Below are 72,089 nucleotides of genomic sequence, written 5' to 3' on the forward strand. Positions count from 1 at the left end.
TCAAGGAGTTTTAAGACCTTTTCAAGAGGTTTCAGGAATTACGTTATCCACGTTTACTCGGGGGTTCCTTCGTGGCACCCACTAAATTCTTTCTCTGTACACACAGGCTAGCCTGAAATATCGCTACGAGCTGTCCCCACAACTGACGCACCCAGCAGCTGCTTTTGGAACACCAACTCGACTGCCCGCTGTTCTCCGAATAAGTATCTTTGCTTAAACTGGCACGCAGTTTAAAAGATACTTAATCGGAGAAGGGCTGGTCATTGCCAAGTGTTATGGAAGCAACCACTGGGTGTGTTAATTGTTGACAGCTGGCAGCAACATCCACAACCGGCCTGTGTGAACAGAGAAAGCATCAAGCGGGCAGCACAACTGAAGGTGATGTTAGCACAACATAAACAGGGGGTATTCGCATAAACTCTTAAGAATAGAGTTGCTTGATGCCAGCTAGGTCTCATTTCACATGTTTTGTGTCCTGTGTACAAAATGATAAAATCAACCTGTAATCTTTTGAAAACCAAGCTTTATTTGTAGTGCAACATTAGGTATATGCATTGAAGTAGAAGGAATTACAGGAGAAAGCTCTCACAAAAAAAGGTAACCGTCAACCCGCTATATACTTGTAAACAGGGATGATAGCTTCATGTGGCAGTCATCAGCAGTCTGGCTTGTTCCCATGAAGCTGAGTGTCCTTGCTTCTTGCCTCCAGCCGTGTTGCCCGTGCCAGCAGGATGCCTGGGTAGAACACAAGGCACTGTGTCACTTACAATGTGTACCAGTAGTGAGCAGTGAAAGGTATCAGACAGACAGCTACTTATTAAATTTCGTTGATGCGAAAGCAAGCTAGACAAATGGTTCGTTGGGGCGAGGACTGTGTTGCACTGACTTCTCTAGCTAACTGATGGGGAATTGGAAATTTTTCGTCGAAACGGAAATTTCGTTGAAGCGGAGTTCGTTGTAGTGGGGTTCTACTGTATTATTGATGGGTATAGGTGCCAGAAAGCAAGTATAAGAATTAAGGCTGCAGTAATTTTTATCCTTTACCAAAATGAATGAATTTCCAGGAAGGCAGAAAGGAATGTGCACCAGCAGCTGTAAATTGTCACACCTAGGGATGGACACCAGTATGTCCACTCGTGTGGGGAGTGGGGGAGGGCATGACAGGCAGATAGAGAGGAGACAAAGGCACGAGGGGGTATTATGTTTTACGCGCCGACGCTACACAGGCGATGAGGTGCGCCATAGTGGAGGGCCCCAGGTTAACATTTTGACCACCTGCACGGGATCTCGAGCACAAGGGCGTTTTTGCTTTCGACCTCCATCAGAAAAGCGGCCGCCACAATTGAGAAGCGAACCTGCGACCTCAGGCTCAGCTGAACGCCTTAGCCACTGACGGCGGGTTGTAGGGTATTAAAAGGACACCGAAGTGAATTTGTCAAGCTCCTGTCTTTTTTATTTGAACTGCGTATAATGGCTCAAATAAACACACTTTTCATCGTTTATCCTGTCGATAAGGCGGTATTTATTTTACGAGGCCTGAAAGGGAAAAAACTGCCATGCGCGGTCTTAGGCAGCCACAGCAACTAAAGCAGTGACGTTCATACAAGTTACTACGTAATTGGACAATGTCCAAAATTAGAATTCACACCAGTTTGTTTCGGTTCTGTAAAATACCGTATTTACTCGCATAATTTGCACACCCTTAAGTTTTGCTAGGTTTACAGAAACGACAAAGTTTTGCCAGATTTACAGAAACAGCGCCAAAATTGTGAATTTAGTATAGAAAATACCGCCCAAAAACAAATAAACCACTTAGTGCTATGGGATTTGAGATTGCGAATTGCATAACAATATACCTAGTGCTCCAGATCATTCCGCCATAAGCCAGTGTTGGCAAGGGCATAAGTATAATGTATATAATGTATACCCAGTTCACATTTTTATCTAGGTTCGGCATTCCAAGCAGCCCAGACGACTATTTCTTGAATAGCGCTTCTGCAGTAAGCATCCCTCAAATTTTCACAAATACCTCACCTTTAGTGACTGCATTCCTTTAGCAGAAAAGCGTTCATAGATGTGTGATCGTGCTGGTGACTGCTGTGCTAGTTCACCCAGCACAAAAAAGCGCTTCATGCACCCTGATTTTTCCCTGTATGGTAAGTTTCAGTTGACCTTATTTTCTAATTACCTATATTAAGTAGAATAGAATGCAAGCTTGGGCTAGTTGGTACATTCCGAAAAAGAAAACTGCGATTAAAACGAGGACACAAGAGAAGATGACTAGACACACAGGGCGCAGACTAGCAAGTGATTTTTTATTTGAGTGAAAAACACATCATGAAGGAAACTGCGATCTACACATGTGCGATAACCTAGGGCACAGGACTAAGATGAACAACCAAATCACACCCAAAAAAGTCCAGTCACGAAACGCAATCTCGGTGCTTAGTAGAGACACCGATGGTGAACTGACGCAATCTTCGCCTTTTTTTCAGAATCGCGTACTGCAAAAATCTCCCTCCTGCGCGCACCCCTGTAATGCTTTGTAAATTCGCGTGCTTCGAGGCGTGGCGCACAGCCTTTGCAGTTCTTTACAGTGGGTGGCCAGGTTGCTGCCAGTAAAAGTGCGGAGGCTGTCGGCGTGTACCCTCAGTCGATCATTAATGCATCGGCCCGTTTAGCCAATGTGCGATCATCCACTGGACAAGGGGGTTTTGTAGACGACGCATGCTTGACAGTTAAAAAAGCACTTCTCATGTCTTTTCCAGCACCCCGCATGTCTATTTTCTTCGGTGTTTACATGCTTACACAACTTGTGTAGCTTGTTAGGTGCCGAAAAAACAACACTAACCCCCACCTTTTCCCTAGCTTTCTTGATCCTGTGCCCAACATTATGAACGTAAGGTAAAACAGCCATCTTGTCGCCCTTGCCCCGTTCACACGTCGTCTTCTCGCCAACTGCCAAGATAAGGTCGCAAGGAAACCTTGCTTCCCTCAGTCGCTCCACCCGTGAACAGAAGCAGTCCTTTTTGGATCGAGGGGAAGAGATCCAACACACATGGTCACAGTTCACCTTGGGCTCCATATCCAAAAACTGCATCAATCCCCCGACCGGTGCTTCTATTGTTTACGAAAAGACATTGAGGGTGGAACGAAAGAGTTCAAAACACTTCTTCAACTTGATGTGTAGTGCCCTCTGAATTGAGCTGCTACAGCACTAGGAAGTCGTCAACGAAGCGGAAAATCTTACTGACGTTAGTGCAGAGCAACGGAAGCAACTGACGAAGTTGTCGAAACGTGCGAGTACGAGGTCACTGAATATTGGGGCAAGACACGACCCTATACGTACGCTGTCCTTAGGAACATAGGAACGACTGCACACCCCTTGAATTGGCTCAGCTGGTTGGGCCGCCGGCACCGTCGCAGAGTCACAACCGCCGGTTGTGCCAAATCCTTCGGGCCTCCATATGAAAGATTTGGCACAACCGGCGGTTGTGACTCTGCGACGGTGCCAGCGGCCCAACCAGCTGAGCCAATTCAAGGGGTGTGTAGTCGTTCCTATGTTCATAAGGACGGCGTAGGTATAGGGTCGTGTCTTGCCCCAATATTCAGTCACCTCCTACTCGCACGTTTCGACAACTTCATCAGTTGCTTCCGTTGCTCCGCACTAACGTCATTAAGATTTTCCGCTTCGTTGACGACTTCCTAGTGCTGTAGCAGCTCAATTCAGAGGGCACTACACATCAAGTTGAAGAAGTGTTTTGAACTCTTTCGTTCCACCCTCAATGTCTTTTCGTAAACAATAGAAGCACCGGTCGGGGGATTGATGCAGTGTTTGGATATGGAGCCCAAGGTGAACTGTGACCATGTGTGTTGGATCTATTCCCCTCGATCCAAAAAGGACTGCTTCACTTCACGTCACCTCTCGGGAATGCGCTGCAGCGCTCGTGCACACACCAAGCTGAGGCGAGTTTCTGTTCACAGGTGGAGCGACTGAAGGAAGCAGGGTTTCCTTGCGACCTTATCTTGGCAGTTGGCAAGACGCTTCTTGTCGAGTCACGCCCCAAGAAGACGAGGTGCGAACGGGACAAGGGCAACAAGATGGCTGTTTTATCTTACGTCCACAATGTTGGGTACAGGATCAAGAAAGCTAAGGAAAAGGTGGGGGTTCGTGTTGTTTTTTCGGCACCTAACAAGCTACACAAGTTGTGTAAGCGTGTAAACTCTGAAGAAAATAGACATGCGGGGTGCCAGAAAAGACACGAGAAGCGCTTTGTTAACTCTTCTTGAACCGCGCGGTTTTAAAACTTAGACAAGGGAAGAGCACACAAGGACGGGACTCGCGCTTTGCCCCGTCCTTGTGTGCTCTTCCCTTGTCTAAGTTTTAGAACAGCGCGGTTCAAGAAGATGTATAACCAACTAGCCCCCGTTTTAGCCTTGCTTTTTTAACTGTCAAGCTGCGTCGTCTACAAAACACCCTTGTCATGTGGGTGATCGTACATTGGCCAAATGGGCCGATGCATTAATGATTTACTGAGGGTACACGCCGACAGCCTCCGCACTTTTACCGGCAGCAACCTGGCCACCAACTGTAAAGACTGCAAAGGCTGTGCGCCACGCCTCAAAGCTTGCAAAGTGACAAAGCGTTACAGGGGTGCGTGCAGCAAGGAGATTTTTGAAGCGTACGCGATTCTGAAAATCAAGGCGAAGATTGCGTCAGTTCACCGTCAGTGTCCCTACTAAGCACCGAGATCGCGTATCGTAACGGGACTCTTGGGGGTGATTTTTAGTGTCCTTGGACTACCCCGGCCCTCACCTTGTTTGTTTATGTGCGAAGCGATTGCACATGCCTAGTGTAGGGTTCTTTGCCCCCCGTGTTGCGCTCAGTCTTTTGGCTGTGGTTTTGGTTGTTTACCTTTGTTCTGTGCCCTAGGTTACCGCAGTTTCCTTCATGATGTGTTTTTCACTAAAATAAAAAATCACTTGCTAGTCTGCACCCTATGTGTCTATTTGTCTTCTCTTGTGTCCTTGTTCTATGTGCAGTTTTCTTTTTTGTACATTTATTAACTTTGATAAAGCTTCTCCCATTTTCAATCGGCCTTTGATTTTTTTCACTAGCGTACCAGTCAGCGGAGCGTCGCATGTGTGGAGTGAGTTAAAACAGAATACAGTCTACGAACTAACAAACTAAAGGCAGATATTTCCAGGCACAAACGGGTCATGGCTTAGTTTCAACTGAGCAAACAAATTAAGACGACCCGCTGGCGGCCAGAAGACTATACGCTGGACCGACCGACTCTGTCGGAGGGTCGGCGAGCCGCACAGTAGTGCAGCCAAACCATCTTGTTTTGATGTCACACAAAATGTCAGAAAATCAGCAAGAAGGATGCGGAGGAAGGCCGCATTTTTGAATTGATTATTTCTACCGAATAAATTCACGTAAATGCCGCGAGTGGTGAAAATATGGCCTAGAGACTCCAGACTACAATTCGCACTAGTATTCCTGCAATATTTACAAATCACTTCAGTGACGCTTAAAAAGGGGTATTAAAAAAGACGCACACACACATGCACAAGAGAAGATAACAAACAAACAAACCCTCAGTTCCTCAATGTTGTTCCAAATCAACCGGGCTGGGAGGCGAGGCGTGGGGATGACTCCTGAGGCATCCAGGTAGGAGCCCAGGACCTTGTGGACTTTGTCCCGCTCCCTGGCACAGCCCGGCAGCAACAGCAGCTGGTCCAGCAGCCAAAGATTCCGCCGTGCGGCCAGCAGCTCGCCTCCCTGTTGTTAAATCTGGCCACTCTCAACGGCCACCAGGCAGGGCTGTCAGCCACCTCCAGGAAGTGTTTCTTTGCTCGGGAACGCACATGGGGCACAGGACGGCCGAGAGCTGCTGGAAGGGGAGGAAAACTAAGAGGAGCCCCAAAAGCAGCATCCTGGGAACACAGAAATGTTTAAACAAGTAAAATGCCTTCGGTACAGACCAGTTTCTGCCACACAGACGTCTTTTAGCAGTGACTATGAAATTCTTCAGGACAAGCACTTAAAAAAGTTCATGCGATGTGTACATACACCACATGAGCCAACAGATCATGAAGGAACTTGACTTTTATTTAAAAAACGACTATCGGGGTAGCATTCAATTCAGTAGGCTACAGAACTTTTCATAAAACCAGAATGAATGGAACACACTCACTTAATGTGGACAGTTTGATGTACACGAAAACATCCTGAAGCTAAAACGACTACATGGCAATAAAAAACAATATGACTAGATTCCCTGAAAACACCTTTGAGCTTGTTTAAAGGAGCCATGAAAACAAAATACAAGTTGGGTTTATTAGAAAGACTGCTTAGTCCCGATAACAATGCTACCAATATCATCGCAATCTTCGAACAAATAACGGAGATATTAAAGAAAACGTGTGACGCCGTGGCGACCCCCTAGCCAATTTCCCGCAACTTTTCTATGATGTCATGGAACCTTGTTTGTGCGATTGGTGGCCTCCTAACTGACCTGTCGCGACGACACATGACTAGACGCCTGTAATGGGGCCTCTAGTTCCATTTGACCGCATCACTTGAATGCCAACGTACAGTTAACGCACTGAAATTTATATTTTATTGTTGGCCCGTATGACGTCATTCTTGCTCATAACACGTCACTGTGGCGCAAAATTTGAGTTTTTAAATACTTCTTGCTTTTTTTTTGTTAAAAAACATCCTTTGTGGCTCTAATGGAGCTGGGTGAGATACTGAATCCTAATTCCTTCAAATTAAACGAAGTTGTATTTTCTCTTCATGGCTCCTTTAAGTAAGCAGAAAATGTAACGAAACAAAACATACGCTTGTGCTAAACCCACGTTTCTCTGGTTAAATATGCATGAAAGTAGAACTATCGTGACAGGTCCAAAGTTGTCTTTTGTGCCATTTTGTCCAGTGCTGCCACCATTCTAGCTTTACCCTCAGGTAAAAGAGACTGCCCACTTTCGACATACCTGAAGCTCTTGGACTTTATGTCGAGGCTAATTAGATGCTCCGTATTCGCCACCATGTTATTTTTGTGGTCTCCACTTCTTGCTGGAGCCTGTCTCGGGCATCATGACTAGGACCAGCCTTGGCTGGGTCAAGACACCACTGCTTAGCTGCCTGAGCTTTTCAGCCGCAATGCGCTCTTGGCAGTCTTTGCTCGATGTTTGTACTGCTCTCAAAACCTCTGGTGTCACATTGAAGCGACTTGTATCTCCGTCAAAGCGCTTGAAGAACGAAACAATGTGCCTGATGCCATGAACAGTTTGTATCGCACACTGAGCCCTTTCATTAAGGTGCCGGCAGTTATTATTGAAGCCCATTTCCCCAACCGCTTTTCTATGTGGAATGCACAGCAATGCCTTCACTAGCCAAGCCAAGAGAGGGAATTTGGTTTTGTTGTTAGCCTCCTTCTTCTCAAAACTCTGCTGCCAATACTCGTTAATTAGTGTAGACGAATCTGATCAACATGTTCAAGCTGGACGAGCATGTATTCGTCCATCAAAGTCAATTCATCGGTTAGATCACTTGCAGCACCCTAAAATGAGCTCTAGAGGACTTTTCTTTCCTCAGCTGTGGGCTTAAGAAGCACAGGCTCTGCAAAATGAAAGGCAGTCGTGCAGAAGGCACTCAGCACATTTTATGTAAAAACTTCCTTCCACTTCATTTTACGTAAAAGATGCCTTCAACGCCCGTGGCGTAAAGGACTCCTCCCACCAGAGCCAACACATTGCGGAAACCCGGCGAAATGAAGCTTCGGCACAAGATTGGCGCAGATTGCTTGAAATGAAGAAGGATGTAGCAGGATTTACCTTTCGGCACGGTTCGGCGCAGATATCACATCACTGGTTCGTTGCCCTTGAGCTCCCTGTGTCTGGGCTCCCACTGCGGCCACAGCCAGGCGCCCCGATACAGCACTCCATGCACCACGAGTGAGCCCAAGTCGCCCTCCGGAAGCTCAGCAGGGCCACCCGGGAGTAGCATTGCAGGGCACAGTGCTGGGGTCAGGTCCAGGCTGACACCCACCAGCTCGGCTGTGGCTGAGGATACAGCACACTACAGCAGCGCCTGCCGGGTGACCTCCCCTAGCATGGCGCCTGCTGAGGCCGAGCCCTGTCGCTGCCGCACAGAGCCGCCCGAATAGGCCAGGGTGTGGCCTTTCAGGTCATCTCGGACGATGGCCCAGGCCAGCTGAGCTGCCCACAGTGGGGCCGTCCGTTGTTTGCTGCGTTTGCCCAGGATTTCCAGTTGCACCTCGGCCACCAGAGCAGGAGACCGACCAGGGCCCTCCCATCCAGAGGCCACCACCTGGGACATTTTATGATTACTGGACCAATAGGTGCAAATAGCAGTTCGGAAGGGGAAAACACGCATTTACCTTAGGAAATAGGATATAACGGTGTGATAAACATTGCTAAGCCACAAGTGACAAAGCTCTGAGGTTTGCAAGCCCGTCGAATTGCCCTGCAGCTGGCTAAACAGCTACCACTTGATCTCCCAGGTACGACGCTGAAATTGAAGCCTTTGTCATCTCCTGCCCTAACATCATTTTGACGCCACTTTAAGCCACTCTAGAGTACATATAACAACCTAGGACAACCCAATGAACGTAGTTATAAATATTCCTAGGTGAAACCTAGACACAAGGGCAGCTCTATGCAAAGCGGTAACATGAAGGGCAGTGAGCACAAATTGCACAGCTTCTCTCTCATTTAGTGCACACAAATTGCATACCACATCCTGCCAAAACCTGATGCACCCAGCATAACCGGTTAATTGCACTGTAAACACATCATGGGTCTGCAAGGAAAATTCCAATTGCAACATCAGCTATACACAAAAAGTGGTTACCTTCTGTAAATGAGAAACGTCCTAATTGACCCTGTGCAAGCGCGGCTTGGCCTACTCACACATGGACAGGTTGATCAGCGACACCTTGGCAGCTTTGTTGACATCCAGGGCTTGAAAAGGCGCCCTGAACGCACCGACCAGATGCCGGCAAAAATGCGAGATAACAAAGTGTACACAACTAAAGCACTGAGAATTAAAGCAGTTTGAAACTTAAGGTAAGCAAAACTTATCTCGAGGTAAACAAGGATGCAGAGGGGTTTTACTACTCTAACATGAAAATATCCTACTGCACAAGGACAAAAAAGAAGTCAAAAGCTCATTCACCGGCCTTTGCCTGTGAATGAGCTTATCTTATTCAAAAATCTCAAACCTGCTACAGTGAAAGGCTTGGAATGAATAAAACTCACAAAATCGCACGACATGCATTTCATACGGGTTTTTGGAAACAGATGGTGTATTAACTCCAACAATTTGTGTTCAGAACAACGACAATTCCTCCGTCATTTCCATTGTTTTCTTTGGAGTTATGAGTAGGATTATTGTATTGTTGAGTTTTAGTTTGCGGACGCACCATAATGCGCAACAACTGTCTAGTATTTGTAATGTCCATACCAGTGGCGTAAATCATGGGGGGGTCAGGGGGCTCCTGACCCCCCTTGTGTTCGGGCTGGGGGGGACACCCCTTGCAAGTGTCCCCCCCTTGAGATTCATCTTTCATTTACCTTTTCATTTACATTTACCGACGGGGGAGGAACGCCTCAACTGCCTGGCTTTGGCACACATTCATCAAGACATTATAGACCTCATAACGTTGCCAGGGTTGTTGAAAAACTTTGTCAGTGCGTGCAAAAACCGCGCTCTCGTTTTTTGGACCCTCTAGAAGTGTCGAAAGCCAGGAAACATGTCATAGGTGATCAGTACTCATATTGTACAGAGTATTTCTTATTGATCTTTTTTTAACGTCTGCAATAGCACAGTGCAATTACGTGAGGTATGAAAGCATGCTCGTTTTTCTTATTTTAATTCAAATCACGATAGTAATTTGTATATAAATGAAAATAAAGCACAAAACAAAATGCCCGCCTTGGCAAGATGTGTGTCCCCCCTTGCGATTTTTCTGGATTTACGCCACTGGTCCATACGCTAAACTGTGCTCTTAAACGCACTGACCTATGTAGGATTTTATCACATCAAAGGGACCTTACAAACGATTTCTGATTCAGTCTCTGTAGTCACATGCGTTATCTACTGGCTATTTTCCGGAATCTGTGAGAAACATTGCGTACATGCGGACTTACTACAAACTTCTTGCTTTTTTTTTTTGTTAGTGTCATCTTGGTAGCAGTGACAACAGACAATGAGTAGAGCCTGGAAGAAACTACAACTCTGTCTGGTCAACGTGTTCTCAGACGCTTTCTTTTACTATTATTTCTTCTCGGCCAGTGCGTCATATATAATCTGAGAATGTGAGCGAAAAACAAGAAAAACGGGGTTACAGCATGAAAGGCGCCAACTATAAAAAAAAAGTACAGTTGCTCCCCCCCATTTTGCCTTAATAGGGTATTTACATTGCACTCCATCGTTGTGCTGTGACATCACCGAAATTTATGAAAGTTTTGTGCATCACTAGTCCATAAAGGCTCAGCGCGAGCTCGGCTGTGCATTCGTTCTGTGCATTCGTTGTACTGCTTGTACCATTTCAACAGTTTTCTTTAACGAGAAAGGTAATGCCAAAAGTTTGCAAGCCCAAGCGTGTACTTCTTCACAAATTGTGGTGCTGGGCACCGGCGTGTGCTGCGCACAGAATTCGCCAAACTACGGTACTGTGCAGTGATAGCTCATTAACGACGACCGCAAGAAACTCTGCTACTACTTATCACGCTAGTAGCTACTCACCTTTGTTCGTGGCGAGTCGTTTCCGGACGCTTGGGGAACCGTGGCAGTCTTCACTTGGAGATGCATTTAAAGATGCATCATCTTGGAGATGCATTTAAAACACCATTTACCTATTTACTCTCTCGAAAGCAATTTTTTTGCGCAAACAACCTTACAAACGCAAGAGCAACTCTTACGAACGACAAACGCAACCAACGGTTGTTGTGTTTGAATTGAAGCGACAGAGGAACCCCTGGTGGTGCTGAAAACTACTACCACAAATGCATAAACTAAAAAGTAAAATATTTTCGCTTAATAAAAAGCAAAAAACGTTTTATAAGCCAAGTTTTTTTTTAAATGCAACAAATTACTCCTTTATTGCAATGTTTAACGGCTTTTTTATCTTTTTTTTGAGTGAGCACTCAGCGCGCGCTTTTTGAAGTTTGCAGCGGTTCGGTTCTACAATTTTGGATTGAATCAATTGGAGTTGCGCCTGTCAAAATGCTTCTTTAAGTCTTCGGTACTTTGCCCATGCGTTATCGGGCACTCTGCCTATCTTCGGCACCGTGTGGAGCAAGGAAGCAACGAGTTATTTTCCAGAAAGATGGAATAGGGTCGTCTGCTTCGCTGAACGCTAGCGAGCCTTTTTGGTAGAAAATAACTTTCGCTATCCCAAATGTTCCCAGTTGGGTGCATAGCTGTTCATTTTTTTAGCTCCGGAAGATGCTGCTTGATGTGTGCATTGTGAACGCCAGCCTAGGCCATAATCACTAGCTAATCACTAGCGCCACCTTTAGTGCTATTACGCCGACGCAGCGCAGCTCCAGCCCAAGCGAGGTCTGGGACGCGCTCGTTAGTGCGCGTGGTTCAACCAGGTTCAACTCCACAGTTGCACAAAACATTACAGTCCGATTCGCCTCGCCATGCCTCTTCAATGCTCCAGCCTTCACGCCAGCCCTCACATCTTGCGCAGTCGATGCCCGAGCCTATGTGCAACCACGCAAGTACGCCAACGCTGTAACTAAGCCGGCCTTCGCCGTTGGACCAGTGCGCCATTTTGTCTTCCTCGCCCAAGCGTTTTGCACCGTTCACTCGCTTGCCTCCTTGTGCGCGTCTGCGCTTGCTTGCTGGCGGACGCTCCAGCAAGATTGTGTTTTGTGTGTGACCGCCTGCGTGTATCCGGCTCGGCGGCATATCATGCCGGGCATTGTGTGGGAGCGGCTCGTCTCAGTGACAATGTCGCGCCTATTCATCGACCTCATACGGAAAGAATTGGCACGGCGACAGCTGGACACTGCCGGTTTCAAAGAAGAGATAATTCGGCGACTGGAAGCCGACATTCGGCAGCAGCATGAAGCTAGCCCCCCGGTTGAACCGAAGGCTTCTGCCTCGTCCGCCGCGGTGCCTTTGACACTAGACCCAGCCACGGTACTTAACCTTGCCAGACACAGTGCCAAAGACTGCCTGCAACATGATCCGTTGCCTTTGCCAGAGCAGCCGCCATGGCAAGTGTTAGTAGCCCAAACATTGCCCTCACGAAGTGCCCCTCTCGCATGACACCGTCGCGTCCGACGCGGTGTTCGCGCGCCATCATCTCAATATTCCATCGTCCCGCTTCGCAGCCAGCCCACTCCCAGCCAGCACGCAGTTATAAAAGGTACATTGGCCGAACACAGAGCTGTTTTTGCTTGCCACAGCGATGATCTTGACCATATCATTGATATGAAGCTCCGTGTTTACCTGCTAGCGTGTTGCCCTACAGTCGGCGCTCATACCGGTACGATGGAGAAGGCAAGGAGTTCCTGAAAACTCAGGGGCCCTAATGAACCACGGCTTTAAAGGGGAATGTAATGAGGTACAATCAAAGCCATCATCCGTGCCTTGCTCATCGCAGCCAAGCAGCCGCTAACTCTACAGCTTCTGTGCGAATTCAAAACGAGTAAAGGCCAGGAGCTTCCATTCAAACAGTACGGCGTCTGTGGCCCCTCCGCTTCCTTCTGAGCTTCCCGGATGCCGTATGCTCGACACGGGTGGGTGGCGAAACCAAGTTCTGTCAGGCAAGTTCTCACAAAGGAAGTCAAGCACATACAGAATTCCTTCAACAGCCAGAAAGAGGTCATACCGTCGGTGAACCACTTGCCAACTACTTTCAGCCCAGCCAACAGCAAGCCCAGCATGCCGAAAACTTTGTCCATGGACAGAAAAAGGGAAGAACGCTCGTGAGCCAGCCACCTACAGGTTCCAAGCCCGTCAACAGCGCCAACCAGCCGCGACGTGTGCTGCAGCCAACGCCCAACTCGAGCCATCTGTGGTACCATAAGAGATTAAGGACGACTTGTGCCGCACCTGGCTGACCACTTCGTGAGTGGCATCGATGTACTTCAGCTGGACAAAAGCCCATGCCTGAAAGTTTTTGCAGCAGCACCGACCATTCAGCATTTGGCTACAAGACGAGCAAGGACTTCCTGCGTAGCAATTGTGGCATACTGTGTGCCACTTGCAGCTCCATAAGACTGTTTCAGAGGGTGTCGGCAACCTCCTGTCCAAGGACAACTGGCACGCCTTTCATGAACCTCGAAGCCAAGGCTAAGGCCCTTACCATGCTTCAGTGTGCATGAAACTGCCAGTGCAAGGAAGCAGGGCAGTGTAGACTCACCTCTGCAGTCAGTGCAGCCACAGCTTAAACGGTACAATGCGCTTATTGGCTGTCTAGCCACCTAGATGACTTGGTGCACGAGTGAAGCGTGCGGCAGTGTTTCCCCCGCGTGTATGAGTGTTGTGCCTGTTGTGGACAATGTGCGGATATTACTGTCCACGAGACGTGGTCAACCAAACTGGTGGGGCGGGGTGCGAGCAGCCAGCCACATGTGCTGTAGTCATTGGGGGATCACTAGCGTCACCTTCAGTGCCATCATGCCACGCAGCTCCAGGCCCATTCGAGGTCTGGGACATGCTTGCTTGTTTGTGCTTCATTTGTGCCCGCCTCCGGTGTGGTCAATCGTGTTGTATAATGTTCAAAAATGCGTTCCTTTAAATAACTCCCATTAGCCTCGCCATGCCACCTGAATGCCCCAGCCTCCACGCCCGGCCCTCTCAGTACCGCATACGGTGCAATTCATGAATTGCGAGGAGGACCAGAGATAGCGCAAATAAAAGTAATGTGGTTTTAGCAGCACAATATTTACAACAATCGAGGCCTAAACCTAAAAAATAGCCGCAGTGATTTCATTGAATCGGCAGATTGAAGATCCACGGCGGGTAAAATGGATCACAAAAAGAATCTGGCTTGGATGTTTTTAAAAAAGTATAGTAGAGATAAAAAATGGAGGTGATTTCATGCTGAATGGATGTCGGGATTTTTTACTATAGAAGTGTAGAGCATGTGTGTGCTTAAATTTGTTTTGAGATGGGGCGTGTTCAGACGTATTTAAGCGCAAATGTCAAGGAAAGCATTTCTAGTAAATTTATCATGAGTGGTTTTCAAAGTGTCAAGACGCGTAACAAACAAATAGGCTCGGGTAACACTTCTTTACCATGTCTCCAAATAAACCTCTCTCAAGCGACGTTTTTAAAACCTCTTGGCGTAGCATATGCTTGTGTTGTTCTCAGCAAGACATCTTTTACACGTTTACAAATAAACTTCTCGAAACTGCTAGCGGTAAACGTTTGCAAGATGTCTTCACGTAGAGGTAGACGATTGTAGCTGTTTCAGGCTGTTTCAAGACGTCTTCAAGACAACTTGTGTTTCATGGGATGAAGCGTTGAAAAGCGAAATCCAGAGCGAGACCACAAAAAGATCCAGATTCCAGATCCAGCACTCTTCCAGTCAACAGACGGACACCTACTAAGGTAATAGGACGATGGAATTATATCAACTGGGAATCTACCTTGTAACAGTTGCAAAGGCACTGCCGCGCATTGCCGGCCTAGCAAACTATATATATATATTGCAGCGTCGATAACCAAAAGAGTTGCGAATCGTTCGGTTGCAAGTCGCCTACGTACTGCACACCGTGTATCACTTCCCGAAAATCTACCTGACGGGTGTCCGCGCGTACGACGGGACTGCGCGTTCACGATATCTGCACTTCAATAGGCGCGTCGTGATCGCGACCGGAGCAAAAGCTTGACGCGGTACAAGGTGCACTTGCAAGTAGAAATTAAATGACATATTCACATCGGCGCAGCTGTCGCAACTCGCAGCATCCTTTTCGAGTTCCGCAAGACCACAGCGCAGCAAAGCGAAGCAGCAATCTTCGCAATCGGACGACAAGGCAGGCGCTGCCTTTCCTCCATGACTGGCGAACGGCGGGCGGGTTGTTGCTAGGACGCCGTTGCTAACGCTACTTCCAATGGCCGCCGAAAACACGTGACTTCCTCCACACTTTTGCCAATGCGCGGGGATAGCTGGGGGCCTCTCCTAAGCTTTTTTTTCCTCCATGGATGTAGCAGTGGTCTGCTACTGCTGGAAGCGCAAGCGTAGTGCAAGCTGACCAAACGAGATGTCATTCTCGGAAGCTTGCAGGGGATAAAAAACGACTTTGCCCTTCCCTAGCTGCGACTTTATTGGAGCAATCAGGTGTGTGTGTGTGTGTGTGTGTGTGTGTGTGTGTGTGTTTGTGTGTGTGTGTGTGTGTGTGTGTGTGTGTGTGTGTGTGTGTGTGTGTGGGTGTGTGCGTGCGTGCGTATAACAGAAAAAATTAAAGCCATTCCACTCAATGTGAAAGCTGTCAGAAGTGCAGAGCAGTGATTCGTCGTAATGGGCTGCAGCGCCGTTATCCGCTCACTGCTGCCACCCAATGCATTTTAAATTTCCCGCCTTCACAGTGCTCGCGCGCCCTCTGCCTGCAACTGCGCCAGCGGGAGTCTGCTCTTTTTTGTGCGGTTTTGCGTCATTTCGAACGCACCATTTTTTTTTCTTGAGCGTCTGGAGCCTCTCTGCGCCTTTTCGAACGCGCCATTTTTTTCTTACCAGGCTGGAGGAGCCTCTTTGTGGCATTTCGACCGCGCCGTTCTTCTCTTGCGCGGCTGGAGCCTTTCTGCGTCATTTCGAACGCGCCATTTTTTCTTGCGTGGCCACTTTTTTCGCTTACTATAGTTAAAACCAACCCAACGAGCGTTCCTAACTAAAAGAACGCGGGGGCTGCGGGTTATATACACAGATTTTGCCTGAAATGTACCTGAAGTTTTCTTTGCGCTAAGTAGCGGGAAGATGTATGACAAGCGCCAGCGGTTCACTAGGTTCGAACGGTTATGACTATTTAAACCGCATGGTTTTTCGAAGCCTCAGCGTCACTCCCTGAACACGGTACAGAAGGCTCTACTTGAGTCCGTTATCTCGCTGCGGCGCCTGATTCCGGCAGTCACATCGACCGTTAGCGAACTAAAACGACAAGGCGAGCCCATAAAGTGATCTGCACTTAAAATTGAGGAAACGGCTTGACGTCACGCAGCGAGCCTTCGCAAGCCCACCTGCATCCCCTTGGCACTTTCCCTTTCAAGAGCCGCCGGACTTGGTCAAGCACGTGGCCCACAATTTTAATGCGTAGCACTCCTTGCCAAGTACCCCCACAGCCAGGACCAAGTAACGCCCTGCATACCCCCAAAAAGGCAGATTTCGCGGAAGTTCCACCTGTAATCGCTATAATGGCGGAAATGGTCGATCGGAATTTTGGAAAACCAAAAAATAAAAAAATGTAAACAATAGTGAAAATGGTAAACCGTGTAACTCCCTGCATTTCCATGAAAATACAGATTTGGTGAATTTTTCAGATTTTTCAAAATTTCGTCCGACCTATTATCTCTATTTGCGTTTTTATAACGATTACATTTGAAACTTTCGCGAAATCTGCATTATTTTGGAAATGGAGGGCGTTACACGGTTCGCCTTTTTCTGTAATTATTGTATATTTTACTTATTTTTTAGATTTTCAAAATTTCGTTGGACGAGTTATCTCCATTCGGCCATTATAGCGATTACAGGAGGAACTTCTGCGATATCTGCATTTTTGTGGAAATGCAGTGCGTTACACGGTCCTGGCTGTGGGGGCACTCGGTAAAGAATGCTACGCATTGATCAGAAACGTAAACATCAAAATTATGCATAATACGCATCTTCCCCCAAAACCGAAGCGGCGGCTGTACAAAGAGTTCGCCGCTTTTTTCCGCGTCGTAAGAAGGCTCAAGGTTAGGGTATGCTTAGCGTTAATGCTTAGCGTGTCCTTAGGGTATGCTTAGCGTGTCAGAGCCGACACGCCCAACAGGTGCCATCATACTAGTGGACGACGCCCATGAATCCTAGTCATGCCAAGGAGAGATTGCTTTCCCTTTGGGAGTTCGCCAAAGCGTCAGACCTAGCCCGAATAATTTAGGGCCTAGAGGAGCCCTGCACCTCCTTCCAAACACCCCCCCCCCCCTTCTTAGGCCACTGTAATAAGGATTTATACATACATATGCCACCGCCGAATCCAATCCCCCCTTGGGAGGACGAGCTTACCCGCACCCCCAGACCAGAGTCCTTCAATCTGCCCAAACCCATGTCGAGGGTCTGTAGGAAGGACCGCCACAGAGAGGAGCGCGCCGCCGCCGCGGCGCGAGTCGACCTGCAAGAAGGTGCCATATTCGTGGACGCCGCCGTCGATGCGACCACCAACCGCGTTACCGTTGCTTGTACAGATGGGCCAGCGCGGGCGAGGCGGACGTTTCAGTTTGACACCACGCCCAGCACAGTGCGATGCGAGCTAGAGGCGGTACTACTGGCGGCGAACCACATCGAAGAGCGCTACCAGGCGGAGGAGCACCGGGGCCGGCAATTTACCATATATACTGACAGCAGAGAGGTGGTGGCAAGACTCGGTGGCACCCCAGTCATCGGATCCACAAGCCACCTCATCAAGACGATTGCGAAGAGGCTTCGCACAACGAAATGCATTACCGTGCGGGTGGACTGGGTGCCGGGACACGCGGGTGGCGTCGGGAACGAGGCCGCCCACGCGTGGGCGAGCGACGAAGCAAGTATCTGCTCCGACCCATTACACCCTGTTCCCCCAGCACGGCACGACACAGACCCTGCGGACGACAGAGCCGCTGCCAAGCAAGAGAGCAGAGCGAAGCTCCGTGCTGCTACACCCCATGACCCACGACCACTGCCAGGAGGACTTCCCAGAGGGGCCCAAATCCTGCTACACAAAATAAGAGCAGGGGCTGCCCTTACGGAGGACGTGCTCGCAAAGTGGCGGGCATACGTTCCCCGACGCTCACGACACCTGAGAGAACCCCTCGAGAACTCCAGGGACACTACCATCGTGACCTGCTCCTCGTGTCACGCGCCAACAAGGCCCACAATGCAGCACGTGCTGTGGGAGTGCTCGGGGCTCGCGGCGGAGAGAAGAGCCCATCTTCCGCCGTACATCAAGCCCCTCCAGGAGTGGGCATCGCCTCCTCTGGGCCGGGCTCACCCAAGAGAGACTGTTATGTCCCTGTGGACTTTCGCTTGTACCACGGGGATACATAAGAGAATGTAGACGCTCTCACATTCTTTATCGCCTTCCCCATCCCTGACTAAACCCTGAGTCTCCCTTCCGAATAAAGAATTATAATAATGATACATACATACATACATACATACATACATACATACATACATACATACATACATACATACATTTCTCTACATACTTTTCGTGTTGTCTTTCCTTCCATTTTTTTTACTTTATGTCGGTTTCAACACTTCCTGATGCTACCTCTCATGTTTGGGCAATTTTTTTCTCTTTATATTTTCCCCTAAATGCCTATTTTATTAATTACTTTAATTACTTTGTAATTTCTCTCTGTGAGCGCCCCTTTCCTGGCCAATCCCCCTGAGTGGGTATGAGCCATCTCTTTTGGCACCACCACCACCACCACAAGCGCCATCGCTGCCACGAAGGAGTTTCAGTTCCATCCGTTTCTCAGCCCTCCGCGCCTGCATCAACCCTGGCCACCCCGTTGAAACGTTTCGCAGTAGCGACAAGTCGTACAGCAGAAACGGGTACGTAGTTCACCGTCGTCCTGTTTGGTGCACTGGGTATACTTCGCTGCTCCCCGCTTTCACTTCCGTGCTCGGGATACTGCTCAGACTGGACGAACCGAATCGCGACGAATTCCGCTAAATATCGCAATCCGAGAGTTCGAAGAGGTAAAAGTTTGGTAGTGTCCGTTGTGACGGCAGCCTTGAGAATTACCTTCGGAGATTTCTCACGGCACTCACCTTGGATTGGCCAAGCACACCATTCGGAGCTTCTTTTACCTTTTTTTTTAAAGTCAGGTTCGAATCTGGCACTCGCACCGGATTGCTTTTTTTTATTAGATTTGAAAATTTCTATCCGGATTTTGTCTGTTTTTTTTTTTTTTTGATATTACCAGAGTCCTTCAAAAGCATTGAAGGTCTCTGATATTACTAAGATATCACGCAATCGACAAATAGGACTGAGAAAAGGGGTTGGGTTGGGTTTAATATAGGCTGTCTTCGGTTAGTTAATTGGGCTAGATTTGGTTAGGTTCGTTGCAGTTGGGCTCGATTTGGGCAGTTTCTGTTACGCTCGGTTGGGTTTCGTTATTTTGGGTACAATAAGTTAAGGTACGTTGGGTCAGCTTCGGTGAGGGTTTTGTTACATTAAGTTAGACTCCGTTGTGATAAAATCAACTTTTATCACAAATTGTGGGGTGGATGCCGTACGGGACTATGATTGGTTACACGTGTTAAAGAGAGATGAATTCTGGTCTATTTAGTTTAGTTCAGGTAATATTATTCAGCTAATTAGGACTGCCCGTTTTTGTGGAAACTGCCGTGAGATTTTCGTGATTGTAATTCTCACGGCTGCCGTGAGAATAGACGCATGCTAAAAACAATTTTGGCTCCTTGCGCTATCGCGCTCAGCGACATCCAGAAAAAGCTGACTGTGGTTGCACTCCATCAAACTGCGACTTGAGGCGTATCCGGCGCCGGCGACATTGTCGGCGCCACCATGACAGAAGGGTGAGGCGAAGGGAGTGCATGTGCCCCGATGTTGCTGGTGCTTCAACTGCATGTCTTTTCCGACATTCAGAGGAAACCGCGGATGAGCAGATTTACAAATTACCGTGCACAGGCTAAGACCGCTAAGGTGACCCGAAATTTTATAAACAAAGTAAAGAATAGCACTTTCTTTTTGTTTCAATCGAGGCCGCGTATTTTCATTTCTTTGTGTATGGGAAGAGACGGGGAGGGTAGAGGGGTACATTCAGAGGCAGCAGCTCTTCGTGGCACTGTGCGAAGCTTCGTCATTTGTTGGCACAGTGAGTATACACTTTCCTGTAACCTGACTTGAGCCTTTTTGACGCCATCTTTCTCGCGTTGACGGTAGAAGGGATTGCAAGCGCAGGGAAACGCAGAGCCGCAAAAGTTTACCTTTTTCGGTATCCAGATCAGCGGGTTTGTAATCCGTGTCGCAAATTCTTTATAGGCATAATCGATACAAAATGCACAAGATAAGAAGAAACAAAAATAGCGAATCCTCGCGGTGCCAAGCAACCTCGTTTTCTATTTCTTTTTTGCACGTAGAGGGCGAAATGGAACAGAAGCAGCCTCTTTCAACCTCGTGTGAAATCATCATTTTTTCGGCCATCAGTTCCCCTGATAGCGCTTGCTATTTTTGTTGCGTGGAGATAGCGGAGGTGACAGAATAGGATGGAAAGTGAAGAGATTACAGACCCCTGTCCGCGATATATGCAGAATGGCGCGTGTAGTATCTCCTCGCACGGGCACCAACCTTGACCTTTGTGACCTATTGACGGGGTGGGCACCTTTTAATTAATTGGATCTTTTGTTTTATGACATTTCGATGGATATCGGACTTTTGGCATGGGTGAGGCAAGCTAAAGGCTCAGCTGCGTTGTCGATAGGTGTGATACTGGGCTTACTGATTCATGTTAACTTTCTTGAATTAACCTTCGCTCAGGTCGTTTTCTTGCTTGAAGACGGACGGTCGAATAACAGCTTCCGTACGATATTTTAGGAGAAGGCAAAAACAAACTGTTTAATTATTGTCTCGGGTTAGTACAAAACTGACAAATGCGCCTGGGCGGCGCCGTTCTTTTCGCTCACATACGCTTTCTCGCGATCAGCTCAGGGCTCCCACCACACACGCACACTCGCTGACGCTCAAAACGCCCGACTGCCTGGGGCACCGTCCGTCTCGCGCCCCGGAGCCAGACCACTTGAGCTGCCGGTGTAGGATGTCTTGGCGCCGCTCCGTAGGTCGTAAACACAGCACACGGGACGGCGAGCAACGAGGCGACCGTGGGAGCACGTTCGCCAGCTCGACGTAAGAGGAAACAGAGGTCTGAAATGTAAACAGAGCACTGACACTAAAATAAAATACACAAGGAAACGCAAGATATGGGAGGAGGACGAATCTTTCGCCTACATTCATTGGACCTCCGCTCCTGGATGAGGAGAATCAGATCTAACGGCACCTTTTGGTGGTGCTCAAACCATCTCACTTTCATTTGCTAAGGGTCAGGTATCTTCTAGTTCGATTTCTTAATTTTAGTTTCTAAGGAACGCATTCAATCCTTCCTAGCAGACGGAGAAATTTTGGGACATTATTGTACATTGTCTTTCAAGCATATGTCAGTCCCCTGGAAAAATGCGTTCAGGACATTTGCATACAAAGTGATTTAACAGCTACGCGTCCATTAAAATTTTTTTTTTTTTATATAAAGTAAGCTGAGACGTGTTCTTAAAATAAAACCTCGCGGAACACTGTAGTGTCTTTGTCGTATGCTTGGATTTATTGTTATAAATACCCGTGCTCTGACAGCAGTCTGATAAAGGTATACAGTTTTATCGGTTGGAAAAAAAATTACCCGTACCTGATGCTGCATAGTTGTATCTCTCGTGGATCTCGATACTTTTGAGATTTAACGTATTTCCGTAGCATCCACTTTGCCATTCAAACTGCTCATCTTCTCCTCACAGAGAACCTCGATTCTGCTGTCGAGGAGTCCAGCGGTAAGTACATGCATATCTGCTGGAAATTTAAGCACCTGAGATGAACTGATTAGGCGCAGTCTAAATGTCAAATTTGTGTGGTTGACCAATAGTATCTCACAAAGAGAGAGAGAGAGAGAGAGAGAGAGAGAGAGAGAGAGAGAGAGAGAGAGAGAGAGAGAGAGAGAGAGAGAGAGAGAGAGAGAGAGAGAGAGAGAGAGAGGGGGGCAGGGAAGGAGGAAGGAAGAGACGGAGAGAGAGTGATGGAGAAGAAGAGGGAGTAGGAGAGGGAGACAAGGCCACCAGGTGGGGCTGGAAACCCAAGTCCGGCGTCGTTTGAAGTTCGAGAAGCGCAGAGTAAAATAATGTTTTGAGAGGAGGTTGAGAGCAATGGATCAACGTAGGTGGGCAGCTAAGGTTTTTAGGTACCTATACTTGAAAAGCAAGGACACGCAGTGGTTAAGGCAGACTAGAAGGCTAACGATGAAATCTGGAAAGAACAGTGGAGAATCCAAAACAGCCAAGGTAACCACAAAAGAGCGAGACAGATAGAAGCAAATAAATGAAGAGAAAAAAATGGAAGCTGAAACGTCGTTAGATATGTACAGGGATGAGAAATTGGACATGAGAAAGGAAAATTTCTACGATAATTCCCAGGGCAATGCTTTGCTTTTTGAGGCTAGCAGGTTGCCTGCGAACTAAGTGCTTTGTGGGGAAGTATTCACAAAATAATGGGGTATGCGTGGTCTGCAGAAAAGAAACAAACTATGCGGCACATAGTGTTAGAATGTGAGGGTATCCATCCGAATCTACATGAAGGAAATATTCGGCTTCCAGAAGCCCTAGGATTTAAGGGTAGCACAGAGGAAATTAACTTCAAGGCTGTCGAGGTGACGAAAAGATTAGAATGCTGGTGAACGAAAAGCAGAGAGGGGAATACTGCCTACGACCGTTACCACCTGTAACAGGAAAAAAATATTTTCTGCCGAATAAGTTTTTTGTGCCTGCCTTAAACAGCGATACTATTAAACCAAGAGTATAAAACATAGGTATATTAGTCCATTTTGGTAAGATGACACGTCATCACCTCGCTACAAAGGGGAAACCAATAGCAATCATCATCATCCGGCTGACAAGCAGAGACCTCCACTGCTCGAAGGGGGGATTGGGATTGAGGTAAAGTCTAGGGCATTGGCGTGTAGGGTGGAACAGATGAAGTGAAGACGCATGGGAGCGAGGGTAGGGGTCTGCCTGTGTGGCTGTGTGCCTGTCTCTCCGTCCATCCGTCTGTCACTCGATTCAGGTACCAGGCCGAAGAAAAAAAAACGACCGCGAAATATAGACGTAGCAGGACCGTTTAAAAAGAACGAAAACTGCTGGCGTAGGTCATGCATGTCCGCAATGTTTAGCGCAAAAGAATCCTCAGCCATATTTGAGGTGGAATGTAAGTTGATAAGCGGGAGTTCACGAACTCATTTAATTAGGAATGTATGCAGGATTTTTCTTTACGGTAGCCATTGAACGAATAACACAAGGATTAAAAATGCCGCAGAAAAGCGCGATAAAAGCAACCATAAAAAATTATCTCCAATCCACGCTGTGAAGGTGGTTGGAAGGCAAAGCTGTAAACGACACCCACAACAATTGCCCATGCGACGTCACTTGAATTCACACACGCGGCTCTACGAAGAGTGAAACCAGAGATTCTGCCAGCCGGTACCTGGGGGGCGGCGTCCCGAACGCAGTAGCGTCGACCGCGGCCGGGCTAGAGCGGCGGACGACGCCGCCGCTGTAGCCCGGCCGTGCGTCGGCAGAAAACGGAGAGAAGCGTATTTCGAAGCGTGAGACAGCGGAACCTAGCCATCCTGATGTGCTAGCTCGGGGCTACGCCACCGCGCGACACAAGCGCAGACACCGAAACAATTCGGCATGTGAGCGCCTAATGATTCCCATTTATACCGATTTAAACTAGTTAGTTTAGTAAGTTTGAGAATTGCGAGAAATCCGAGGGAACTTTCACAATCGCTATTTATGAGAACCAGTTCCTCGTTTCACCTTTTGTAATACCTGCTAAAAGACAACGGAATTGGTATTTCCCCAATTTAGAAAACGTAGTCCCATTCGTGGCAAGCAGTGCGCAAAAGGTTGCGTTCCTCTAGCGGTCAGATGTCTGTATGTGGTCTGTACATGTTGTTTTCCCGACCTGCTAAACCAATCCTTAACATATCTTTTACCCGCAATTCCGCCGGGCCCGGGTTACCCTGGAGTTGCTCTCGAACAAGTTTATCAAGCCGCGCGAGGTAAACGCGGAATGGACGCGAAGCTGCACCATAACAGGCCCAAAACAACCGTCGCTAAAGCAGACGACAAAGCCGACGGAATGGTCCCGCCGACGCGCCCGCCGGGGTGAGCAGGCTTCGGCGCGCGGGGAACGCTGGGTAAGAGCGCCCATTTGCCGCGCCATCTACTCTGTGCTCCGTAAGTTAAAAGCGCCCCTCTCCCCCTGAGCCGCGTTGGGAGTTTCTTGTGGCGCACGCCACGACGAGACCGTTGGCTGGTAGAGGTAGAAATCATTGCTTTAAAAGCACTAAGCGAAAGCTGGTGGTGTTCCGGGAAGAACAAGGTATAAAAGGTACAGAAAAAGATGGGAGCTGTCCCAGCAGATCTTGCGCGAAGAGTGCGAAGGAGGGAAACTCGAATTGCATTAAACAAACTTGTCTTCAATTCGTGAAGACAGGAGGGAGAGGAGAGAAGAACAGTGTGAGGGCGGGGTTTGGAGAGCGCAGGAGGGGTTACGTAGCAGGGGCGTCATACGGCTATCGTCTTGCGATGAAATTTGCAGCGAAGCAAGGGGAGAGGAGGCCAATGTTTCCCTTTCTTTCGTGAAAACCAATCTAACGCGTATTCCGAATTAAAAGATCACGTGTATTGTTAGTTTGCCTCAAATGTGTTTGAGCTTTCTTTTGCGCTAAATGATATGGACACGCATGGCAATGCCAGCAGTTTTAGTAGTTGTGAGCTGTGCTGCCAATATACCCTTCACGCCTCCATTTTGGCTCCTGGCGGCTGAATGGGGGACCAACGTACAACCTAACCTAAATAACCTAACCTAACCTAAATAAACGCGTTAGGTAGCCCGAGCCAAACTATCGTCTTTAGGAGGACGTTACATGGGTCAGACAAGACGCTGACACACCAGCGGTTATCGTTGGAGATTTTATTGTTGTCATTACGAAAACTGACAAGCAGGATCGATTCTCTCACTTCGCCAGGAAGAACCTTGCCTCTGCGTGGACGACAGCCCCAATCTATCAACCCTGCTTTACGGATCGCCCTTGGATGCGGTCTCCTCCAAGAGCGTAGCTGAAGTCGTTTTACAATTCATTAAGGAGTAGCATAGTGACCACAATGCGATTCTCAGTATACCCTTAGCCTCAAGAGAAAAAAGCATTGAATACCCCAATAATCAGTTGTAGTGATTGGCGACAGCTTGTGGTCTCTCTACCTCACAATATGCATAATCCCATCTTTGCACAAGGCAGGCATTCATGCACACTGCGAGGAACCACCGTGGGTTCGAGCTATTTGAGCACGCTCACGATACTGAAACGCCGTCGCGCCAACTTAACACCGCCTCTGTTGGGCAGGTGGAGAAAGGGGCGACAAAGGAATATGCCCAGGGTACGGAGGGAAGACGTTTATTTTATACTAACATTCTAGCCACATATTTTACAGTCCCAATTACACAATTTACAGCACAGGTACGTACTTCCCGTTAGGTGAAAGGGGGCGATGGGGCGCCACGCGCAAGTGCGCACGTTTCGTCGGCGCAGAGCCAGTGGGCTCTTCTGTCAGGGCAAATTCCGGGGTGCGCGCTCGTTGTGCGCGCGCGCATCGCCGTGCTGGCCGGATCGGCTCGCAGCAGCGAGGGAGACGGGGCCCATTCGCTCACAGGCGTGTACCGCACGGCGTGTTCGTCGAGTGGTAGGTACGGCCTTACTATATGCAAGCGTAGGGACAAGAGGAGCAGCCTTGGGCACGGGCCGCAGCCGGAAGGGCTGGTGGGCTTTCGCCGGCGCAACAGAGTTGCCGCCGGCTGGTAAAGAAAGCGTCACATACCTTCGGCCAACGCCTTCGGCGTCCTGGAAGCGTCTCTCCGAACGGACCCCCGCGCAGGGCGCGCGTTCGCGTCCAAGCGAGAGTCGGGTTCGGGCCTCGTTCAAACGGACCAATGAGGTGAGGTTAGCTCCGCTACCAGGGCGGAGCGCCCGCTGCGTGACAGTGTTTTATCGCCGCAACGGTCTCTGCAGGCTTCACCTCACGCAAGAGTTTGAGAGACGGCTCGGCTCTACACAGAGGCGCCAAGACGAGCCGGAATTTCGGAGGAGAGAGGGGAAAAGCGCCCCGTGATGGCACAAACCCAGTGATCGCGCAATGGCCTGGGCGTCAGGATCCCCACACTCCCCTCTCCTTAAATGCCCTCGCCGGTCTGAGAAGAGTTGACCGGCCATCGCCCAGGCATGCAAAAGACGGCAAAGAGTAGAAAAGAATGCATGCACAGGGCAGTCTCAGTCCCCAGCCCATACAAAATATTTACAAACTACACTAACAACACTACCCCCCTCCAGCACGAATGATACACACAGGAAACTACACGCGACACTGAGATACATAATCGGTTCCACTTGCATACACAAAATGGAGCTATTGAAATATACAATTACAATGAACGCGACACTATGATAATAACAATAATGGTAATAATAGTATATACATGCAGGACGATACTATGCTACATAGGATTACAAGAAAAAAAGAAACACGCACTACGACAATAAAGAATTAGGACAAAAGAGACGGCACAGGCATGCTATAGAAACTACGCTGCGGTGCGAAAATTATATTTGCAAAAAAAATTCGGGAGACACTGTTCCGCGGGGCTTGTGCAAAGTTCGGCGGTTGGGAGCACAAAAGTTTTTCGGGGAAACGTTCGTTGTGGAAAATCGAGGAGAGAAGATGGTGGGCACCAGTGCCGGAACGACCTCACCGTTGCGCGAGATAGCAGCTCCACGAGGGGGGGTACCAGCCAGGAGGACATGCGGCTGGAGCAGCCAGCCGACAGGTATGATGACCGCGATGGCGCCGCTCAGGTGTATACCTCCCGTGGCACTCGATGGGTGCCCCGCCAAAGAGCGACGAGCGGCGCGGGTGGTGGCTGCCGCCCAGCGCGAGCGAGGCAGCTGCCGGACGACAGCCGTGGTGCCGATGACGCATGGTGCGGTTCCGATATGGCACTACATTGTCCACATCTGGAGAGGGCACCTCTTCCGCAGCTCGCAACTGGCCGCCCGTCCCGCTCTCGTCGGTGCCGGGCAGCCCGGCTGCATTCGCCAGCCTTACATGCCGTTGAACCCCCATAGTCAGCGTAACTGTTCCGGGCTCGGTCAAGTTCCAGAAACGGGCACCTGCGGACCCTCCACCACACCGACGAGACACCACGTGATGGCGGCCCGCACCGGACGAAGCCGAAGCCACTCGCGGAATGCACCATTGGGTTCGCTGAAGCCGGCAGAAGCACACACCACACGCACTCACGAATACCCGCACAACATGCGTGTCACAGTGTTCGTGCCTCCGGGGCCAAGTTCCTTCGCCACAACGCGGTGCGCCCCACTCGTAGCATACGCCCGGCCCGCGTTTTCCAGGAAAACACAACCTCCCGTTGGCATTGAGTATATGGCCCCCCAAAGTCTGGCCTGCTCTCCCAACTTCACACAGTTCACGCAACGGCCTCCAGTACGCGCTGCTCGCCCGAACACAGGGGCCGCGGACGGCCGAAATCGGACACTTTCGAAAACAAGCCCATTACTTCTCGAACCCCGCGCGCGAGGAGCAGGGGATGTCCTCGAAGACCGACCGAGCTTCCACCCTCTCACCCTCGCTCTCCCGCCAACACCGTACGCCCCGAAAGAAGCAACTCCAAAAGAATGCTAGCCTTTCTCGCTACGTAGAAGTAAATAAAAAGAACCATAGTACATACTTCGTCCTACATGCACAGACTAAGGAGGGTTCCTGTACCCAAACAAATAACTGAAAAAAACGCATAAAAGAGACACTACTTTACATCGGGGAAAAAAAAGGTAACACTTAACGCCTTCAGCAAGGCCAACCACTCGGACCATACAGAATTATGTAAAAAAAAGCAAAAAAAGAAAATGCCTTCACGCTACACGCTATGGTACAAAAAGTCAACACAACTCCAACGTGCAGTGCGCTAAAGTGCGCGCGCAAAATAATCACCCAAACAAAACACCATTCGCCCTCAGCAGGCATAAAATGGAACACGATGATACTACAAACAACGCCCCGTAACATGCACACTCTTGCAAACCGAACAAAAAGAGAAACATTTGCTTATAACTTGCTGGAGGGTAGCGGAAACTGACCACACACAATGGGCTGGGGCGGCCAGGGCGGCCGCGCTCACTGAGACTGAAAGAAGTGAAGTCTGCACGAAGGCGAAAGCGCCTGCCGTTTAGTGTGCTATGATCACTGAGGTGACCTCTTCGTGACGTTATATTGATGAGCCGGCCGAGAGAAGCCTGGATTAACGTGGGTGCCGTGTCATTACCGCGCAGAGCCACTGTGCTCAAGCGCCAAATGGTCAGCCCGTGACACCATATAAGTAAAGCTCTGCTTGCTTCTCGGCATAGGTCCCTTCAAGTCGCAAACGACTACCTGCCAAGGACGCATACTGTCAAATGGCTTCACAATTCCAGGCGGCTTCCCACCGTGCGCCCTCGCCGTTTGACAGACATGGCAGGATCGGCAACAGCGAAAATGTCTCGCTTCGTCCCGGGCCAGGTCACGGAGCGACTCAGTTTACCAAAACTTTGGAGCCGCCTAAATGCCCGGCGAATGGTTCGTCATGAGCTTAGCGCAGCAGTGCGCAACTCAGACTTGCGGGGTTACCACATTGAATGGTTCAATTGCCTCATCATCGGCGGCTACGTACTTCAGCACGAGTCTTTCACCGTCCAGCAGAAATGAGTCCCCCGGGGCGTCGGCGACACACGCTGACTTCAGCCCCCCTCCCGCGCCTGCTACAAGACAAGTAGCATCTCGGCGCACGCCCGCAGCAGGACAAGCTACGTCTCGGGGTCTAAAAAAAATCAAACTAAAAAAAAAAATGTCTCCCAGAGACCGTCGCACATCCGTCGACAAAAACGGGTCATTCTGCTGGCCGGCTACTAGCTCTTTTCGGCTCAATACAACCGCCTTGCAACGGGCATCGCTTCCCCCTCCTGATTTTACAGCCGAGGCCCGTCCGCTTTCCCGCGGCATGGAGTTCGCGAAAAGCGCCTGCCCCTCTCTGCGGGGTGTCCGCGCGCTCTTTCTCAACTCTGGGCCCTCTTCCTCTACTGAACGGCTGTCAATTTTGCCTCCTTTACTGGCACACGCTTCTGCGCCGCCGGCTAAAGTCACACTTGGACAATGAATCTCGATATATTACGAAGCACCAGATAGCGCGTCAACTACCACGTTCGTGCTCTACTCTCAGGGGACGGCAACAAGCGTATATCTCGCGTGCACTACTCCGAGTGGCGGCTGTGGCCTTTCTCCCGGAATACGTATACCGCCGCTCCAGTGGGGCGCGGTTGAACCGTCGCACTGCCCCGTGGGGCTGCGTTAACGAGGGGTGAACGCACACTCGCGTACGGAGGGGCAGTCGCCTCGTCCCCGTAGCAGCTACCGCTAGCGGATAAGCATCAAGACTGATTCCGGTTGCGTACTCAGCTTAATTAGCGGCCAAAGGCTAATGAGCCAATGGCCCCACGTTGGGCGCCAGTTTGTGGTCTCTCTACCTCACAATATGCATAATCCCATCTTTGCACAAGGCAGGCATTCATGCACACTGCGAGGAACCACCGTGGGTTCGAGCTATTTGAGCACGCTCACGATACTGAAACGCCGTCGCGCCAACTTAACACCGCCTCTGTTGGGCAGGTGGAGAAAGGGGCGACAAAGGAATATGCCCAGGGTACGGAGGGAAGACATTTATTTTATACTAACATTCTAGCCACATATTTTACAGTCCCAATTACACAATTTACAGCACAGGTACGTACTTCCCGTTAGGTGAAAGGGGGCGATGGGGCGCCACGCGCAAGTGCGCACGTTTCGTCGGCGCAGAGCCAGTGGGCTCTTCTGTCAGGGCAAATTCCGGGGTGCGCGCTCGTTGTGCGCGCGCGCATCGCCGTGCTGGCCGGATCGGCTCGCAGCAGCGAGGGAGACGGGGCCCATTCGCTCACAGGCGTGTACCGCACGGCGTGTTCGTCGAGTGGTAGGTACGGCCTTACTATATGCAAGCGTAGGGACAAGAGGAGCAGCCTTGGGCACGGGCCGCAGCCGGAAGGGCTGGTGGGCTTTCGCCGGCGCAACAGAGTTGCCGCCGGCTGGTAAAGAAAGCGTCACATACCTTCGGCCAACGCCTTCGGCGTCCTGGAAGCGTCTCTCCGAACGGACCCCCGCGCAGGGCGCGCGTTCGCGTCCAAGCGAGAGTCGGGTTCGGGCCTCGTTCAAACGGACCAATGAGGTGAGGTTAGCTCCGCTACCAGGGCGGAGCGCCCGCTGCGTGACAGTGTTTTATCGCCGCAACGGTCTCTGCAGGCTTCACCTCACGCAAGAGTTTGAGAGACGGCTCGGCTCTACACAGAGGCGCCAAGACGAGCCGGAATTTCGGAGGAGAGAGGGGAAAAGCGCCCCGTGATGGCACAAACCCAGTGATCGCGCAATGGCCTGGGCGTCAGGATCCCCACAAGCTTCACTAAACATTTTCTCTGGCCAGCATGGCGACTGAATAATTTTTCATGTGTATCGCTACCAACTTCCAAACAAATTTTACAACCAGAACGAGGAGGAACTATACATGCTTCGTTCAGTGACACTTATGACCCTTAGAGGTGCGACGAAAAGGAAGTGCATGCTAACGGACAACTTTTTTTTTTTAATTCTGCAGTGGACAAGTCTGTGGATGCGTCGGACTTAGGTGAGTCTTCAGTTACTGCCGCAGTTCAAATTCAGAAGGTTTAATTTTCTGTTGGTTACATAACTGCTGATTGGTGTCCTCATCGTGCTATTTTAAATAGAAGCAAAGTGAAGCAAAGTAAGCTGCCGTTTGTCCCAGTTTTTGCCAACTGAGCAAGGGAGGCCGGGGCGGCCAGTACAACGGTGATTGGCGCAGGCCCCGCGATGTAGTTTTCCCTAAGACATGTGGATATCCTTTGTCTAATCTGCTGCTGACGGGTAATGATCGAGGCTTCGAATCTTTGCCCCCCCCCCCCGGCATCGCATAGGGTTATGTGCGCGTAATGAGCGCACGGCACCTGATCCCAGGGGATGGTGCTATACTAGAAAGACGTCATCGGACCTTCCACCTATCAAAAACACGACGCAGCACAGGTTATGGGTTATGAAGGCTACAGAAGCTTCTAAATCATTTGAACTTCTGCGTTTCGGTACGCTGTAATAACGGAATATTTTTTTTTCTGTGGGGAAAACGTACATGAACAAGGCGGTTCTTGACTACTCATCAGCACGCGTTAACCAGGGCGGCTTGTCAGCGCTGCTGCAGACCAGACAAAAAAGTGTCGCTCAGTTTTTGGCAGCCGATGTCTGGTAGAAGCTGACCAACTGCACTATCCCAAACTGTCGGTATAAACTATAGGTCATACGACCTTTCGCGCCACACATTTCGCTTTCATACGTATACCATAAGAGCGCTTTCGCTACGTCTTTTCAGATGCCACCAGTGACGAGTAAGCCTCGCCTATGGCTAAGCGCTGTTGTTGTCCTTCCTCGTGTCCGTACCTCGTTAAAATGACTAAAGTTACGAAGTTGCTGCTATTTTGAGGACGCTCTTTGCTGACGCCTGCGTGTCCGCTTTTCTGCGGCGCTGTTTGACGAAGTAGATAGGCACACAAAAAAGGGGAAATTATAAATTATGCAGTGTTTGAGCCTCCGCCAGGACACGTTTAGCCGGAAGGAGATTCGCTCTGAAGAGACTCCCAGCCACCCGCTGCCCGTTCCCACCTATCCCTAACGCCACTGGCGACTATATATGCCTGTGCGGGAATCCTAGGGCTACAAAGGGGAACGAATCGGGTTATTAATGAATGGAATGAAGGCAATGCTCTTATGTGAAAGTTAGCCTCGTTTGACACACTACGCTTGATATTGTTAGTAGGCGCGGATGCGATAATTGTTTAATGACTTATACACACTGTTTACAATGTTTGAAGGGAAGGCGGAGGCAGGACATTTGTACCGTAGGCCAGCTGCTACTTCTTCCGCGGGCGTCCTCTTCGTTGACGGTGACACTTGCTATTTTTTTTGCCGTGCCTCCTACGTAGTATTGTAATTTAGTCAGAATTCGGTGTATCATAAGTGGGTCACCAGGGCAGGAGCCTGAATGATAGATTAGAAGAGCACCACTGGAAATACAACGAAGGTAATTTGCCGATACTTGTGCACTTATTGTCGTCCGTGGTTGCACACCGACATTTGAAAGCGACGGTACAGCACACGAGCCACTGCAAGAGGAGAAGGGAAGTTATGGAATGATAAACCCGCAGTCACACGGTCAGTGCGATCCTCCATCCAGGAGGTAGCGTCCATACCAGACACCCGTAAAGAGCAATAATTTCAGGCCTGGTCACTAAGAAACGAAAAGGGCGTTCCACATTTGTATATCAATATTGTGTCCCACTCCTTTTCATTTTGTTTGTTTTGCTGTCTCTGCTGAGAGGCACCTAAACCAAACCTCGATGCGTGGACAATAAACATTAGTTGTTAGTCTCCGCCGTGGTCCTGTCTGTTATTCGTTTTCCTCCAGTGTCCTTTTTGAAGCCGTTGAAACCTTGATGTCTGAGCACAGAGAAGCTTGTTGCAATGCTCTTTAGGCTAGAGAATGAATGAAATCCTAACGATCTACCTTTCCCTAACCTGCACCCACAAAGATGAAAATACAAAAACTGAAATTGAAGTCACGAAAACCAAAGGATAAACTAATTAACCGCTATCACGCGATTGAGATAAAATTGAAACTTGAAAAATACTCAAACACAATAAAATAAAATAGCGCCAAGCATTCAATGCCTCCTAACTGCACAAGTTAATTTTGCACATTCGTTAGTTACATAGCTGAAAGGCAGCTTATACTGCGAAGGCAATAAAAAGAAAACAAAAGAAGAAAATGCTATGGATGAATGAAATACCAAAGGTCTATCTTAAAGGGGTCATGAAGACAAAATTGAAGTTTCCTTCATTCGAAAATTTGCCTCGTTAGAATCGCACTGACACCACTTCTAACGTAAACTTCACTCAAGTAAGCTGTATAATTAGGGGAAAAAAAAGGCATGGCCATGCGATTCACTATGTCATTTCCCGGACTCGAACATATGACGTCATATGCCCAGCTGAGCGATTGGCTGAGGCCGGCAAAAGCAAACGCAAGTTAGGCAGAGCTTATAAGCTTGCAGAACTAGCTATTTTCGCTTACATGTAATGCATATTCATTTTATAGCAACAGGAATGGTGGCACACACAATAAAAGTTACAAAAGTACGCGTAAACATAGAAGTACCAGTGCATACTGCTGCTGCTACTGCGCGCACTATGCTCGTTATAGCTGCACAGCAGCCCGACGCCTTGCGGCTGTCTCACGCAAAACCGGCGAAATGGCGAAAGCGACATTGTCTTACGTGACTGACCCTGTTTGTCGAGCATGCCTTATGTTTCCCGAAACGATTACTACCTACCACAACCAAAACAAGCAAGGTGCAAATACGCGGTCAGAAACAAAGCAAAGGCGAACAGCGGCGCTGCGCAGTATGATGGGGCCATCTAGGAGGACTGACGGTAAATAAGGCGTTCGTAGTCCTCTGCAGACGAAACAGCGCACTAACGTTCGCTTGACGACCTGTCCTGGTTACGTCATCGCAGACGTCATAAATCACACGATTTCGTGAGAGAATCAAAATTTTGACAAATTGATTAGGTAACTTACCAGGGAATAGAGCGTCGTTTGCTGCCGTGCAAGCGTGCGGGTCGCCATAATCACCACATCTTTCGAATAAAACAAATTTGTAATTCGTCTGCGTGGTTCCTTAAGCGGCACCCCGACTCTCCGTTGGGGTTGGGGTGAGCCCGGTAGTCTTACAGCGACGCTGCGCAGCCCGAGCTTCGGTGGGGCAATGTCCGCAGGGAAAAATTTGATAACATGCACATCTACGGGAGCCGCGTGACTGCAAAGGCTGAATCCAGCATACTGTTCCTAATCTGGACCTCCCGATTAGCATTCGTAAATCCCGGAACATTTACACCGACGTGGTGGTACTGTTGCATTGCAGGTTGCTGACGTGGAGACCGGAGCTCAGGGTCTTCTTTGGGGCAGCAACCCTGCTCATCGGCGCTTTGGTCACCATTTCTGGCACCCTAATCGTCGCCGGAAACGGTAAGGAGACGGCGTCCTGGTCATCTTGCCGTGCCAGCTTTTCACAGCGCTGAAAAACAAAACTGCAAAAGCATCACGAGCCATTCCCCAATGCGAAGGTGGACTACCAACGACGCTTTTAAGCGAGGTGACGGACGTGACGCAGAATTTGGGTGAAAGGCATGAACAAATTTTATTTCCCTTGAGCATTGACGGTGGTTATTTTAAGGAACGGTGCATATTAGAGTAAGTAGAATCCAAGCAAAAACGCCCGTGTGTGTGAGATTTCGGCGCACGTTAAAGATCCCCAGGTGGTCAAAATTAATCCTGAGCCCTCCGCTACGGCGCGCCTCATCGCCTGCGTTGCGTCGGCGCGTTAAACCCCACAATCAATCAATCAATCAATCAATCAATCAATCAATCAATCAATCAATCAATCAATCAATCAATCAATCAATCAATCAATCAATCAAGTAGAATCCATCAAAAGATCGTTACCATCCTTTCGCAAAGAAAGTTTAGAAAAGAGCGAACACTTTCTCGCATAAAAACTGTGCCAAAAGTGGGTCTCAAAGTCTCCGCTGTCCAATCGATCGTCAATCCTTCAAAGACCCAAATCGCGAACGAAGAATGAACCCATGCGGCGATTTCTCACGTGCTACGTAAACGCTTCTACGTACGACCTAACTGCATACCGATACGTGGTGTATTATATAAACTTTTACTAATGCGTTTACTGCCTAATCTAGAACCGCTCCTTTTTCGCGATTTTGAAGTGACCGCTTTGACCCATTGGAAGCCCGGTTTCAAGAATGCGCCACGTGTTCGGAGATCTTACGCTTTTCAGTCGACCAGCCGGTCTACGGAAAAATGCCTCGGTTTTTTGACAGGACGCCATCGGTTCCCCTAAGAAAGTTGTCATTTTAAAAATGTTTTCTTTACGCGTTTACGGCGTCTGCCGCTCGCGAGTACCAGTCCCGAGCTCCTTTTGTGAGGAAGACAAACATCCCTGTATGTTCTATAACGGAGCTTTTACCGTGTAGATCATTGGCCGTTCAAACATGAGGGGACACACCGGGGCGTTGGTTTTTCAGCGCTTGCGTGATACACACTCCGCGCGCTTTAAAATGCCTCGCGCTTCGGAGAAACGGGCAGCATCAGGCAGTTATGTCGTGGACCTGAAAAATTCATGGAACCCCAGCCATATAAGCTTCGGTAATATGGCGACGTAAACTGACGCAATGTATGCTAGAGCTGTCTCCTTGCCCCCGACTTGCGCACTCTCTGGCTACCCGTGCCTGACGTTTTTTCTTTAAACATTATAGTTTTCCTGGCGCTAACTAAACGCGAGAATAAATTATTCCTGTCTGTGTCCGTTTATCTCAAGGACAAGTCAGAAATGTTACTTGAGAGCATACTACTGGGTTACTGCCACTGTGGGAATAGTTGGGTAGTTGGGGAAGGGAGAGAAGTGGAAGTATATATATATATATATATATATATATATATATATATATATATATATATATATATATATGCACAAATTAGAAGTACGCTCTTCGGAGACTTTATTATATAAAGTCTCCGAAGAGCGTACTTCTAATTTGTGCGTATTCCTGCAGCAACTAAGGACTCCACTTCACGACTATATATATATATATATATATATATATATATATATATATATATATATATAGAGAGAGAGAGAGAGAGAGAGAGAGAGAGAGGTTTTACAATGGGATGGGAAAAGAACGATGTCGAAGGCCACAGGGAAGGAAGGATTCGGAAGGGAATGATCAAGGCGAGGGGGAGTAAGATTGGAGTGGCGGAATACTAGCGGGGAGGAGAGTGGCAGGGAAAGAAGAAGCAGACTTGGTGGGGAGCGTCCGGAATCAGAGAAGGGTTATGTAGAGAAAAGGAAGAGGAAAGAACAGGGAGAGTGGGTTGGACATTCAGAAGGGACGGGAGGAAATTAAGGGAAGGGGATGAAAAAGTGCATCGGAAGATGAGACAGAGGGGGTCCAGAAAGAGTGTGTAGCGAAATGAGGAAGGGAAAACTCGAAATAGAAGTCTTGTACAGCATGGAAGGAAGTAGAAGGGGAGTATCGCGATATGAGGGGGAGGAAAGAAGGGAAGGGAATTGGCGATGGTGATAGGAAGGAAGAGAAGAATATAGGAGCTGAAGTGGGAAGGGTAAGGAGGAGAGGAGGATAGAGACAGTTAATGAGGAATAATGAACGCACAGAGATGAGGAAAAAGAGGGGGGGGGGGGCAAAATTGAAGCTAAAAGGGTTGGAATCGTGCACAAGAATGTTGAGGTGGCGTTAGCGAGAGCGAATGGGTAACACCGTGAGCCGGCCTATAGTTGGAATCTATCCATGGCACCGATTGCGCAAAAAACAACAAGGACGAAGATTCCAACTAGGCCGGCTCACGGTGTTGCTTCATTTTATTTCTAGTTCTTCCGGCCTTCTGTCTTCGTGTCCTAACTTAGACCTCTTCTAACCAAAAAAAAAAAAAAGTGCGCTCGAACTTGTCGTTTCCTTCTTCGTCCTTGTTTTTTTTTTGCGCAATCGGTGCCACGAATGGGTAAATTGAAAACATGAGAGGAGGGAAGCAGCTAGGAAGATGAAAGTGACTGTGTGGTTGTCAAGGAAATTTGAGCAGGGAGAGGATGAACGAAAGGGGAGAGATATTAGGACAAAAGGGGAGGGCAAGACGGGAAAAGGAAAATGAAAGAGAAAGACGACGTGCTTAGCGCGTAACCAGCGCCGGGTTCGTGCGTCAAGTTGAGAAAGTAGCTGCTGCGGGGCGTTCGGAGGGATCCCGCTGTGTCAGATCTTCTCTGCTCTCCGTAGTATGAATGGGGAAGAAGAAGGAGAAGATCAAGGAAGGAAACTCGTTCGTAAAGCATGGGACCTGATGAAAGGAAAATGCGAGTTGGGGAGGAGGAGGAGTAGGTGATGCGAGAAAGAAAGAGAGAGAGAAAACATCTTTATTTGTCCTGCAATCGCGACGCGGCCTCACGTCGTGTCAGCCGGCCACTCGGCTTCCGAAAAGTATTAAAAAGAAGTATTTCCATACTAGGCACTTTTTGAGTCCCACAGCGGTAATTTTCCTCCTTTTTCCCTATTCAGAATTGGTAGCTATCGGTTTGACTTGCTTTGTGTTGTCTTGTGTTTGTGCGTATGCGTGTGTGTGTGCATGCGCGTCTGAGTGCGTGCATACACTCACGTGTGTATGCGTGTGTGCGTGTGTGTGTGTGTGAGTGTGCGCGCGTTTGCGTGTGTGCGCGCGCGTTTGTTGCACAATTTGCGCGTTGTGGAGTCCAATGAACGCGAAATCATTCGTGGTCACATTTCCTTTTTTTCGCAACATGTGAAACAGCCGCTCTTCTGTGCTTGCAACGTCTAAAATCTGCACCTTTGTCGTGCTTTCAATTCGTTTTAGGCTCGGAAGATGTACCTACGGCGCGAGTTCTCCCGAGTAACGGTGACGGTGGAGCCGCTCAACCTGATTCGTTAAAAACCGAGGTGGTTTTCCCTCCGAAAGCCATCCGAACGGTGCAGGAGAAGACGATGCCAGCGGCATCGGCTTCTTCAACGCTGCATACAACGCCCACACCGACCGGCGGGGGCACACCACGTGAGTCCTCGTCCCAGCACGTTTCACCTGTAACAAAAAAGCGAAGGGCAGAGAAATTGACCACGTATTTGCTCACTTCACTGGAAACGTCTTCGAAAGACGATAGTCGTCTGCCACCCCTGTCACGTAAATCAATCTTATCTCTTTCCCGTCCACCTCTCAATATCTTCCCCTCCTCTAGCGCTACTTCCATAATAAGCACGGTGGAGGTTTTCTTAAGACAATTTTCGAATATATTCGTTCGCTGATCATGCCATCTACTGGAACCTTTCATTACTGCAGGACTTCTTGGAATGCCACCAGGAAGACTAGCTCGTGCGTGAGCGCGCGCTTTTCGTATTTTTGGTTTAGAACATTGCTTTCAAGGCATATCCTTTATATGGTATCGAGAAAGTTAGCCAGTCAGGTAGTATTTGTCGTTGAAGGTACCGCGACTCTACGACCCAGAGCCCTGAATAGAGAAACCTTGCTTTACTTCTATCGATAGAACCTCATACTCCTGACATACTCCTGGTCCCATTTTTCGACCCCCAAAATATGTTGGCAAAGGGACGAGCCGCCGAGACCCCTCCCGATGATGCCTTCATTTGTATGAACTCATGATAATGAGTGTGGGGGCCCGATAGAGGCAGAAGTACTTAATTTACAGTATTAAAAGAACACTGACAATACCACTTATGTATTGATACTTTGCCTCAAATATGCCTAATATTTTCTTTTCGCTGAACAACGCTGACAGGTAAGAAGTGTTTCTAGATTTATTGGCTAGGAAAAGCGTTGCATATATGAACTTCTAATTCAAGAAATCAGTGATGTTTTTGTCCGGGTTAGTGAATGAGGGAACACAGACAGACATAGGCTAAAATTTTCCGGTTTAAGTAACTCAGGAGAGTCTATCGTCTTTTAAAGGGCAATAAAAATGAAACAAACTGATTATTAGCAAAAGGTAACGGACAACGAAGTTGCAATGCATTACCTGTACAAGCCAAATCAGCGTTTGTTAACGTGAATGTCGCTTTGCTGTTGTTAGTTGGCATCGCTCGCATCCGTTCCAAGTGTCCAAAAAGAGACAATTCAAGCGTAGAACATTACATGTGGAAGAAATTCGGCCGCTTCCGAATCCAGAAGTAGGTTCTAAAGCAACAGCTGCAGGGGCCAGCGCGACTGCAGGGGCGCAGGTATGGGATAAAACGGTGAATGTAGGGTGCCGCAGCTATCATGCACCAAGATTATAAAAAAGAGCAATGTCGTTGCTCCAACAAAACTTTGCGCATAATGTTTGCAGTACAGTGGAGTAGAAGCCAGTAATTTCTCAGTTAATGAGATTTAATTAATGAATTATCATTAATTATCTAATTCGAAGGTACTGCCCTAATCACCGAAGTTTCAATGACGCACTTGTAAGTAGCCACGAGATTAATCTAACCGCGATATTTTCAGCGACGAACTAATTGGGTACTCATTTATTCTGACTGATACAGAAACCACGCGGAATACGAAAATGCCACGTGACAGCGCTCCCGCGCGCATCATAAACCAGCGCCCTTAAATAAGCTGATTTAAAGCAGCTGTTTTGCCCGTCACACGTCTGAAAAGACAGCGCATCACCTTGATAAGTGCATGCATGGAAGGAGCAGCAACAGCAAGTTTCGCGGCTGCTACGAATCAGCCCGCCGCTGTGCTTTGTGCAACACTCCTCGGCTGAGTGGCGAAGCCTCCACTACGTGCGCCTTTCAAGCAGGCCCCACCTGTCGACGGATTCAAACGCGTCGCTGCATGTCTGGATAGCTGGCGCCTCGCTATCGGCGTGACTCAAACTTGGTGGCGACCAACGCAACACGCAGAGACTTGTCCGAAGGACGCGGAAGCTGTTGCAGAGACCTCCTGTCTCCCCTCTCTCGGACTCAGCGTGCGCCGCTACTACCGACCACTCACGAACTCTGGAAAGAGTGTTGTGTGTGTCTGTGCCGTTCGTGTCGTGTGCACAATCTAGAGGAAACGCTTGCTTGACGTTAGCGCTTTGGGTATAAATAAGACCCCCCAAGCGCTGTAGTTCATTCCTGTTTGAGCAGTGAATCAATGCTGTGTGCGGTAACTTCGGTATGTGCGGTATGTGCGGTAACTTCGCCCGTCGGGGCATTGCACTTGTCTGGCTTCGGCCGATCTCTCGCCATGAAGTAAACAAGTTAAGTTTTCCTTCGGCTTCTGGTCTTATTCAAGGCTGCAGCATTGGCTGGCCGCTCGCTTCAGCACGCTACCACAAGCATGTCGGAGGCGGCGTAGATCGGCTCGGGTACGCCTTCTCGTATGCAGCAACGGGGTGTCAGCGGTGGGATGACAACGTCGCAACACGGGGCACGTGTGGGAGATGTTGCACAAATTTGGTCTGGATTTCTTCTTGCTTTAGTTTATTTATTTCATTCTGGCTAATTCAGACGCAGCCTGCTCGAGGGCATTGCTTTACGGTGCGTGCAAGGGCGCCGTCACGTTGTATTTTTCGTATTTCGCGGGATTTCTTTATCATTTAGAATAAATGAGTCCGCAATTAGTTCGTCACTGAAAATACCGCAGTTATATTTCACTCGTGGTCTAATTGACACTTGTGTCTCACTGAATACACCGGTATAAGAAGCACTGATGAGACCGTCTGAAAAACTCCACAAGGATATTTGAGCGCTTTACCGCCGCTGCCAACCTCTAGTGAAACCTTTATCAACAAGTTTCTCACCGACGCGACCTACACAGCTGAAATGTATCGTAGATTCAGCATTCCCTATTTGGAACCAATAGTCCCGTAATGTCACACAAGTCCTACAGCAAACCTCACTAATCTTGTGTGCTCATGTCCTACTTTTGCAAGACACCGAACATTCATGACACTACAATTTCACCCTGACCCGTACCAACTCAATATAAAATTACTCCACCAAAGAAGCACTTTATTCTGTCAAGAGCAGCCTGGCACAAATTTTGCGCACGGGCAACTCTGGCGCATTGTGACGAACTCCTGTCAAGATGGGCTGAAAAGACCTGAACCGTCATCAGCGCGAAAAAGCAATGACGCAGTGAAATCCATGAAATTCCCCAGTCCTTTAACTCTCCTATCCGATATTCCTTCCTTTCTTTAGGTCATAACTGACCAGTAAAACGCGCAAAGGATCATGGGTACTTTGTTTTCTCCCGCGGAGTTCCGCCACTCCCGGTTCCGGAGCTCTCCTGGCCTCTTGTACGCCGTCGGCTTTCACGCGCGTGTGTGCTTGTTGTTTATCTGTTTCCACCGAAGAAAAAAAACTGTCATGCATCGGGAATTCCATAAATAACAACGACTGACCCTACTAGGTGTTTATCTGTCAGGTAGGCACCATGTGACAAAGAAACAACACGCACACACGCACCCGAAAGCAACCGGCGTACAGGAGAGATCTCGAACTAAAAGTTGCGGGAGCTGGCGACGTACCCGTGATGCTTTGCGCTTTTTACCGGTTGCCTATTGGTCTCCCGGTTCAATAAAGTTTCTCTACTACTTCTCTAAAAAATTAAATCAGTCCGCGCACCGGGAAAAGACCGCACGAGAGTTCTTAGCACGGGCGAGCGAACGAGGATGCAGTGGCAGCTGCCACATGTTAAATCTTTCAGAGGGTGCGAACAGAAGCCTCCTGCCAATGCCGAACGAGCGGACCTTCATATTCCTAAGAAGTTTTAAGCATCGCACGCAATTTTCGAGGCCTCAGAGCCAAAATGTACGGAACCCCAGCAGCGAAAATCGGCCGCATATCGGCTTGCTTCACTGCAAATGTCGAAAGACAATAATCGTCTGCCGTCCTTGCCTGGTAACTCCGTCTTCACTCTCTGCTCTCACACCTCACACTCCACCTATCTCGCTGCTCTCAGAATGAACTGAATGGAGCTTTGTTGAAGGCAGTTCTATTTTCCTGCCTTTGCATTGCACGAGGGCCACCGAATTGGATTGGGCGCTTTGCTTTCCTTATCGTTTCTTTCTTGCTCTGCCTGAAACAGCACGTGCGGGTGCTTTGTTCTTTTGAAGACAATAGACTTGGGTTGCGTAAACGCGAAAATTTCTCTGTCTGTCTGTCTGTCTGTCTGTCTGTCTGTCTGTCTGTCTGTCTGTCTCTAAATATAGCCGCTCGGCGAAAAGTTAAGATAATTCTTGAACGGCACGTTTAAACAGGCCAAACGTTTCCAAAACACTAAAACTGTTCAGCAAAAAGAAAACTGTTCAGCAAAAGTGTTCAGAAAAAAGAAAAGACGAGGCAAATTGGAGGCGAAACATGCATGCCGAAGTAATGAGTGCTGCGTTCTTCTAAATAAAAAGAGATGTGGGCATAATTGGTTTCTTTTTCTCTCGCATGAGATTAAGCCTTTCTGCGCCCCTTTTAACCACCGTGGCGCCTACCCAACGTGTATTCTTAACTATGAGACTCAAATCAAATCAAGCAGGTTTATTCCAGTACAGGGCTGCAAACAAAAATCCTCAGACAGGGCTTGAGGGGATCCACGGTTCCTATACACAGCAGACGCAATTTGAACAGACCTCGAATATACAAAATTCACAAACATGCAACAGACGGCCGATTAGCAGCCTTGCAGGCATGGTAAATGATAAAATTCACGCGGATGAAACAGAGGATACATTAACAGTCTTAGATACACAGAACATTGTTCAAGTGAAAATTTCGAGAACATTTTCGTGTGTCGGCCGGAAAGCTGAATCGAGGGGCAGAGAGACCGATACACAGAAAAAAATATTTGCTTTTATTGATAAAAGAAGAGTTTTGTCGTTGAAAGCTTCGCTGAAGCTTCGCTTGCATCGTAGTAGCAAATAAGAGCAAACAGTCTACTCTTGCATATTACATTTACTATGGTATACAGGCGAAAGCTTAATTATGCTTGACTAGGCCTGAGTACCTTTCAGGTTTATCAAGCAAGCAGTGACAGCACTGTAACACTGCAACGATTTCGGTACGAACACTCGGGTCCCAGTGATAAGCTTTAGCCACGAAACGCTACTTCAGTAATGAGACACAAAAAGGAACATAACACCGCCAAAAAAAAAAAAAACAGCGCATAGAATCAAGGGTAAATAAAATAATGAAACTATTGGAGGCAATAGGTGACAAGTCTCTTTCGTTAAATAATAGGCCTAAATCTTAAGAATATTATTTATACAGTCCGTGTTATGGTCTCTTGTTTCCTTAACAAGTTTGTAGCTTAATACGTGATTTCCCTATAGTTAGTTCTGCAGTTACTGACTTTTAATTCTTCCGGATTGCCAGCGTGATAAATAGGTGTACCTTTCATGGGACAGGCCAGTGCCGATATTGCATCGTCTTTTTCTTAAAACTGGCAAGAATAGGTGGGGATACAGCTACACTTAAGAATACTCGCTGGTTGTTGGCGCTGCAAATGCGTTCGTTGGCATGCACGACCGGCCAGCTGGTCACTCGACTGTAGAGTCAAGGCTGGACTGCAGAGATGGTGTCAAAAGTAAGTTCTTCATCGCAGGGGCAAAACCTGTTCCACCCAACTTCATGGTGTGCACGGTCAGCGTGGAATGGCCATCGCTGGTGGAATTTCAGTTACCCTCAAGTGTGTCTGACGTCACCTTCTTCGACTCTTTTTTTCAAAGTGGTTCCCGCCGAGGATGATGCAAGTTTCAGCAACACAGCACGAGACTTCCTCCTTTGGAGCAGGGATAATCCCAGGCGCAAGCATTGATAGAAAATCAACGTGGCTGCATCCAAAGGCGTGAAGATCGTCGTGTTGAATAATTTAGCGGCTGCCTCTATTAAAAACTATTGTTACGAACAACCCATGGGCTGTTTTTTTTTTACCTACGACAATGTCCGAGACTAGATCGGGTATTCTGGCGGTACGCTTCTTCTATGGCCACGTGCTCTCAGGCTCTCAGTGTAAAATTTCGCTCAAATGTATTGGCCCAATGCCGTCGACTCAACGTCCTTGTTGAGGACCGATATATTGTTTTGTTTGCCTGGGAGAGTGAGCCTGAAACAATATTTGCTAGGAGGTCCCTAAACCTTGACCAGCCAAGAAACGCAATTTGGGTTGTAAGTCATCGTGCCTGGTTAGTAGCTTCTCAAAAAGAATCTACGTAGCTCTCACGCTCTATTTAAGTAAAAGCGACGGTTGAAGAGGGAGTGCCATCAGTAATCTGCCTGATAGGATGTTTTAGTTAAGCTAGTTGCTTCGAAGCTTTTCGTATTCCTAAAACTGCATGATGCACCTTCGGTAGCTTTATTTCTGAGCGCCATTGTGAGTTTATGACAGGGCATCGTTTGACCAATCTATAACTTGCATTTGTGAGCAGACTATTCATGACGACGACGACGACGATGATGATGATAATGATTATGATGATACATAGCGGCTTCCCCTTAGTAAGAGGGTAGCGTTGCACAACGACCTTAGTCGTAAGGCCCCTCTACAATCACCTCCCCAAAAAAGAAAGAAAAACACCTTTGTGAAAGTTTTGTGCTGGTCTTATTTTGTTCGCATGTCCTCCCAGATTTTCTCTGCTCTTTTCCTAGCAACATTCTAATCTTTTTTACCGGCCTCTACTGCTGTCACATTCACTTTTCCGTTAACCATAAAGCCAAGAGCTTCCGGAAGCTGGTTGTCTTCCTTACTGAGGACTGGACGTATACCTTTGCACTCCGTTACAATATGTCTCATGGTTTCTAGCTCCCTGCCGCAACCTACGCACAATTCTTCCTGTACCGGCTAGCAAGCTACCCGCCCTGTCCGCAAGCTACCCGCCCTGGCTTCAAAAAGCAACGCACTCCCTTTGGTATTATCGAAGAACTTTTCCCTCGTGGTCTCCTATTTCCAGAGCCTGTATACCCTAAGGACTTCTTTGCATCCATTCTCTTTTTCTATAGGTCATTGTCTCTGATTCTTTAACTTGATTTTTCATTGCCTTAATCGTTTCCCCTGCGCTTCCACGTTTCAAATATTTTGTCCTGAGCCTTGCGGTTCTTTTCCTCCACCTGAATGTCCCCGCTTTTCATGTACAGATAGCGCAACACTGTGGCCACCCATCTCTGGTCATCAATCTTTCTAGGTCGTTCTTGAAGGCATATTTTGCTCTGTGGTTCAAAGGAAGCCCATCCCGTGTTTCCCTGTACTGCGTCATTTGTTGTTTTACTGTGGGCTCCTAATGCCAATCGACCTACCGGCCTCTGATTTACTTCTAGCCCTGATTGAATCTCTGATTTGACACACACTACTTCGTTTGGAAAGGTGAGTGCCGGTACCTCTTGCTCAGCAGCACAACGCCCTAACCACTGAGCCACCGCGGCGAGTGATGCCCAGATGAGCTGTGGGTAGAAGTACACTATAATACTTAGGAGGCTGGCTGGCTCTGTCGAACCATCTCATTTCATAGCCGTAAACAGAGACAAACGTGTCGCTGACACAGTGCCATTTTTTTATTTCTGTGATAATCCTTTCAAAGTTCACGGGCTGCTTGGAACCGCCTTCTGCCTAGAATTATTGCCTGGCGAAACTTGGGCTCCCACAGCGTGCATTTTTTGCAATACGACGACGTATGTACCCCGTCATGTTGTTTTTAAATTTCGCGCATGCTCCCTTTTTGCGCATGCTCAACCGCAGCGATGGCTCAGAGGAATAGCACTCGCCTCGTATGCGGTAGGTACCGGGTTCGAATCCGCGTAGCGCGGTGTCACAGAATTGTGCGAGGTAATAATTTAGTGGCCGATGGCTCGGACGGGAGGAGCGACAAACAACTCCCCCTTACGTGCGAATTCGAGAATGTGGTTCGGACCTGCTAACCGGCGATAGGTCCACGCCTGATTGGCCGCTGGCGTGAGGCACGAGACGAGGCACGGGAAAACAGTTTCAAAACAACGGACATTTACTTCACATTCACAGGAAATTCGAAACAGACAGACAGGAGGGTTGACGAGTTAATACACACTGCAGTGGACACCCCGTTGGGGTCAGAGCTGCCAAGACACCGACACGAAGTACATTAATTACAATGAAAGGAACGGTACACGCCGTTACAAGCCCGAGGAGGAGACGACAGTAAATGAAGGGTACAGTAGAGTGTACAATAGGCGGGGTTGGAGGTTTCCCCCAACTACTAACAATAGGCCCGCTAGAAACACATACCGCGTGGTGCACTGAAGGAGGCGGATAAGCCCGTGCAGTCCGCTTAGAGAAATACGACACAGAGGATGAATAGGAAGAGTCCGAGGAAAGGTGGAGAAGGGGAGAACATCTTATCTGCGGTCCGGCTGATGGTCTCGCCGGGGTGACGGAGGCTGTCGGTCGTCTGTGGTGGGGCGCCGCTGATCAGCGACGCAATTTGGGTGAACTCCGGCCGCGCACTGTCGCCTCCTTGAGGAATCTTCGGGGGCCCGAAGTTCACCGCCGTCGTCGCTCGGCCTCCCCAGCACAGCCCTCAAGGCCGACGCCGCGTCCCGGCCGTACGTCCGGCCACCACCAGTTCTCAGCCCATTCTCCCCGGAAACCCCGCGCTGCACCAGGCACACCGTCCACCGGGCCGCGCGTCTTCCGAGAATTCGCGGGGCGCAGCCTTCAGCAGGCCGCGGCACTCTCGCCCAACTCTCTCCCCGAAACACATGGCCAGCCGACCCGGGTGCGACAATGGCGGCGAGAACATTCTCCGCTACGCGGTACGGCTCCTCTCGGCCCGAAAATGGCGAGCGGCAAGAAAACCCGTCAAGGAGGGACATGAATTTCGCGACACGCGGGCACTCATTCGTTTCTTTAAGGGGTACAGGCATCCCTGGTCGAGTGCGGACCCTCGAAGGGTGAATTAACGCCTGGAAAGCTGCCTTATTTTTTCTCGTGTGAGAGATCCCTTACCCTTGTCCAGCTGGCGTCCCTTACCCTTGTCCAGCAACTCCTCAAAGCTGCTCTGCGCAGGCAAATAAAAGAGATCATCTTGAAAGTGCCATATACAAAAATGATTCCATACTGATCTGCCTAACAGTGCAAAATTTAGCACTCTTAATCACCCAGGACACGTATCATGATGCCGATAGCAGCGATTTGTTAATGTACCGAGAACAATTGGTCGCGTCTGCTCATGGAAACCTTTAAATCATGTTTAAAACAGGAGCATCAATTTCTGTATTATATGTCTTAGCTCCATTAAGCTGCCTTTCGGCACATTGTAGGCAAATCCGCAAGTTAGCCTAATGATTATGATGATGATGAATTATTTATTCACAAATGAGAGGTTGGGGAAGAGGAAAGAAAGAAGAGGAAAGGGTAAAAATCCTGTTCACAGGTGGCATATGCATTATTTCTCACAACCGCCCCGCAAAAAATAGCAACTGAGGTTTGCGATTTTTTGTGGGGGGGGGGGGGGTTAGGAAATGCTGTTGCAGCTTCAATGAAGATCAACACGGGGGTGCTGCAGAATGAGGTGTTTGTTCGGTTCACGCGCGGACGCACAGATCACATTGTTTCGGTCTGTGTACCTTACGACGATCGCTATCATCGTCGTAGTCGCCCCTATTCACTTTGCTCGAGACCACGCGCCGAGGAACAGCCAATTTCTCCATTTATAACTGATGTCCCGTTCTATTACGTTATTGCGTGCTCTTTACCGCAATTTCTACTGATTTACTTTATAGTGATTAGAAGTACACGCTTTGGCAATAAGAAGCTACCCCTTTTATTGGAAAGTCGCATGCATGGGTATGTTTTGTGGCAACTTGCTTATCATCATCATCATCACCGTCGTCGTCACCATCGTCGTCATCACCATCGTCGTCATCTCACGAGCGCATAGACGTTCGACTCCGCCTCCCGCGGCAGTGTAGCTCCTCTTTGTTCCGAGCCCACCGCTCGGACCTGTTTCGGCCGCAAGAAGGCATCTCAGAGGAGGACTGCACTCGGTGACTACGCGGGACCGGCTGGACGGCCTGCTGCGACAGCCGGCAGACGAAGGGAGCTCTTCGAGCCCACCGCTCGCAGAAACTGAACGCGGGCACCTGACCCCGCTAAGCCTCGTTCGTCGCCTCGAGCTCACTGGTTCCATTCGCGGCCGCTGCCCTCCAACCGATGCCCACCGTGCTCGAAGACGAAGACGTCTGGCGGCGAGCGTTCAAATCGCTTCGAGACAGCCTGCGGGCCGTGCCGGCAAACCCGTGTCACGACTTCCACGGGTAAGATATGACTGTTGCTCAGGCCGCTCGTGCGTTTCTGGCTGAAGTTCAGTGAAATTTGAAATCGATTGTGCCATAGCAGTCAAATTTCCCTTCTTTGCACAGTTCCTCGGGTTGGTCGCTGTTTGTTGTGTGTTTCTGGCTCCCAGTTGATACCCAGACCAGATTTTGACTTTTCACGGCCTTTGGTGCCGCCCATGAGCGGTGGAGAGGGCGCCAAACGAGGCTAGTAAAAAAACAGTGTGGTTCTAATCCGCATTTGCTAATGTCAGCGATCTTCGATTTCCGGAATATTCTCGCATTTTTTACGCAATTGTGTTATAACCCAGAACAGCTAGGCTACTCCAGCCACCCTTTTGGTCTTGCTAAGTGAAAAAAATTCGAATTTTCGGTACGTGCAAACCCTGCTGAGGTATTTTACTGTACGCTTCTGTGCCTACGGCTGTCTGCAGCAGGGTATGTCTTCACCCAGTTTGTGCCTATGACAGCGCATAACGACGCGGTACTTCTTTGCCGCACTAGAATGAGCAGTTTGGAGCAGGTATAGTCGACTTTCGCCGCGTTATATCGTCTCTTCGTACCCCCATTTTGGTCTTCGAGCCTTGAGGGGAGCGGATGAGTTCAGGACCCTGAATGTACGGACCCACCCGCATCCAAATCTCGGATTACTCTTTCCCAAATATGTTTCTCTCTCTCCGTCCCCCTCTCTCACTCCCTCCCCCTCTCTCTCCCCGTTGTCTGGCAGGCACGTGTGCGGAAAGCTAGCCACACCGGACCTGTCCTGGGCTCCATTCAACGAGGCCATCGTGCAGGTTCCCTTTCTCCCGACTCCCCGCTCGAGCCACTGCGCCCGACGGCCCGCAACAAGGCCACGGTAAGAGAAAAGATCGCCCTGCACATCAATTGCGGCTTTAAACTCTGGGCGCTAGCCACGTCGCGTGCACGCGTGCGCAGCCGTCGCTGACAGGTCACACAATGGTGCTGTCGGAGCCTGGGTGCTCATGAATAAAATTGGGGAGTGGGTGGGGGGGTGAGAGGGGGGGGGGGGAGGTGAGTAAAGAAATGAATTCATAGTATTGCGGGAAGACGCAGCTGCAAAGTTATATTTTGCTCGATGGACCATCTCACTTCCCCACCGCCAATTTCACGTCATTAAAAAAGTCTGCCGCTGCAGCGAGAATTCAAAAAGATTTACTTACGTAAAGTTTGTACATATCACGTATATTCTTGCTGGCGTATTCCAGCTGTGGTATGGCGATTTGTCTGAATGACAAGTTTACTGCTCCGTTGCCTAATAATCACTTTCCAGCGCATCCTTCTCCCAGAAAACATCGGGTGCTCAGTGTCCCCTGAGGAGCCGTCAGTTAAATTTCGCCTCTCCATCTTCTTGGCGAACTGATGGGGGCGAAATAGGGATGTTCTTTTGATGCGCGAGCCGAGAGGACGATCTCGACTCGCTCTGATGACCGACGACCGATGCTTGGAGCGGGTGAGGGATGAGGACTGCCTTCCTTGCTGGATATTAGGTTTATTGACACTATTTACATGACTCCAAGTATCTACAACAGGACAGAGTGACGGTTACATTGTCACTCTGCCCGCAGCAGCCTGTTCGGCCGAGGACGCCCCAATTGTCCCGCGACGCGCGGGCAATGAGGGTTGCTAATTCCCTCCCAGACGAAGGACGCCGCCGCCTGCCGTCTGTCCCCCGGGAAGAGGCGCTTCAGGCCCAAGCGATCGTCTTCAAGGCGAACGACCCGTCAACGGAGCGCTCCCGGCGCCGGCTTCGCAGATTCTCAAAAACTTACACCGCGCGCCCGTTCGACACTAAGATACGCACCATCATTCAGGTTCCCGTCAGCTTGCCATGCCGAATGACCCTGCCACCTTCGACGCGACAGAGGCACTCAGGCTAATCGCCCCCGTCCTTTGACACACAAAAGGACGGGCACAACACACGCTCTCCGCGGCTCCGAACTTGGCGTCCGTGCGGCTACATGAAAGGGACACGCGAAAGTAGCTACCAGCGGAAGCGACGCCAATACATGGGCCACCGGCGGCCTTCATTAATTGCATGCGGAGCCCGAACTTAACACCGTCCACATATTTTCAGTGTCGCTTAGAGGGATTGAATACAGTATCTTGAGTCCAACTCACATTCTGCAGTCGTTCAGGTATTACAAGCTCAACAACTACGAGGAGCGTTCTTCGTTACTCAGTTAATATGAACGATAGTTGCACGTATTACGGTTATCCGCGCTTATTAACCAGTAGCCTTCAATTTCTGCGGCATGCATACTGGCTGATACAGCGCATGGAATCATGCCATCATGGTATGTATCGGCGGAGGTCTTCGTGAGGAAGGAAAAAAAGAAAACCTTTTTAAGCATGCGGCATAAGGTTCGATTAATAAAAAAACGGCTGTCTTAGACTGATGCTAACACCTCCCATACGCGGCCCCATGTCCATGGAGTGTGGAGCCGGGGTGTGTACCGTAATTACCCGGCTCTAACGCACCCCCGATTCTAACGCGCACCCGATTTTCCTGGCAAAAAAAAAAAATCGATAAACTTGCACCTCCGATTGTAACGCGCACGGAACTTTGTGAACAAGAAAAACGAATGCGAGAGAAACGGGAGATTTATTTCCCGAAGTAATCTCACTCATCTCACTCCTCGTCGCTCTCCGCTGACCACAACATCAAGCGCGTTCCCGATGCCACACTTCTCAACGAACGTTCAACCATGGTCGACGGGATCGTGGCCCACGCCTCGCAAGCCCATCCCGCGAGCTTCTCCAGACTCCAGAGGCGCACGCTTCAGCCGACCGCTCGTTTTGAACGCGAGAGAGCCGCTGCTGCCATTGCTGTTATCAAGCGCGCAAGTGGAACGATTTGACTATTTGTGTGAACGCCGATAAAAAAGCCCAGGCGCCTATGCTTCATGCGTCCGAAAAATTTTTGCTAAAAACTTTGGTGCCATCTTGAGATGGCGATGGTGATGGGTGGAACGAAATTTCCGCTGCTGCGGCAATTTCGGTTTCGTATCCGATTCTAACGCGCATGCGATTTTTCGACCTATTTTTCCGGAAAAAAAGTGCGCGTTAGAATCGGGTAAGTACGGTATTTCCAAAACGTTGTGCTGTACGGCCTCCCCACGTGACATGTGTCTTCTCGCGATGCAGAACGTTAAATTGACGTAGTCATAGGCTGCGCCCCGTACATAAAAAAGCGATCTAATACATGCGAAATCCCCATTATTATTAAAAGCAAGAAGTAAAATTGAGTTAGTAAGAAAAAAATTACGAAAATATGCAAACCGCAAACTGTGTGCTAAAACGTGTCCTAATGTTTTTAACGGTGAACGGCAACTCCAGTTTACGGCGACGCAAATACAGTAACGATATGCTTAAACTCTCTAATGATAGAATAGGGAAGCACCACTGGAAATAAACAAAGTGAATTTGTGGCTACTTGTGTATTGATTTATTCTCGGTGTCTGTGGTTGGACACCGAAATTTGACGAAACGACAGCACAGCACACGAGCCACTACAAGAGGGCAAGGGAAATTATAGAAGGAACATAAATTAAAACACAGAATCAAAAATGCATCACAATGCGGGCCGTGCGCTTCTCCATCAAATAGTGTTTATATCAAACGCCCGTAAAGGGCGCTAAATTTATTTCAGGCTTGGTCGCTTGGTGAGTAACTAAAAGTGCATCCCACATTTGTAGTACATCAGTATTGTGCTTCGTTTCAAATATTTTCCTTTCTTGTCTTTTGTCGTTTTGTATGAAAGGCATCTAAACCACACCTCGAACCGGGGAAAATAAATACCACTTCTTAGTTAGCGCCGTTATCCTGTATGTGATTCGTTTTAATCCAGTATCTTTTTTGGAAGTCTAAGCAAGGAACAGCTTACAACAGTGTACATTAAGCTCAAAAAGGAATAAAATCAAAAATGTCTATTGTTTCCAAAGCTGCCCCCCCCCCCCCACCCCCCCCCACATAAATATGAAAATAGAAAAGCTGAAATTCAAATAACGGAAACCAACGGATAAAATAACCGCTCCCACGCGATTAAGATCACATTAAAAACGTGAAAAACAAAAAAAATATATAAAATAGCACCAAACACATCCAAAACCGTGTACCTGCGCAACAAGTTTGCACATTCGTTTGTTATAATGGACGGAAAATGCGAGTTGGGGACTTAAGAGGAGGATCCGGTGGGAGAGAGAAGTATTAGAGGGAAATATTTACAATCTAGGCACGTTTAGAGTCACACAGCGGCAATTTCCCCGCTTTTTCTCTATTCAGCATTGGTAGCTTAGCTGCTTTCAGAATGGACTGAACGGAGATTTGTTGAATGCAACGCTATTTTCCTGCCTTCGCCTTGCACGAGGGCCATCCCTTGGGATCCCTTGCTGCCTTGAGCAGCACGTGCGGGAGCTCTCTTAATTTGCAGACGGTAGGCTCGGGTTGTTTATACGCGAAACGTTTAGGTGCGGAGTACCTTAAGACCGCACAACGTCCGTCCGCGTCCGTGCGGATAGCATTCACAATCGCAAAAAATCATACGGGCACCGGCAGGATTCGAGCCTGTGTCTCGTAGACCAGACAGAGTTAAACAGGATGGCAAGTTGGGCGACTTGTTGTTGATTCATCTTGAAAACGCGTCGTTCTGTGTATTTCTGTTCTTAGTCAACGTATTTCCGCGCCTGCTTTCAAGACAGACCGAGTTAGCGTCAGTCGTCTTACCCATTGGGCTACGACCATGAGTTAGTACCTGAGATTCGAACAGCTTACCCCCTCGCCTGTAACGGTGCGGAATACCTTAGGACCTCCCAATATCCGTCCGCGTCCATCCGTGCGCACACCACCATCAAGCGAAAATCAAGCGAAATTCGATTTGAGCAGTGAGTTGCAGTTTCATTTAGGGAATAATCAAAGTGAAACTCACGGCTCCAATAAATGACGGTCGGGGCGCAAATCGGATATCACTCGGAGCGCAACTTGGATGCTGCCATTTTTTTTTCTTTGCGCCCTTCCTTACGCCGTCCGTCCGTCCGTCCGTCCATCCGTCTGTCTGTCTGTATGTCTGTCTGTCTCTGTCTGTCTGTCTGTCCATCCGTCCGTCCGTCCGTCTGTCTGTCTGTCTGTCTGTCTGTCTGTCTGTCTGTCTGTCTGTCCTTCAGTACAGCCGCCTGTTCAAAAGTTAGAGGAATTCTTGTACGGGACGTATAAACAGACAAAACACTTCCAAGACACAAAACTCGCAACTTACTTCATACTTTCAAAACTGTTCAGCAAAAAGAAAACGCGAGGCGAATTGCAGGCGAAACATAAATGCGAAGTAATGAGCATTGCGTTGTTTGAAATATAAAAATATGTGGTCGTAATTATTTTTTCTTGCTTTTGTGTCGCTTGACATCGAGCCCTTCTGCGCCACTTTTAACGCCTTGTGTTTTCCCGTGTTATCCTGAAGACCTACCCTACGTATATCCTTAACTATGAGAATCAAATCCAGTCAAGCCACGTTTATTCCAACGCAATGTTTCTGAGGGTGGTGAACAAAAATCATCAGACAGGGCTTGATGGGATGCACACCCCCTATATACAGCAGGTGCAATTAGAACAGAGCTTCAACGTACAAAATTCACAAACGTGCAACAGGTGGCAGAATAGCAGTCTTATAGGCATGTTACGTCATAAAATTCACAGGCATGAAACAGATGATACATTAACAGTCTTATATACATTGTACATTGTTCAAGTGAAAATTTTGAGAATTCTTTCAAGTGTTGGCCGGAAAGCTGAATCGAGGGGCTGGGAGACCGACATAGACAAAAATGTTTGCTTTTATAGAAAAAAAAAAGACTGTCGTTAAAAACTTTGCTGAACCTGCCCTTGCATCGTAGTAGCCTCACTAGCAGTAATAACAATAAAATAAAAATAACACAAAACAGTTAAATTTACTCTTGCAAATTACATTTAGAATTCTATTCAGGAGAAAAGCTTGAATTTGCATCTCATTTTCTTAGTTGGTTCTGTATTTACTGACTTTTTATTCCTCTCGGATTGCCAGTCTGATAAACAGGTGTAGTTTTCGTGAGACAGGCCAGCGATGATATCGCATCGTCTTTTTCTTAAAACTGACAATAGCTGGGGATAAAGCTACGCCTAAGAAAAGAACACTCGCTGATTGTTGACGCTGCAAACGCGTTCATTGACATGCATGACTGACCGGCTGGTCAGCCGGCTGTAGAGTCAAGGCTAGACTGCAGGCATGGTGGCAAAAGTGAGTGACAGGAAGTTCTTCATCGCAGGGGCGAAACCTGTTCCACCCAACTTCATGGTGTGCACGGTCAACGTGGAAGGGCCATCATTGGAGGAATTTCAGTTACCCTCGAGTGTGTGCGACGTCACCTTGTTCGACTCATCGTTTCAAAGTGGTTCGGGACGAGGATGATGCAAGTTTCGGCAACACAGCCCGAGACTTCCTCCCTTGGTGCAGGGATTATCCCAGCGGCAAGCGTTGATAGGTAGAAAATCAACGTGGCTGCATCGAAAGGCGTGAAGATCGTAGTGTTTAATAACATAGCGGCTGGGTCGATTAAAAATAAATGGTATGAACAAACCATCGGCTGGTTTTTATTTACCTACGACATTGTCCGAGACTGGCTCGGGCATTCCGGCGGTGCGCTTTTTCTATGGCCGCGCGCTCTCAGGCTCTCGGTGTGAAATTTCGCGCAAATGTATTGGCCCAATGATGCCGACTCCACGTCATTGTTGAGGACTGATATATTGTTTTGTTTGCCTGGGAGAGTGAGCCTGCAAATATTGTTTCATGAAACAATATTTGCTAGGAGGACCATAAACCGAGAGAAACAAATAAACGAAATTCGGGTTGTAAGTCGTAGTGCTTGGTTAGTAGTTTCTCAAAAAGAATCTAGGTAGCACTATTTAGGCAAGAGCGACGCTAGAAGAGGGAGTGTCGCCAATTATCTTCACGAGTTAAGCTAATTGCTTTGAAGCTTTTCGTATCTCTATAACTGCGTGATGCATCTTCGTTAGGTTGATTTCTGAGCGCCATTGTGAGTTTATGACAGGGCATCGTTTGACAAATTTATAACTTGCGTTTGTGAGCAGACTATTCGTGGCGACGACGACGACGACGATGATAATGATGATGATTATAGAAAGCGGCTTGCCCTTAGTAAGGGGGTAGCGTTGCACAACGACCTTAGTCGTAAGGCCCCTCTACAGTCCCCTCACCAATAGAGAAAAAAAAAAACTTCATGAAATTTTAGTGCTGGTCTTACTTTGTTCGCATGTCTTCCCAGATTCCCTCTGCTCTTTTCGCAGCAACATTCTAATCTTTTTTTACTGACCTCTACTGCTGTCCAATTCACTTTTCCCTTAACCATAACGCCAAGAGCTTGCGAAAGCTGGTTGTCTTCCTTACTGAGGACTGTAGATAAATACCTTTGCACTCCGTTACAATATGTCGCATGGTTTCTAGCTCCGTGCCGCAACCTGCGCACAAATCTTCCTGTACCGGCTCGCGGATAAGGGTTTTGTCCGCAAGCTAGGCGCCCGCGGGCTTCAAAAAGTAATGCACTCCCTTTGAGCTTTTTTAAAGAGCTTTTCTCTCGTGATGTCTTTCATTTCCCGAACCTGTATATGCTAAGGACTTCTTTGCGTCCATTCTCTTTTTCCAGGTCGTTGTCTCTGATTCTTTCACTTCATTTTTCATTGCCTCGATCCTTTCCCCTGCGCTTCCACGTTTCAAATATTTTGTCCTTAGCCTTCTGGTTCTTTTCCTCCACCTGAATGTCCCCGCTTTTCATGTAAAGATACCGCAACACTCTGGCGGCCCATCTCTGGTCATCCAGATTTGTAAGTCGTTCTTGAAGGCATATTTTGCTCTGTGGTTCAAAGGAAGCCCATCCCGTGTTTCCCTGTACTGCGTCATTTGTTGTTTTACTGTGGGCTCCTAATGCCAATCGACCTACCGGCCTCTGATTTACTTCTAGCCCTGATTTAATCTCTGATTTGACAAACACTACTGCGTTTGGAAAGGTGAGTTCCGGTACGTCGTGCTCAGAAGCACAACGCCCCAGTCACTGAGCCACCGCGGCGGGTGACACCCAGTGGAGCTGTGCGCGGAACTTCACTAGAATACTCAGGAGGCTGGCTGGCTGTGTCAAACCATCTCAATTCACAGCCGTAAACAGAGATAAACGTGTCGCTGACACAGTGCCATCTTTTTTTTGTTTATGTGACAATCCTCTCAAAGTTCACGGGCTGTTTGGAACCGCCTTCTGCCTAGAATTATTGTCTGGCGAAAATTGGGCTCACATACCGTGCATTTTTTGCAATGGGACGACGTATGACCCTGTCATGTTGTTTTTAAATTTCGCGCGTGCACCCTTTTTGCGCATGCTCAACCGCAGCGATGGTTCAGAGGAACAGCACTCGCCTCGTATGCGGTAGGTACCGGGTTCGAATCCGCGTAGCGCGGGCGCTCGTTGGTTTCTTTAAGGGGTACAGCTATCCCTGGTGGAGTGCGGACCACCATTGAAGCGTGAATTACCACCCGGAAAGCTGCCTTATTTTTTCTTGTGCGAGAGATCCCATACCCTTGTCCAGCTTGTGGACCCCCCCCCCCTCCTCCCTCCCGCCTTCCACAACACCCCATTGGCGGGGGCTGGATGAGTCTAGCAGCATGTCCCTCCACACGTGGTTATGCCGAGTTCAGTGTCCACCGTGGCTGTGGTCGCTACCGTGTGCATTCGTGTGCCTCGGAAACGGAAAAAATGGTCCCGGAAAAAATGGTCCCGGAAAAAATGGTCCCGGAGAAAATGGTCCCGGAAAAAATGGTCCCAGTGACCATCTAGGAAAAAATGGTCCCATGGTCCAGCCAACGTGTTTGCCTTCAAGTTAGTCCGATCTGAACTTTGTTGCAGTTTGATTTTGTCCCTTTGCGTTTGAGCTAAATGTTTGAGAAAGAGATGGAATGCTTTAATATTCCTATAAGGGGTCGAAACTAACGCGTTTGGAGGCTAAAATATAACAAAGGAAATTGGGTATACAGACAGACCGACGGACGGACGCTTTGATGGATGGATGGATGGATGGATGGATGGATGGATGGATGGCAGGGATGAGCATGGATTAAACATTTTAATGCAAGTAATTGGATTAAAACCGCACAAGCAACTGCGAGGCCTGGAACCGTCGGTTTAGTAGCTTAGTCGAACACAGCCATCTCAGTGTCCGGAAGGTCATAGAAGCTCTACGCTGCGAGGTTTCGTCAGTATCGCTGAAAATTGCACAAGAAGCCGTGGGAGCTTCATCAAAGAAGCTCACAGCGTCGTCCCGGGTCTAGGACATTTCGGTGCAAGGCATATCGGTGCGGGACGTTTCTGTGCAGACATTTTGGTGTACGGATATTTCGGTGTACGTACATATCGGTGTATGAATACCGTTTCGCTGCAGGGACACCTCCGTGCGCAAACATTTCGGCGACCGAATTATCGCGCGCTTGCTTGTTTAAAACAGCCGTTATATTTTTATTTTCGCTTAACATGGGTTGTAGACAACAACCTAGCGCAGCTTGCGCTTGCATTTTTAGATTGGTGCCGTCTTCAATTTTTTCCAGGTTTTTTAGAAACTGAACATTTGTATATTTTTCTTTAATACTTCGTTCATTTTAGCAAGACAAACGTTCTTGGTTCGATTAACCGGCTTTACTCGAACAAGACTTTTTCGTACCTTGGCTTCGGGAACAATTTTTCCGGGACCATTTTTTCCTACCTTGGATTTGGGACCATTTCTTCCGGGACCATTTCTTCCGGGACCATTTTTTCCAGGACCATTTTTTCCGGGACCATTTTTTCCGGGACCATTTTTTCCTACACCCGTGTGCCTTGGTGGCGCCGAGCACCTACCGGTAAAATAAGTACAAGTGACCCCTGGCCTGGCGCTGGGCTCTTGTGTGGGATTGCAACGTTTGGGACGCTGACACGGCTTGTACGGGAATGTGCAATTTTTTCAGTGCTTCAACCATGTCACAAAACTCTGATTTCTGTTAGCTCGGGAGCGCTATAGAAGTTAACAATGACGTATTGTGAAGATACCGCGGTTGACTGAATAACAAAGACCTAGATTTGAATATGAAGCGTTCCCTTTGTTGTGCACATTATATCGCATATCTACGTTAAAAATTGCGTCCCTAGACGCGCTTTCAAACACCGCCATTCGCCAAGTGACACGACGTTTAAAATTGACACCGGCGTATGGCTGCTGTCACAGTAGACGATCTCCTATATTTGCCTGCCAAGAGCATTCTAAAACAGCTCAAAGCAGCTCCGTATTCTATTTGTCCATAAGCTTTCTATGGCGGCAGCCGTTTCGGGCTGCACAGCAACTGCTCAAAGCTGCTCTGCGCAGGCAAATAGAAGAGACCATCTTGAAAGCGCCGTATAGAAAAATGATTCCATGTTGCTCTGTCTCAACAGTGCAAAATGTACTATTTAGCACTCTTAAGCACCCAAGACACGTATCATGATGCCGATAGCGGCCATTTGTGAATGTACCGAGATGAATTGGTAGCGTCTGCTCATGGAAAGCTTTCGATGTTTAAAACAGGGGCATCAATTTCTGTATTATACGTCTTAGCTCCCTTAAGCTGACTTTCGGCACATTGCAGGCAAATCCGGAAATTAGCCTAATTATTATGATGATGATGATGAATTATTTATTCACAAGTGAGAGGTTGTGGAAGAGGAAAGAAAGAAGAGGAAAGGGTAAAAATCTTGTTCACAGGTAGCATATGCATCATTTCTCACAACCGCCCCGCAAAAAATAGCAACTGAGGTTTGCGATTTTTTGTGGGGGGGGGTAAGGAAATGCTGTGGTAGCTTCAATGAAGATCAACATCTGGGTGCTGCAGAATGAGGTGTTTGTCCGGTTCACTCGCGGACGCACAGATCACATTGTTTTGGTCTGTGTACCTCACGACGATCGTTATAATCGTCTTAGTCGCCTCTATTCACTTTGCTCGAGACCACACGCGGACGAACAGCCAATTTATCCATTTATAACTGAGGTCCCGTTCTGTTACGTTATTGCGTGGTCTTTACCGCATTTTCTACTGATTTACTTTATAGTGATTGGAAGTACACGAAGCTGCCCCTTTTATTGGCAAGTAGCACGCGTGGGTATGTTTTGTGGCGACTTGCTTATCATCATCGTCGTCATCGTCGTCGTCACCGTCGTATTCATCATCATCATCGTCATCTCACCAGCGCATAGACGTTCGACTCCGCCTCCCGCGGCAGCGTAGCTCCTCTTTGTTCCGAGCCCACCGCTCGGACCTGTTTCGGCCGCAAGAAGGCATCTCAGACGAGGACTGCACTCGGTGACTACGCGGGACCGGCTGGACGGCCTGCTGCGACAGCCGGCAGACGAAGGGAGCTCTTCGAGCCCACCGCTCGCAGAAACAGCGAACGCGTGCCCCTGACCCCGCTAGGCCTCGTTCGTGTCCTCGCGCTCACTGGCTCTATTCGCGGCCGCCGCCCTCCAACCGATGCCCACCGTGCTCGAAGACGTACGCGTCTGGCGGCGAGCGTTCAAATCGCTTCGAGACAGCCTGCGGGCCGTGCCGGCAAACCCGTGTCACGACTTCCACGGGTAAGATATGACTGTTGCTCAGGCCGCTCGTGCGTTTCTGGCTGAAGTTCAGTGAAATTCGAAATCGATTGTGCCGTAGCAGTCAAATTTCCCTTCTTTGCACAGTTCCTCGGGTTGGTCGCTGTTTGTTGTGTGTTTCTGGCTCGCAGTTGATACCCAGATCAGATTTTGACTTTTCACGGCCTTTGGTGCCGCCCATGAGCGGTGGAGAGGGCGCCAAATGAGGCTAGTAAAAAACAGCGGTGGTTCTCATCCGCATGTGCTAACGTCAGCGATCCGCCATTTCCAGAATATTCTCGCATTTTTTACGCAATTGTGTTATAACCCAGAACAGCTAGGCTACTCCAGCCACGCTTTTGGTCTTGCTAAGTGAAAAAAATTGGAATTTTCGGTACGTGCAATCCCCGCTGCGGTATTTTACTGTACGCTTCTGTGCCTACGGCTGTCTGCAGCAGGGTATGTCTTCACCAAGCTGGTGCCTATGACAGCGCATAACGACGCGATACTTCTTTGCCGCACTAGAATGAGCAGTTTGGAGCAGGTATAGTCGACTTTCGCCGCGTTATATCGTCTCTTCGTACCCCCATTTTGGTCTTCGAGCCTTGAGGGGAGCGGATGAGTTCAGGACCCTGAATGTACGGACCCACCCGCATCCAAATCTCGGATTACTCTTTCCCAAATATGTTTCTCTCTCTCCGTCCCCCTCTCTCACTCCCTCCCCCTCTCTCTCCCCGTTGTCTGGCAGGCACGTGTGCGGAAAGCTAGCCACACCGGACCTGTCCTGGGCTCCATTCAACGAGGCCATCGTTCAGGTTGCCTTTCTCCCGACTCCCCGCTCGAGCTACTGCGCCCGACGGCCCGCAACAAGGCCACGGTAAGAGAAAAGATAGCCCTGCACATCAATTGTGGCTTTAAACTCTGTGCGCTAGCCAAGTCGCGTGCGTGCGCAGCCGTCGCTGACAGCTCACGCAATGGTGCTGTCGGAGCATGGATGTTCATGAATAAAATTATAAAATTGGGGAGTGGGGGGGGGGGGGGGGAGGTGGGTAAATAAATGAATTGATAGTAATGCGGGAAGACGCAGCTGCAAAGTTATATCTTGCTCGATGGACCAACTCACTTCCCCACCGCCAATTTCACATCATGAAAAAAGTATGCCGCTGCAGCGAGAGTTCAAAATATTTACTTCCGTAAAGTTAGTACGTATCACGTTTATTCTAACTGGAATATTCCAGCTCTGGTGTGACGAATTGCCTGAATGAGAAGTTTCCTGCTCCGTTGCCTAGTAATCACTTTCCAGCGCGTTCTGCTCCAAGGAAATATCGGGCGCTCAGTGTATCCTGAAGAACCGTCCACATATTTTCAGGGTCGGCTAGAGAAATTTACCTAAGTATCTTGAGTCCAACTCGCACTCTGCAGTCGTTCAGGTATTACAAGCTCAACAACTCTTCGTTACTCAGTTAATATAAATAATAGCTGCAGGTATTACGGTTATCCGCGCTTATTAACCAGCAGCCTTCAATTTCTGCTGCATGGATACTGGTTGATACAGCGCATGTAATCATGCCATCACGGTATGTATCGGCGGAGGTCTTCGTGAGGGAGGAAAAAAAAAAAACCTTTTTAAGCATGCGGCATGAGGTTCGATTAATGAAAAAAATTCCCCCGCATTTCCCCGAGGGGGAGAATGTGAAAGTGCGAATGCACGGTTGTCGGCCCGCTTGCGGCGCTTCCGCTCGGCCCCCGCAGCCCACCGCCTCGCCGCCTTCTCTTCCATCTCTTCCATCGGGTTTGTAGTATCACGTGTACACCACGCAGTTATCAAGCCGCTATAACGCCGCTGAGTCGCCAACGCACGCCGCTGACGACGTAGTTTGAATGCGTTAACGATATAAGGCGCGTTACTGACAATATCAGCGTCGCGTCCGTGGCTTATTCGGTAGAGCGTCGGGCTGCGGCCCGCAAAGTCCTCGGATCGAAACCTGGCGCCGGATGCTGTTTCTTCTTTAAATATAGAGGAGCATTGCGGACGCCGCCGCCGCCGCCGCCGCCGGCGGTGGATGGTTTGGGGTCGCTTATAAAGTGCATTGGCCCCGTGTCCATGGAGCGTGTAGCCGGGGTGCGTATTTCCAAAGCGCTGCGCTGTACGGCCGCCCCACGTGACATGTGTCTTCTCACGATGCAGAACGTTAAATTGACGTGGTCATATGCTGCCACTCCCCCAACCTAAGGCGATCTGAAACATGCCGTAACCACATTATTATTAAAAGCATCAGGTTAAACTGAGCCAATAAGAAAAAAAATTACGAAAATACGCAAACCGCAAACTGTGTGCTAAAACGTGTCCTAATGTTTTTAACAGTGAACAGCAACTCCAGTTTACGGCGACGCAAACACAGTAACGATATGCTGAAACTCTCTAGTGATAGAATAGGTAAGCACCACTGGAAATAAAACAAAGTGAATTTGTGGCCACTTGTGTATTTATTTATTCTCTGTGTCTGTGGTCGGACACCGAAATTTGACGAAACGACCGTATAACACACGAGCCACTACAAGAGGGCAAGGGAAATTATAGAAGCAACAGAAATTAAAACACAGAATTAAAAAGGCATCACAATGCGGGCCGTGCGCTTCTCCATCAAATAGCGTTTATATCAAACGCCCGTAAAGGGTGCTAAATTTATTTCAGGATTGGTCGCTCGGTGAGTAACTAAAAGTGCATCCCACATTTGTAGTACATCAGTATTGACGTCTAAGCAAAGAGGAGCTTACAACAATGTACATTAATCTCAAGAAAACCAACGGATAAAATAACCGTTCCCACGCGATTAAGATCACATTAAAAACGTGAAAAACAAACACAAAAATTATAAAATTGCACCAAACATCCAAAACCTTGTACCTGCGCAACAAGTTTGCACATTCATTTGTTATAATGATGGAAGGAAAACGCGAGTTGGGGAGTTAAGAGGAGGATACGGTGGGAGAGAGAAGCGTTAGAGGGAAGTATTTACAAACTAGGCAAGTTTAGAGTCACACAGCGGCAATTTCCCCGCTTTTTCTCTATTCAGCATTGGTAGCTTAGCTGCTTTCAGAATGGACTGAACAGAGCTTTGTTGAATGCAACCCTCTTTTCCTGCCTTCGCCTTGCACGAGGGCCATCCCTTGGGATTGTGCGCATTGTTTTCTTTATGCCTGGAACAGCACGTGCGGGAGCTCTGTTAATTTGCAGACGGTAGGCTTGGACTGCTTAAACGCGAAACGTTTAGGTGCGGAGTACCTTAGGACCGCACAACGTCCGTCCGCGTCCGTGTGCATAGCTTTCACAATCGCAAAAAATCATACGGGCACCGGCAGGATTGGAGCCTGTGTCTGGTAGACCAGACAGAGTTAGCGTCAGTCGTCTTACCCATTGGGCTACGACCGTGAGTGAGTACCTGAGAGTCGAACAGCTTACCCCCTCGCCTGTAACGGTGCGGAATACCTTAGGACCTCCCAATGTCCGTCCGCGTCCATCCGTGCGCACACCACCATCAAGTGAAAATGAAGCAAAATTCGATTTGAGCCGCGAGTTGCAGTTTCATTCAGGAAATAATCAAGGTGTAACTCACAGCTCAAATCGAATGACGGTCGGGGCGCGAATCGGATATCACTCGGAGCGCAACTTGGATGCTGCCATTTTTTTTCTTTGCGCCCTTCCTTACGTCCGTCCGTCCGTCCGTCCGTCTGTCTGTCTGTCTGTCTGTCTGTCTGTCTGTCTGTCTGTCTGTCTGTCTGTCTGTCTGTCTGTCTGTCTGTCTGTCTGTCCGTCTGTCTGTCTGTCTGTCTGTCTGTGTCTGTCTGTCTGTCCGTCCGTCTGTCTGTCTGTCTGTCTGTCTGTCTGTCTGTCTGTCTGTCTGTCTGTCTGTTTGTCTGTCTGTCTGTCTGTCTGTCTGTCTGTCTGTCTGTCTGTCCTTCAGTACAGCCGCCTGTTGAAAAGTAAAGGAATTCTTGCACGGGACATTTAACAGGCAAAAAGTTTACAAAACACAAAACTCGCAACGTCATACTTTCAACACAGTTCAGCAAAAATAAAAGAACGAGGCAAATTGGAGGCGAAACGTAAATACCGAAGTAATGAGCATTGCGTTCTTTTACATATAAAGAGATCTGCCTGTGATTGTTTTCTATTGCTTTTGTGTCGCCTGAGATCGAGCCCTTCAGCGCCACTTTTAACGCGTTGTGTTTTCCCGTGTTATACTGAACACCTACGTCAAACAAGGTTTATTCCAACACAAAGTTTCTGAGGGCCGTGAACAAAAATCCTCAGACGGGGCTTGATGGGATCCACGCCCCCTATATAGAGCAGATGCAATTAGAACAGACCCTGAACATACAAAATTCACAAACGTGCGACAGATGGCTGATTAGTAGCCTTATAGACATGGTTCATCATAAAATTCACAGGCATGAAAGAGATTAACAGTCTTATATACATTGTACATTGTTCAAGTGAAAATTTCGAGCATACTTTCGTGTGGCCGGAAAGCTGAATCGAGAGGCAGGGAGACCGACATACAGACAAAAATCTTTGCGTTAATTGCAAAACCAGACTGTCGTTAAAAGCTTTGCTGAAGCTGCGCTTGCGTCGTGGTAGACTCACAAGCAGTAATATTAATAAAATAAAAATAACACAAAACACTTCAATTTACTCTTGCAAATTACATTTAGAATGGTATTCATAAGAACAGCTTAAATTTGCATCTGATTTCCTTAATTGGATCTGCATTTACTGACTTTCAATTCTTTCAGATTGCCAGTGTAATAAATAGGTGTACTTTTCGTGAGACAGGCCAGTGATGATATCGCATCGTCTTTTTCTTAAAACTGACAAGAGTAGGTGGAGATAAAGCTACGCTTAAGAAAAGAATACTCCCTGAATGTTGGCGCTGCAAACGATTTCTTTGACTTGTATGTGCGGACAGCTGGTCACCCGGCTGTAGAGTCAAGGCTGGACTGCAGAGATGGTGTCAAAAGTGAGTGACAGCAAGTTTTTCATCGCAGGGGCGAAACCTGTACCACCCAACTTCATGGTGTGCACGATCAAAGGGGAAGGACCATCATTGGAGAAACTTCAATTACGCGCGAGTGTGTGCGACGTCACCTTCTTCGACTCCTTTTTCAAGGAGGCTAGCGACGAGGATGATGCAAGTTTCGGCAACACAGCACGAGACTTCCTCCCTTGGTGCAGCGATAATACCCGGGGCAAGCGTTGATGGGCAGAAAATCAACATGGCTGCATCGAAAGGCGTGAAGACTGTTGTGTTGAATAATTTAGCGGCTGCCTCGATTAAATGTTACGAAGAAACCATGGGCTAGTTTTCATTTACCTGCGGCATTGTCCGAGGCTGGCTCGGGTATTCCGGCGGTACGTCTTTTCTATGGCCGCGTGCTCTCAGACTCTCGGTGTAAAATGCGCCCAAATGTATTAACCCAATGTCGTCGACTCCCCGTCCTTGTTGAGGACTGATATATTGTTGAGTTTGCCTGTGAGAGTGAGCCTGGAACAATATTTGCTAGGAGGTCCCTGGGCTTGAGCAGCACAGAAACGCAATTTGGGTTGTGAGTCGTCGTGCCTTGATATTAGCTTCGCAGAAAGAATCTACGTAGCTCTCCGGCACTATTTAAGCAAAAAGGACGGTAGAAGACGGAGTGATAGGACGCTTTAGTTGAACTACGTGTTTTGAAGCTTGCTTCAATTAAAAAAAAGTTCGTGATGCATCTTCTTTAGACCGATGTGTCAGCGACACAGCTCAGCGTGCCGCAGGCGTGGGTTTATGACAGGGCATCATTTGACAAGTCTATAACATGCGTTTGTGAGCAGACTATTCCAGATGAAAATGATTATACTTGGCGGCTCCACCTTGGTAACGGGGTACCCTTGCACAGCGCGCTTGGTCGTAACGTCAGTCACCCCGCCAAAAAATTAAAAAAAAACTAGAATTTTGTACTACACTCGAACCTCGTTATAGCCAACATTAATAAAGCGAGTTATAGGGTATAGCGAATTAAATGCAAAAGTTTGTTTGGTCACGCTTAATTTCAACGGCACAGTTTTTAAAATACCGAAACCGAAGCCTCGAGAGCCACGCGGTATCGGCTATAACGAAGAAATATTTGGTTCCCCCGGTGCTCAAAACTCGGCAGCTAGAATATTGAAAGCAAAATTTTAAAAAAGTGACACAAAACAACCGTTTTTTTTATTAGCTTAAGAATCTTTGTTCCGTGGACACTGCGAAAAACTTCATTCCGCTCAGACTGTGAAAAGCCACATCCTCCTCAGGTAAATACGAACGCAGGTCTGTTTTGCCCATCCAACTTTGTTCTGACGCAGTTTCACGTTCTCACGTTCCTGTCTGCCTAGTTTGAAATGCCACAAGGAGGCAGATAAGCCTACCTTGTTTACACCATCTTCGAAGCCTAGAACAATGCGTTTTTAGATGCGAAGCATCTCATGCTCGGGGCTGTGTCCCTCCCTCCCTCGTTGTCGTTGTCCGCCGTCCGCACTCTACTGCGCATGCGCGTCTCTTCAGCCCCGTCAGCGTTTGGACTGACGTCAGCGCAGTCCACTATAAAAAAATAGTTAGGCGACACCCGGTTTCGATCCCCCGACTCTGTGGCCGCAACAGGAGGAGGCGGCGCTCTTCCCACTGCACTACAAACCGAGACCGGAGCATGTGCTACGAAAGCCACTTATGTCCTTCACTCATTCAAACTACGTCAAGAAGCTACTGATAGAACGAAGTCACGCGAAGCTGAACGTCAACGGAAACGCCGAACTGAAAACTAATGGGAACTTCAGTCGACCACATGGCTACTTCAGGGTTCCCCTACGGGAAGATGCATGTGTATTTTTTTTATGTAGGATTGTTGCGCGTGCCAGATTGCCGATTTATTAGAGCAGATTTTTACCTCTACGGCTATAATGAATGTCGGATATAACGAACTAATGTAGTGCCCCGATACTACTTCGTTGTAACGAGGTTCGAATGTAGTGTGACTTTGTTCGCATGTCTGCCCTGATTGTTATTTTCTCTTTTCCCTCCAGCATTCTAACCTTCTTTTAATAACCACTACTGCTGCCCAATTCACTTTTCCTTTAACCTTAAAGGAGTACTGACACGAAATTTTCGTGTTACATTTTGTTCGCTGCTATGGGTACCTATTAGCCCACTAATCATAGAATGGCGCATCAGACGGTGGATCGCAGCATAAACAATCATTTACAGCGTCGTTTTTTCGTGTCAGTTTCGGTTTCGACAAAACGAACGCCGAGAGGCCACCATGACAGAAGGGTGCACGTCACGTCACCATTCTTGTCGCAACGCTGACGGTCTGGACGCGCGCGCACCATTTCCACGCGCCCGGGCAGCATGACGTCAGTACCAAAACCATGACGAGCTGCACACGGCGTAGAAACGCCCTCAAAGCACAGCCTCCGCGTCGGCTACGTCACGGGAACCCCGACGTCGGCAGTTTGGGGCAAGGTGCAAATGTCATGTCGGCCCGCTCTGGGCTTTCTCGCGCGGGCAAAGATTAAATGAATTTAAAATATCTTATACTGAACGGTTAGTGTTGGCACTTGCTGGGAGATATCTCCTGATAAAAAGGAAGCATTTTACATAGTTATCTAAGCTTTGATATTTCGTGTACTTCTGTAAAGCCAAGGCCTTCGAGAAGCTGGATGTCTTCCTCGCTGGGGACTGTACAGATACCTTTGCACTCCGTTACAATATGTCGCATGGTTTCTGGCTCTTTGCCGCAACCTGTTCACAGTTCTTCCTGTACCGGCTCGCGGATAAGCGTTTTTGCACCCAAGCAACCCGCGTGGGCTTCAAAAAGCAATGCACTCTCTTTGGTATTATCAAAGAACTTCAATGCTTTACTGGTCAGGAAACTGCTCCGTAATTCAATGGGAGAGCTTGATATGCTGCGTTTGGCCGCCGCGCGGTGGCGCACCATCTCACTGAGGTCACTCCTCGGGCGGTGTTGCGCTGTCTCGAACGGCGGAAACACGGCGAGTTGTGTTAGTTTTTTTGCGAAAAAAAAAACGTAATGTGCATCTCGCGCTGTTCTGATGTCACTTAAGTAGTGCAGCGACGATGCCGAACACGTGTTGCGTCCCAGGATGCTGTTCCCTGCACAACGATACAACAGAAAATGTTCCCTTGTTCTGTTCAGCGAGCGACGGGGAGCTGCGTGAGAAATGCAGGCGCGCTATTCCAAGGCAAGAAACGGGATATTTCACTCGGTTATAAGTGTGTGACAATGTGTGGGAATGCACTGTGTGTGAGAATGAAAAAAAGCAATGTACCCTTTTGAGAGCTAGACCTAGAGCTAGACCTTTGGGACCTAGAATTGTACAAGGCTAAATTAAAGCCGGGTTTTTGTCAGATCAGTCAGGTAGTAGCGGTGCTTCATTACCTGTTTGTAAACTTGTATTACGTTGCGCTCAAAAATCGCTTTGGGACGTCCTTGTGCCTTTACTTTTTATATTTCCGCAAATAATCGCTTAGGGTTCGTTTTGTTTGTTTTGTAACCGCGCGTGGCCGCTTCAGGTTTCCTTGTCTGGCGTTTCAACCGCAGCGCCCGTTTGCTCTTTTTGTCGTACGTCCCGTCGGGCAGTATTGTTTGATATGGAAAGGGTGTCACCCTGTCGCTAACTTGATTTTTGATTAGAAACAGCGCAAGAGACAGGATGAGGAAACTGACAAGGACGGGCGCTGACATATTGAACAAGTGTGCGAAGCTGGGCGAGTCGGTAAGGATTCATGATTAGAAACAGCGCAAGAGACAGGACGAAATGAAGTGAATGAACTGCTTCTTCGACAGTGTTTCAATCCTATTTCCATGGATCTGAAATTAATAATGTACCGAGAGTAATGCATGCATAGCAAACGCCCCGCAACTCACTTTATCGACGTTCGTCTGTGCACGTCACACTTCGGACTGCTTTTTGGACGTTTGTGTTTCATTCTAGTATTTTGTAGAGCAGGAGGTTGCTTTAATAAACTTCGTTCAGAAACGCTTTGCGTCGTTCTTGGCTACGTGACAACATTCTGTTTCCTCCGTGTGCTGCACATCGCAGCGCAAAAAAAATAAATTTTTGTGCGCTGGACCACGCTCTTTTGTCTCCCTTCGTAATATCGATTTTTTTTTTGTTGCGTGTGATAATATCACTTGTATTATTCTTTGTTCGCTTCCTTTTTTTGCTAGGATTGCAAAGCGTGGAAGCGGAAAGACACACGGTGCAACATATATCTGTCCGTGTTTCGATCCTTCGCGTTTCTGCAGCGTTTTTAGATGTTCTGAAATATGTACCCGCTCATCGAAACTACAATACGATTGGGCTATCTCTTTTAGCGTTCTGCGCATTCCAGAGCAATCAACGGATTCATTAAGCTTAGTGTGAACGACGCGTACTTGGTTTCTTTCAGTTTTTTTATTGCATTATCGATGGGCCCGCAGTATAATCCGTGACTACGGAGCTACCGTATGTGTGGTATTTACAACTTTTGCTTTAATAAAAGAAGCAATAGAGATTTAAAAATCCGGTAACTTGATGGCGCAGCGCTTGTGCCAGAGGACGCAGAAGCCATTGCCATTCGCGGCCGAAGTCTACGGTAATTTACTTGGGAAAATAAAACCGCATTGAAGGCAAGTGATATACACAACGACTGGACTATTCAGGGCTAACTACCACGAAAAAAAGCACACTTAAATCAGCGCGCAGACACCAAAAGCAGCGAACGTTTGCTCGCCAGGAGCTGGCCAATACGCCGCACGCGCGGCGGCGCCCTTCGTGCGGCGGTGGCGCCTGTAGTGGCGTCCGCAGTCCCCATAAGGAAACGAGCGCCGAAGTTTCGTGACAAGTAAAGCATTGAAGGACTCTGGTATTATCAAAGAACTTTTTCCTCGTGATCTCCCATATCCCGATTCTGAAGAGATCTAAGGACTTCTTTGCGTCCGTTTTCTTTTTCTAAATCGATGTCTTTGATTCGTTCACTTCATTTCTTATTGCCTTGGTTATTTCCCCTGCACTTCCACGTTTCATATATTTTGTACTGAGCCTTCTGGTTCTTTTCCTCCGCTTGAATGTCCCCGATTTTTATGTAAAGATACCGTAACACTCTGGCCGCCCATCTCTGTTCATCAATGTTTCTAAGTCGTTCTTGAAAGCATATTTTGCTCTGCGTTTCCCTCACTTCAAAGCAGGCCCATCCCATGTATCTTTGCCCTACTAACTCTTTGGTTGTTTTAGAATTAGCAAGCCAGCACTCCAGGTCCTCAAAGGAGTTATGAGGCAAGGACCTTATTATGCCCTTGCTGCGGAAGTACTCGAATTATGCTCATTGGCACTGCAACAAGGACATGTCCTCACCATTCAGTGGACCTAGGCCATTGCGGGCTAGCTGGTAACGACCAGGAGGCAAAGAAGGTTTCTGCAAATGCAGATGTTGTACGTCTGCCCTTCGCAAGGACGGACACGACCGCCCTTCTGTTTACCATTCTCCGCCACGCCTCGGCGAGTCACTGGTCCCACCCTGACAATCGTCATAGAAGACTACACCGCCTGGACCCCAACTTCAAGTTTCGGTACCTCCTGGTATTCAGTGAAACTACGCCACGCTGTTTCACCGACTACGGCTTGGCGTAGCCTTTACCCGTCGCTACAAGCACCTCATTGGCTTTACGAGTGACCCCGACTGTGAGACATGCCATGTACCAGAGACTATTTCGCATGTTAACTGCCACTGTCCACGCTACGCGCAACCTCGAGAACAATTAGTGAGAACATCAGCCCGTTTGGACTGTCGTGTGGTGTCGGAGGAAGTGCTGCTGGGACCTTGGCCAGACGCGAAGCGTTCCTACAAGGCATTTAAAGCACGTGCTGACATTTCTGCGCAGCAGCGGCCTCTCAGAGATATTGTAGTTGAGGCCCGTCCGGCTTAACTTTAACACATACACCGTATCGGTATAGGCATCTTCTATACATAGCCCTTTATTTATTTCTCCGCCATCTTCACCTCTCTCGTCCTCTATCCACACTCTTTCCTCCACTTTCCCTTCCCACACACAGAATAGCTGGCCAGATATACTACCGTCAGGCCGACCTTTCTGTGTTTATTTCATTTCAATAAAATTCCTCTTTCTCTCTCTCTGTTGGTTGTTTTACTGTGTGCTCCTAATGCCAATCGACCAACCGCCCTCTGATTTACTTCTAGCCTTGAGTGAATCTCTGATTTTACATACACTACTGCGCTTGAAAAGGTGAGTGCTGGTACCTCTTGCTCAGCAGCACAACGCCTTAACCACTGAGCCACCGCGGTGAGTGATGCCCAGATGAGCTGTGCGCAGAACTTCACTGGAATACTTAGGAAGCTGGCTGGCCGTGTCAAATCATCTCATTTCACAGCCGTAAAGACAGAGGCAGACATGTCGCTGACCCAATCACACACTTTTTCTTGCTGTGGTAATCATCTAAAAGTTCACGGGCTGTTTGGTTCCGGCTGCGTATTTCCGAACGCCACGCTGCACAGAGCACCCATGTGACACGTCTGTTCGCGAGATGCAGAACGGCAATTAAACCTTGTCATTCGCTGCGCCCCAAACCTAAAGCGACCAAAAACATACCAAATCACCATTATTAACAAAAATAACGTGTAGATATGAGTGGGCTCGAACCCAAGCCATCAGCGCTAGTGCCAGTACTCAGTACTGTGCATCGAAACCACAGATCCCGAACGGTGTGCTTGTTTAAGGCTTCTGCCCGGAATTATTCCTGGTGAAACATCGGGTACACACCGTGCATTTTTAAAAGCAGAGCACTTTAGGAGCTCGCGTTGTCGCCGTAGCTGGCTCGCTGGACCCAAGTAGAGCAACAGGGCGTTCCGTTGTAGCGCTGTCATCGCGGCGCACCCCAGACGCTTCGGAAGCCAAGCAGTTATAAAGTCATAAGCGTTCGAAATTTGTAAACCGCTGGCGCTTTTTATACATCTCCCCGTTGTTTAGAGGAAAGAAAACTATACCTAGATCTGAGGCAAAATATACGTAATTAACTGGAAGCGCCCTTATTCATTTCGTTAGGGGTGTTTTTTGGGTCGGTTTTTACGAGAGTAAGCGAAAAAAACAGAGCAAGAAAAAAATAAAAAATGGCGCGTACGAAATTCCGCAGAACAGCAGAACACTCCCGCTGGCGCAGTTTCAGGCAGGGGGCGCGGGAGCATTGCGAAGGCG

At 48.4% G+C, this 72,089-nt stretch overlaps 2 long non-coding RNA genes across 4 annotated transcripts; one reads left to right on the plus strand and one right to left on the minus strand.

Annotated features, from left to right (window-relative positions):
* Nucleotides 1-342: 342 nt before the first annotated feature.
* On the minus strand, nucleotides 343-14,509 carry LOC144175502 (uncharacterized). Of its 3 annotated transcripts, XR_013323647.1 has the most exons (4): nucleotides 8,944-14,509; nucleotides 7,846-8,341; nucleotides 5,600-5,894; nucleotides 343-735 (listed from the first exon to the last, which is right to left on the minus strand). It is a non-coding gene; the product is annotated as an uncharacterized LOC144175502 (long non-coding RNA). The 3 variants fall into 3 exon arrangements; XR_013323645.1 differs by having other exon boundaries at nucleotides 360-735; nucleotides 7,846-14,509; XR_013323646.1 differs by having other exon boundaries at nucleotides 360-735; nucleotides 5,600-5,897; nucleotides 7,846-14,509.
* Nucleotides 14,510-59,434: 44,925 nt separating this feature from the next.
* Nucleotides 59,435-60,688, plus strand: LOC144175515 (uncharacterized). The gene is made up of 2 exons (XR_013323648.1): nucleotides 59,435-59,810; nucleotides 60,556-60,688. It is a non-coding gene; the product is annotated as an uncharacterized LOC144175515 (long non-coding RNA).
* Nucleotides 60,689-72,089: the final 11,401 nt, after the last annotated feature.

The sequence above is a fragment of the Haemaphysalis longicornis genome, unplaced genomic scaffold (genome assembly GCF_048455015.1).
Source record: "Haemaphysalis longicornis isolate Haplotype H1 unplaced genomic scaffold, Haemaphysalis longicornis Haplotype H1 scaffold_3, whole genome shotgun sequence".
Classification (NCBI taxonomy): Eukaryota; Metazoa; Arthropoda; class Arachnida; order Ixodida; family Ixodidae; genus Haemaphysalis; species Haemaphysalis longicornis.